At 41.1% G+C, this 67,518-nt stretch overlaps 1 protein-coding gene and 1 long non-coding RNA gene across 2 annotated transcripts; one reads left to right on the top strand and one right to left on the bottom strand.

The window, feature by feature from the left end:
- Positions 1–20,871: 20,871 nt before the first annotated feature.
- Positions 20,872–26,936, bottom strand: dclre1b (DNA cross-link repair 1B). The gene is made up of 4 exons (XM_054798755.1): positions 26,377–26,936; positions 25,561–25,726; positions 25,203–25,385; positions 20,872–23,271 (listed from the first exon to the last, which is right to left on the bottom strand). Exons 1-4 carry the CDS (start codon positions 26,569–26,571, stop codon positions 22,010–22,012), a joined length of 1,806 nt encoding a protein of 601 aa, XP_054654730.1. The 5' UTR covers positions 26,572–26,936; the 3' UTR covers positions 20,872–22,009.
- On the top strand, positions 26,404–38,199 carry LOC129193943 (uncharacterized). Its single transcript, XR_008573656.1, has 3 exons — positions 26,404–26,587; positions 28,255–28,378; positions 37,916–38,199. It is a non-coding gene; the product is annotated as an uncharacterized LOC129193943 (long non-coding RNA).
- Positions 38,200–67,518: the final 29,319 nt, after the last annotated feature.

The raw sequence follows: 67,518 nt of genomic DNA, 5'->3' as shown, positions 1-67,518 counted from the left end.
TACTCCATTGACTTGTTTGATATTCTGCACACAGGTTAGTAGGAACTCAGTAACATGGTTAAGTTACACTTAGTCTATTCTGCATCATAAGACACTCTCCAACACATAAACAACAGGATATGTGTAATTGTTTTTTCATGAGGTTTTAAAACATTTCAAATAATTTGTTAACGTGTAATCCTATGTAAAGAGACTACAAAACATTTATGTTCACTTTCAATGGTGTGATATTGATATACTGGTTAAAAATAGCCCTGTGAGGAATTCATAGTACAGTAATTCATAAAAAGTTTGTATAATTTTTAAAAAATCATGGAGACATTTAGACATTCCATCCAAAACTTTCGTTAGTGCCCTCATTTAAACCATGCATGCTTTTATGACCCTACCTTTGAAAAGAATCGGAATCGAGAATTGTTAGGAATCGGAATCGAAACGAGGAATCAAAACTGGAATCGCTCAGATTCAAACGATGCCCAACCCTAGCGGGGGCCATTTTAGTATTTTTTATTTTGCTTTAAATAAAAAGATGTTCTACTGGTGTGAAGAAGTGTTTGCATGTTTATCACACTCAAATGTTTCAGATCATCACACAAACTGAAATATTAGCCAATGACAACACAACTGAACACTAAATGCAAAAGGGAGAAAACAATCCAAACTTACATGGCCCTGTGTGAAAAAGTGATTTCGTCCCTGTTAACTAACATTAATTGAGATCTATCAGTCTGGAAAAGATAACAAAGCCATTTCTAAAGCTTTGGGACTCCAGCAAACCACAGTGAGAGCCATTATCAACGAATAGCGAAAACATGCAAGAGTGGTGAACCTTCCCAGGAGTGGCCGGCCAACCAAAATTACTCCAAGAGTTCAGCGACGACTCATCCAAGAGGTCACAAAAGACCCCACAAAAACATCAGAAAAACTGCAGGCCTCACTTGCCTCAGTTAAGGTCAGTGTTCATGACTCCACCAAAAGAAAGACACCGGGCAAAATGGCTGAAAGACAAAAACCACTGCTGGACATTAAGGCTCATCTCAAATCTGCCAGAAAACATCTTGATGATCCCAAAGACCTTTGGGAAAATACTCTGTAGTCTGACGAGACACAAGTTGAACTTTTTGGAAGGTTTGTGTCCCATTACATCTGGTGTAAAAGTAACGTCACATTTCAAAGAAAGAACATCACACCAACAGTACCAAAAATTCCTGAAGGACAAAGTCCGACCATCTATTCGTGACCTCAAGCTGAAACCAACTTGGGTTCTGCAGCAGGACAATGATCCAAAACACACCAGCAAGTCCACCTCTGAATGGCTGAAGAAAAACAAAATGAAGACTTTGGAATGGCCTAGTCAAAGTCCTGACCTGAATCCTATTGAGATGCTGTGGCATGACCTTAAAAAGGCAGTTCATGCTGGAAAACCCTCCAATTCTGCAAAGATGAGTGGGCAAAAATTCCTCCACAGCGCTGTAAGAGACTCATTGCAAGTTATCGCAAACACTTGATTGCAGTTGTTGCTGCTAAGGGTATATATACTGTATATACAGTGTATATATATATATTAGGGCTGTCAAATGATTAAAAATTGTAATCAGATTAATCACGATTTCCTTATTTACTAATCATGATTAATCACCATGTCACACTATGTTACCTTATCATATTATCATATTACCTTATCATTTTCCTATGCATTTTACTAGCAAAGAGAACATTTGTAATACAGGAAGTGTACAAATGCATTGGAATTGATGTGAAACGGATGGGTGGTAGGATTGAATAAGCTTTGCTTCTTCCTACTCCTTTTTGGACATGTAGAACAGTAAATTGTACAATGTGATGTATTCCAATGTAGCTTGTATGCATGTTCAAATAAACTAAACTATTATCATTATTATGTCTTAAATATGCCCATTTTTACGGTATTTTACTGAAAGAAAGATAAATGACAGGACAGGATTATATATATTTGGATGTATTAACAGCGCCAAATTAACTTAAAATTTAAATCAAGTTAAGAGATGGCAGACATGTCTGAAAATGTATTTACCTAACTCTGGGTTCTTTAATAGTAGAATATTTGAATCAGACTTTAACTGTGTTATTATGAGCAATGAGGAGTTGCACACCACGTCATTAAAGTTGAATTCACATGTTTTGCAGCTTCAAGTCCAAGTCCATGGTTCCCACCCAGAAAAGGGTGGACTTCCATCTCCGCGTCAGGGACGAGATCCTGCACCAAGTGGAGGAGTTTAAGTACTTCTGGGTCTAGTTCACAAGTGCAGAAAGGATGGAACGTGACATTGACAGGCGGATTTGTTCAGCGTCTGCAGTGATGCGGACTCTGCATTGGTCTGTTGTGGTGAAAAGGGAGCTAAGCGAAAAGGCAAAAGGACAACATTGCCGGTACACGCCGTAATGAGTTTCTTTTGTAGGGTTTGTGGGCTCTCTCTTGGCTCTCTCCTGTCATCCAGGAGAAACTGAACTGCTGCTCCTCCGCATTAAGACAGACTACAGTCGTCCTTCGTTTATAGCAGTTAATTGGTTCCAGACCCGACCGCGTTAAATAAATTTTTGCAATAGAGGATTAAGAAATGGAATATTTCCGTAGTTAGAGCATAAAAAACATGAACATAGACATGAAATAACATTATTCATTATTCATTGTTTACACCATATTGCAACTTTTATGCTGCAGGGACTCTAGACGGCCACTAGCTAGTGAGCTAACAAGCAAGCCTCAAATTCATTTCTTCTAAGCTTAAAAAGTCAAAAACATACCACTTCCACAGGGAACGGGAGGAGAACTTTTTTCACTCTATCATGTCGGACAAGCCATGGCTGACTTTGTGACTTCATGCAGTGTTAAGGTAATATAATGTTAGGTTATGTCTCAATGATTTGTGTCATTACTGCCATCTAGTGACCAGAATGCTACATATCACTTGCATTTCCATATGTTTTGACTAATAATAGACCACACTATGAAACAGCGATCATTTAATAATTCATTTCTGAAAAGAGGCGATATAGTGACGGTGTGCTAATTAAATGGTGATATTGCGAGGGACGACTGTATTCAGTATATCACACTCGGCTTTGTTTTGCTGTGATCAACCAATCAAAGGATGGAAAAATGCTGAAATGACTGTACGCCGCCTAGCTGGCCCTGTGAGGCGAATCCAAAATCCGATTTATCGGTTAAATAAACAGCCCTATTGCTAATAATGATTACATGACATTGGGCCAGCACTCCTACTTCTGAAGGCCCTGGGCAGATTACATTGCAAAACAATGAAATCTGATTAGACAAAAAACATTACAAAATGTAATGAATGAAACACTCTGCCGTTGTGGCAAAAAAAAAAATAACATACTGTCCAGAATGGACTGGTTATTTCAAGTGATGAATATCATGGCAGGAATTTCAAGGTACTTTTCATCTTTAAAAGGAAAGCAATTGGCCACAGTCGGTTAGAAATGTTATTGCTTGGCTGATGTTTTCCAGTCAGTCTGTAAACCCAAAAGACGAGATACGTCTGGAGTGAAACATTCCAATCTTGCAGAAAAAAAGCTTTGAAGACATGCTGTAGTTTGGTTAAGTGCTTGCATAATACTGACAACAGCTGGCTCTTCATGTCATTTACTGCACTCTGAATTACATGTGTAGTGTTGAGTGATAGTGCTCTCCTATCTGGATGAGAAGGAGAAGAGGAGGCTACTAAAAGAGAATACACGGGATGAGATTATGAAGGGAGAAGAATGGCAGAGACTAACGATGGGTGAGTGGAGCGACAAGGACTGCATTGAAAGGGAGGAGAATTTGGCAGGAGCACAGAGGCGAGGGGGATAGTTTTTTTTTTTTTTTAATGCTGAGAAACTGGAATGAGGAATAAAGGAGATTAGAGCGAGAGGAGGGAGAAAAAGCGTGGCAAGGAGGGGAGACAGCAAAAGAGAGCATGAAGAGCACAGTGTAGGAGAGAGGAGGGAAAGCTGGAGACCCCCAAAGGAAAGCACTCTTGTGTGAATCATCTACCAGCTGCTGGAACTGGGCCATGTGAGCCACAAACTATGCGTTGGGACAAGAGGAACAGAGAGAGAATGATAAATGACATCTCATTGGATGCGGAGAAGCTTGACACAAGAAATGACTGTGAGAATGCAAAGAGGGAAACAGGATAGTGCTGCACCAGATAACGCTGTTCCTCTTTGTTTCCTATTTTAATTTATTATGTGTCTTCTAACGTTTACAATGTTGGTTTTGGCTTCATTTTCTTACTGTGCAATTATATGACTTCCTATTTACCGGCCTAGTGGGCGGGGCTGGCGTATGCCATTTTTGTCATTGCCTGATGGGGGCAGTAATGATTGGGCCATATAAACTCTGCCTAGCAACAAGTATGACATGACCAGGAACAAGAATCTGAGCATTTTTGCTGATCTACTTTGTTACTTCATATGGTTATTTCAATTGTAAGCTTTTACAATGAATAGCATGGTTTCATGCGCAAAGCAGCACTGCAGGGTTTGACAGGCGTAGTCACATGATCTCTTGGTTGATCTACACTCAGGTTTCTCAGCCTTGCAGTTGCTTTGTCACATCGCCCCTGTCTTTCAGAACCTCCACTGGCTCCCTATCCCATACCGCATCCAATTCAAAATCCTCTTATTGACTTGCTCCAGCCCTACACGTCTTACTGTACGCTCCACTCCTCAGATAAAAACCTCGTGATCGTCTCTAGAACCAAGCACCTCCCTATGGAACTAACTTCCACCACACATCCGTGACACTGCTGACTTTACCAACTTCAAGACTAGCTTAAAAACACAAACGTATAACCTTTTAAAACTTACATATTTAGTATTACATCACATTACAATCTTTTAATCTTGCACTTTTAAGTGTGCAGGAGTAGGGAGTACATTCGTAATTGTTGGCTTTTACCTTGTCAAGCGTCTTTGAGTCTTTCAAAAGCAGTCTATAAATAAAATGTATTATTTTTATTAGGGGTGTCTTCGAATAGATGACTATTCAATGATTAGATTCTGGGGAGTATGATTTGACTATCAATCTCTCAGTCGAATCGTATTTTAGCGGCATGTGTACAATATCGTGTAGCTCTGAGCTGCTGTTCAGGGTGTGGGCTATATATGTTGTTGTGTTATTCAACCATCATTACAGTATGAAAATGACATGTGATCAAGACTGTACCATTCAGATTACATGGGGGTGCCCATGGCTCCGGCTGAGCATATACAGTATTTTTTCTTTTTACATAGAATGTCCTTGTTTTTGTTATAAATAGCCTATTTTGACACAAAATCAGCCTAATTTGTGTTAATAAATAATTTTAAATGATGTATGTGTTTAACAGAAGACCTATACTGATAATATCACCCACTTCTGTCGCACTATCCAAAGGAGCTGAGGTGAGCGATAGCTTTGACCGCTGAGAAGACTACATACTCCATAAATGTACACTTTTTTTACACAAATTAATTCAATACAAGGCTTATTACTGAGCCAAATGGACATATGAGCACATATAGCATGAGATTATGCACAAAGCAAAAATGCACAGCAGCACAGAGCTAACATTATTAAAGCTCACCTCTGTGCATTTACGCACAGCATTAATATCTGTGAATAAGGACAAGTTGAAAGGAAGAATAGAAAATACACGTCTGTCTGCAGCGTCGGAGAAAGTCAAACACGTAAGTCTCAATATGTCTCACACATGGTGTGTTCAAGGACTGCCGAACAAAGTGACCGCAATGCCCGAAAAAGACGCATTAATCGTGAAAGCATAAATTTACTTACGTGCGCCACATTGGGGGCTTTCTAACATAGTCAGTGCATCCAGTCAGCAAACAAATGACTGAAGGCTCATAAAGTACAGAAAATACACTAATTAGTCACAGCACCACGTAAGAAGACCAGCTCTCATTTAGCACACAATGATCTTGAAAAATCATCAAGATTAAACACTTTCAATGCACGTCATCACCAAACTTACTTAATTGTTCATCTAACACACACTGAACAATGAACATCTTCATGCTGTCACCTTTCCTCTGCACTGTACTACTTACCTGCTGTGGCTGTTCACATGAGGCGCTCGAGCGCATTATGTAAATGTCAGTGTTTGGCGCTAATGTAGTCAAGCCGTTTTTAATTTTTATTCACGTACAGCAATCTGCGTACCCTTAGTCTTTGCAGGAGCTGGTCCATCATCATACATGGCGCACTGGAAACACCATATGGCAGGCGGTGATAAGTATACAGTCCACAATGTGTGCTTAGAGTTCGATATTTTTCAGATTCTTTTTATCTAATTCCACCTGCTAATAGGTATGTGACAAGTTTCATTTGCTGAACAGTTCTCTCTAGTGAGTGTAGCAAACAAATCCTCATTGTTTGGTAGTGGGTAGGTTCCCTCTTCCACACTCTTGAGTAATTGTGACCTTGTTCCTACTGGTTCTCTCTGCTGGTTCTCTGATTGCTTAGGACACTCGTCTAGTCTTCCTACAGATGGGCTGGCTGCTGGGTCTCACTCTAATGGTGGCTTTGAGCTCTTTGATGGTGCTGGGACCTTCCTGAAACACTTCTCTATGTTTCTTTAACGCAGCCTCCAGATCAACATCACTAGCATACTAGTAAGTTGCTAATAATTTCACATGGCATTTCTGCAGGGATAGGAGAGACAAGAACTTTTCATACATCATCTTTGACACAAGTTACCTGAGCGCCTGCGTCGAGCAACATTTCTACTTCTTTGTCCTCTACTTGAACTTAGTTGTGAATGCCACGTTGTTTGCTGGCTGCAGTGTAGACTGTGCACACACCCAGCTCATTAGTGTCATCTTTGTCACATCTTGTCACATTTACAGTTTCCTTGAACTTTCCAGAAAATTCCTGTGCGTTGCGTGAGACGCATTGTTGATGCAGTGATGGTGATGGTTTGAATTATTTTGAACATGCATACATTACAATGGAATACATCACATATTACAGATTATGGTTGTTTTCCCGCCAAGACGTTTCCCCGTCAAGATGATTCCCCGCCACCAGAAATATGGCAAGACGTTTCCCCGTCAGTATCGAGTCGTTTCCCCGTCTGACTGCAAGACACAAATTTATATAAATCGAACAGTATCATCATCATCGATGTGGAGGGCATACGTCAATAAAGCCTACTGCACTAAAAATGTATGTTTCTTAATAATTATTACTTGTAGTTCTAACTAAAATGTGTAACTATAACTTTCACACGAATAAAAAGCATTGTAAATATTTATGTGGGGAAACGACTCAATGTTGACGGGGAAAGGTCTTGATGGGGATTTGACTTCTGGTGGCAGGGAAACGACCATGTAGCCATGTTACAGTTTACACTTCCACATGCCCAAAAAGGAGTAGGAAGAAGCAAAGCTTATTTAATCCTACCCCCTATCCGTTTCACATCAATTGCTAATCCATTTGTTCACTTCCTGTATTCAACATATACAGTACACTTTGCCAACTCTGAATAGCATAAGAGAATGATAAGGCATTATAACGAGGCATTACAATAGGAGTTGAAGTTGTAGATCAATATAAATAAAATATACAAATTATAATATAAAAAATGTGAATGTTAAACACATTATATACATTATATAACTATATAACATCCAAATGGACAAGTTAATACGTGACAGTAACATAGTTGGAGGAATTTTTAACAGAGGTGAAACAATCATCATTTTGATATTACTGTTCAATGTTTTGTGTGTGATGCTCCTGACAAAGCCTTTATGAAATGTATTATTGGGCATGGATCCCTCAATTTGTGTGAGATATGTGAGGTTCAAGGCACAAGAGTCCATAAGAGTGTCATTTTTAACTCGTCAAATCAGGCTGCTTCAAGAACTGATGACAAATTTAAACTGCTTGCCTACCCAACTCACCAAACAAGAGTAGCAGTTAGTTGATGCCAATATATCTTGCATAAAGCAGCTTCCCCTGGAGTATATGCATCTTATTTGTTTAGTTAAGCGTTTTTTGGTGTATCTTAAATGAGGACCCAAGCTTTGTAAGTTTTCTGTTCAGCAAAGGGCTTTGATTTTTGAATCTCTTGAATCCCTTGCCTTGCACAGAGAGTTTGCCTGACAGCCAAGGTCACTTGGTGAAGTGGACAGGTGGAAAGCTACGGAGTTTTGCCAGTTTTCTTTGCACACGGGCCCAGTGGTACTGAAGGATGTGTTGAAAGAAGACTTCTACGTGCATTTCATGTTTGTCCGTTGCTATTCAATTTCGTTGTTAGACGATAGTGTGAAACGTCAGTCCTATTTCTGCCATTCTGCAGATCTAGTGCATACCTTTGTTTCAAAATGCCCTACTTTCCTTGGTGATACATTCACTGTTTCTAATGTACGTTGTCTTGTGCATCTTGCAGAAGATGTCCAACAACAATGTCATTGTTCTCCAAACCGTATATCATCATTTTCATTTGAAAATCATCTCCAAATTATCAAAAAAAAGCATCCGTGGCAGCCCAAGTTGTCAAGCGTCTGTAAGAAAAGGACTGTATAAAGAAGAGAAAAGTGGCAACACACCCATTGATGTATTCCAAAGAAAAAGACCAAACATATTTGCTGGAAAATGGATGCATTGCATTTGTGTAGGAAAAGGTAGATGAAGATAATTATTGTTGTTACAGTGTTCCCTCGCTGAGAAAAGTGTATAAAGTGTATGGTGAGGGGTTTTACAGCCTTAGAACATACTGTATATAATAATTGTAAAAAAAAAAAAAAAAAAGTTGGCTACTTCGCGGATTTCACTTATTGTGGGCTATTTTGGGAGCCTATCCTCCCACAATAAACGAGAGCACACTGCATATTGTTCACCGGCAAAAAAAAGGATATTTTTTCTGTCAGCCATGAGATTCCATGGACCTTCCAAACATATGCATATGTCAGAAAGCTTGACCTCCACAGAGAGAAAGTTATTCACAAGGACCATTTGAGAAATCAGACTGTGTGCCTACACACACTACATAGTGTGCTTTATGTTGCATGAATCAGACATTTAAAACAGGTATGCTACATCCTGCAAGCAACGTTAGTATCCAATTTTCTAGTAGTTCAGTTTGGAAAATAATATTTTTGTCACTTAATTTCAGTATCCACTCATCATGTGGCCCTGTTCTATATGGCAAGATATTATATGGCAAGAGAAAGGCAAGGCTCTTGAGGATGCGGTCAGATCAAATTGAGTGGACAGGAAAATAAAGATCTTATACTGGCCAACTGTGAAAAAGTCCAGCCAAGCCAAATTCATTGTCAAGAGACCAGACCCTGAGTTGAATGGGCTCACTTTTCCCTTGATCAAAGTCAGGAAAATGTCTTGTATGTATGGTTATAAACACTTATTTTCTTACATTTGATTGTTCCTTTGCTGACATAAGAATTATTAATAATTTTATCATATGACTGGCAAGGTTGAATGCCTTGCCACAGTGGGATTCACCACTTGAAGATTTTGAAGAAGGCATCGTAACATTGTTATATCACTCAAGTGACCAACTTCATACACATCAAAATTAGCACAATGTCCAACTTTTTGTTTTTTGTATTCCACAGACTCTCTGAAGATGTCTCTGAAGATGAATGCTCATCAGCGGTATAAATGTATTTTTGGTTTGAAATTACCAATACTACTATGTAAAGGGAAAGTTAAAGTGTCTTGTTCATTGCAGCTTTGAAGCCTTTGCCCAACCCACAAGCGACATCTGGAACGTCACAGCCTTGGAGATCTCCTAGGAAGATCAAGTCCAAGATCAGACAAGACCTGGATTCATCAGTTGAATCTGAAAGTATGTGACCTTGGATACGATTTGTCTTTGCTACTGTAAAACCATTAATTTGTAAATCGCTTTTAATTTGAAAATTAACACGCGCAGATCTTATATTAAAAACCCTGTAAATGTAAATGGCAGCAAAGTTTCCTGTGAAATTTGATAAAATATTTAGGGGTCGGGAAAATAAAAGGAGAATAAAGAAGAAAATAAAACTTTCGAACTTAGTATCCTGACTATGACAAAAGCTGACAGATCTCTAAGGAATTTTTAAAAAGTCAAAACTGGGTGATTTTTAAAAACTTTTAGGTGATTTAAATCAAACCAGCCCACACAGATTCTAGTGATAGCCTCAAATATCAAAGTATATCAATGTAGCCTTTTTACTATTATTGGTTGGGTGATTTTATTGTGATTGAAAATAAAATTTACCAATTTTCGTCAATTGAACATCTGGTAATCGAATAGAATAGAATTAGAATAGAATTGTATAAGATAAATAAAACTGAGAACTTCAAAAAATAAATAAAAGTGTTGACTCTTGGATTTTATACATTTTCAGACAAAACAGCTGCGGCAGCAAGGTGGTTCTATTCCCAAGAAGCACGTGTAAACATACAAGCAAGGTAAGAGAGTTTGTAATGTCTAATTGTTAGTTGTATGTGGCTGTGTAAAATTAACAAAATGTAATTAATAGCGATGAGCCGGATACTCGTTTATCACGAGTGTTAGGGATAATGCATTTTTGCCGAGTACGAGCATGAAACGAGTACATCTTCATCATCATTATCCGTAATCGTGATGAAAGAAAATCCTTGTTATGTATTCACTCTTCACACTCTGCGATTGGCCATTATTTTGGTCTTATTCGATAAAGTCGTCATAAAACAGGTGTGCTACTTACAGTATAAGAATTTTGTTAATTTTCAGTTGGCAGTACACGGACAGTGGAAATAGTAACCTGCATTGACTGGCCACAACATTAGGTACACCTGCACAAAGCTGGAGCAAACATTCTGCCTGTATGGCTATCATACTACATTACATATATACATACTGTAAGTGTGGTCAAATATCACACCCCTCTCAATACGTTACAGTATGCACGTTGCAATCTTAAACTTGTTTCGTAACGTACGCGGTGCATTTCACAAGACAGCTGTATATGGCTTGTGCATCAGTCGCTTTTTTTTTTCGTCTGCTTGCTTATAATAGGGCTGGTGATATAAAGTGAGTTGGAAAATGTTGCCTGTAATACTGAGCGCGGTGCTTTTGAGAAAACTACAGTGAACAAGGCTGACAGATTATTTCCCCTCTTTGCCATCACTGGATGTTTGCATGAATCACCAACTTCACACAGATCATTAAAATATAATTAAATAATAAAGTCTTACAGATCACTTACACACAAAGTACACATATAGCTGAATAATTGTGGGGGAGAGCGGACTGTATGTGTGTTAGGTGGGTGCGCTGGAGCACCTCATCCTCACCAGAACTCTGGTCAGAGAGTGAGTCCGGTCACAGTAACAGAACTGTATGGACTTTATTTATCTACAGTCCAATTTCCATCCAACAGGTTAATCTGTAATGAGTCTGATGTCTCAAGGAGTCTGGAGAGCATGCCTGCGTTAAGCCACAGAAGATGATCTGTTTGAGTTCAGGTATGTCTGCTGAGTTGACAGGTTCTGGAGCTGTTGGCCATTAGTGCTATGGAAGGCGGAGGAAGGTAGGGCCCTCGATCCATCGATTTGGAGTGGCTAGCTCGGATAGGGCTTGGATTGACTCTAGTCCCAACGAAGAGTTTGAACCTGCAGGACTCAGATGTCAACCATTCCAGGACCGTAGTTGAGTCGGTCCAAAGATAAGTTTCTGCGATGTTTACAGTGAGTTCTCGAAGAATGAGGGAGGACAGCTGAGCTCCTGTGAGTGCTGCACACAGCTCTAAGCATGGCATTGACTGCTGGCACTTTGGGGCTACTCTTGACCTGGCCATGACGAATGAGACGTGGACTGCATTACTGACTGTTGTGGTGAGATAGGCGACCGAACCGTACGCTTTTTCTGAAGCGTCACAAAAGATGTGAAGAGTGTACACTGTGGCTTCAGTGGCAGCTTCCAGTGGGGCATATGTTCGAGGAATGGACAGACCAGCTAGGTTGGGAAGTTCTCTCTCCCAGTTTGACCAGGCGTCGATGATCTCTGGAGGAAGGTTAGGATCATCCCAGCTCCTCTCCGTTGCCCACAATCTTTGAATGAGGACTTTAGCTCTTGTAGTGTAGGGGATGATGATCCCAAGAGGGTCATACTGCTGGGCGAGCAGTTTATAGACATGGCGCATGGTGAGTGTTTGTCTCTCTGGAGGCTTAAATAGGCTTAAATAAGCTTGGCTTCTTCCTACTCGTTTTGGACACGTGGAACTGTGAATTGAATTATGTGATGTATTTCATTGTAACTTGCATGCATGTTCAAATAAAATTAAACCATTACTATTACCAAGGCCGGTGAAATTTTTTTGGGCTCTACCACTTTACCTTTTTGTTTTCTTAACCCTCAGGATCTTTTAAGAAGTTTAAAATGACTGTCTTACTGCGTCCAACCTCAGCAGTAAAGGCGCACTGCGAGAGACTTTCCTTATGCAGCTCAACAAAAGCCTGAAAGGGCTCATGACACCATAACATTTTTGAAAAAAACAAAGTTAAAGTACTCACTTAATAAAAGATTATTGTCATACTGCTGTCATCCACTAGTAAACAACTAGAAAAAACAAGTGAAATTAAGTTGTGATTATTAAGTGCCCACCAGCGAGTTTTCTGAACCGCTGCCATCTTGGCTGTGACGTCACGTCCAGGACGCTTTTGGGCAATCAGACTCATCAAAACACAGTCATGACCCACAGCAAAGCAAAGCAAGGCTGTGGAAAAAGCATACCAAACAGTATGAGAGAATATTGTAGTTTTCCTGATAACCTACTTAACTGGTTGGATCCCCACCAATTCTGTTCACATTTTTAAAAATCCACTGTTCCTACCTACTACTTTCTAAAAAATAATTGTCTTATCCATGACTGGCTTCTTGTCATCCTGCCACCTCCAGTTCTTGCACTTGATCCACAGTGTTTACCTTCTCAGAAAACACATTCATGTACATTTCTTAGCCACACAAATACAGTGTCAGCCAAAATGCTCAGCGCTGTGTGCAGAAAGATAACAGCCTGTGCTGCTGTGTGGGTGTGACAAAGCTCAACTTCATCGTTCCAAGTCTCCAAGACATAAAAAGTGCAGAAACTAGTGTCTTTCTTAATGTCAGTGCCAAAATACAAGACCTGTGCTATCAGCTTTTGTGCGCCCTGAGCTGGTGCTTGTCTCCCACACAGCTCTCTGCTATTGAAGAGTCACTATTGTCACATGCTAAATTGGAAATTAGAAAAGTAATATGCTTTCTCTGAAATTTGAGTTCAAAATCAATCTAAATCCGATCTGTTGCTTTTTGCTTTTGCCTATGGAAAAAAACAAAAAAACAAAATAACTCTTACTTTAAGTTGAGTTGTCACTTTAGGCTGGCTCAACACTCCAGTGAAGAAGGTTGAGGAGTCTCCTGCCCAAACATTAATTTAGTCCACAAAGCCCCATAACCAAGCGAGAGAGATGAATCACTTTATCAGTCTAGTATGTATGCAAGTGGGTTGTTAGGATTGGTGGCATGCTACTATGTGCCTTTTGGTCATGTAAAACATTGTTGGATTTGGATGGTTCAATAAACACCATAAATATACCGCCAAGATTGCAAAGCCTGTTATGTTGAATGAAAACAAAAAGGGAAAATAACATATAAAAGAGGGTACATATTGGAATTTGTGGAGCGATCGTTGTTGACACATACGCACTATGACGACTCAAAGGCGGACCATGACAACCCCGGTTCCACTGTACCATGGTTCTCATGAAGTCCAGAGCCATAACTCCAGCAGCCCGGAAATAGTGTGTAAAATCCAGCAAATCCCTAAGTGACCCTATGTAAAACTTACACAGTGTACCTAGCGCCACAGGCGTACACGTCATATCTGCTCACGTATACTATACATCAATAAATACAAATACAGATGCAATAAATCATATAAAACAAAACATAAAATGTTGTGTTGTTCTCTTGGAGATTTATAAAGTATCTATCCATCCAGTGGCGGACTTAGCAATTTTGGGGCCAAAGGCGAACATAGCCATGGGCCCTCGTCATATGTTCTTTTAACACAAAAAAAACAGGAAAGGCAGCATCAAAGCCCCCTATCAATATACAACCTTGCACTAAATGAATACGGTGTGAACAGAATGAGAGAATAACATTTCAGATATAAAATGTATGAAAATGCATGTCAAAATGCCAGATATTTATATATTATATACAGTATATTATATCATTTTGAACAAGCACAGCTCAGACATCATCACAATAGATGCATACATGTCAGAGAAAGAAAATCTTACGTGTTGCTGTAACTTCTCACTGGACTTCACACATACCTGTAGGTGAGGTCTTGGTGTCTGGAACTCTACCTTTGAAATTTCTATACCGCTTCTCCTCCTTAGAGTCGCGGGGGTATGCTGGAGCCTATCTCAGCTGACTTCAGGCGAGAGGCGGGGTAATGTTAATGGGGTTTTTTAAACAAACTCTTCTAGCGCCCTATAAAATCAGTTTTATTTTTTCCCCAAATCCTGTTTTTTCCGTTTTAAATTTTTGAAAATTCAGGTTTTTCCCCCACTTATTTTACAAACATAGGGTGTGTGCTATTTGGGTAATTAAATTTAAAAATCCTTACAACATTGTTGCAATACATCAGTGGCCCATTTTGTCCAGTAATTGAGAAATGGATGTAGCTTGGCTAACTCTTCTAATGGGATGTCAGCCTCAGCACATCCATCCATCCAGTTTCTATCCTAATTAGGGTCGCGGGGATAGGCTGGAGCCTATCCCAGCTGACTTTGGGAGAGAGGCGGGGGTACACCCTGTTCTGGTCGCCAGCCAATCGCAGGGCACATATAGACAAGCAACTATTCACACTCACATTCATACCTATGGACAATTTAGAGTCACCAATTAACCTAACATGCATGTTTTTGGAATGTGGGAGGAAACCTTTAAAATTAACACAATAAATACAAAATCATTTTTGGAGTCTAACAAAATGCACTCACTCTACATTTTTTATAATAAATATATATATATGAATATGAAATTTCCTTAAATGGTTATCAATGACCCTGGTTGTTGGTTGTCCAGCAGGACTTCTCTGGTAGAGGTTCATGATGAACTTCTGTTTGGCAGGACTAACAGCAGGTTATTCAAGCTGTTACAAATGATATAGAAATGATATAGAAATGTACTGTTTACCTAGTCTCACTGTCCCTGTCTTAATGCTGTCCTCCATCCACTCCTCCTGTCTCCCTCTATTTCTGTTTCTCTTCCTCCATGTTATGCCATGTTCGTCGAACATAACATTCCAGGGAGAGAGAGGTGAAAAGGGAGAGAGAGTTCTCCTTTTCTCTTTTGTCCCTGTATTCATCCTGCTCTATTTATCATTGTATATTCGTCTTCTTCTTAATCCCTGTTTTCGCTTTCTCTTGAATGTGTTCTACATTATTTTATTTGATTTGCCTTTGCTTTCTCTTTCCTCCTTTCTTTTGCTTCATATTGTGGCACATTTGAGATCAGTCACACTAAAGTGAAAGCCTGTGAGCTTTGGGCTCAGCAAACTTTGCTATCACTGCCTCCATATCCAGTGTTCTCCTGACCTCATGTTCAATAGTAATGGAAGCAAGGGCAGAAAGCCTGTGCTGGAACATTGCAGATCTCAAATGTTTTCAGCCTCTTCAGTGTCAAGACGTTTCTCTCACCTGAAGCTACGGTCACAGGGAGAGTAAGAAGAAGTCTGAGAGCTATGCTCAAATTGGAATATACAGCATATCCAAGACATTCTCCTGATATACAGTATACGTACTGTATAATCGAGCATCTGAAATGGCGATGAGATGGTGGGGGAATCTACCAGCAGCTATTATTTCCGTCTTCAGGTCCTGTGTATCGACATCCTCCATTGCTTGCTCAAGTTTATGGCAGCATTCATGAAGCTTCCCTTCCTGTTCTGTGCTTCTCATTGAGTCAGTGGAGTATAGAAATCCATACAAGTCAAAGAAGGTCTGCATGTGTGAGAATCTCTCCTTTAATGTGACTTGAGCTGTATCTACCAAGTGGAGGAAAAACTCTTTTTGAAGAGCTCTTCTGGAGTAGACACTGTTTCCTCTCTCCCCTCATAATCAAACTGCCTTTTGGTCCTTCTCCTGCGCACCACAGGCTAGCTCATCTCCACCTCCATCTTTTCTGCTCTCCCTGGCATCTTTTTTTGCAGAGTTAAAACCATGCTCTCTAAACTCAAGATATTCTGACACTACTATGATCTCTCTCCTTACAGTCTCAATTGACTGGGGCTCTGCAAGATTTTACTTTCTATTAATGTGGTTCAACACATTGTACCATACAATGGTACTCACCAAGAAAGGCCATTTAGTCGTCTCTTCAAAGATGCTTTCAGCACTGGAGACACACTCTGGATCCTTCTTCTCCTGGCCATGGTCGTTCAGCGCTACCAATAGATCCACAGTTTCAGGCAGCTGGTAGGCACAGCCTTCACAACATCCACCCGACACTCCCATCTTGTTGTGGACAAGGTCTTGATGGACAAATCTTTGACATGCTTCTCGAGAATTGTCCAGCGGTGAACAGAGCTGCTGAACAAATTATAAAGCCTCTGCAATAACCCAAAGTACAGATAAAACAGAAGACTTGGCAGCATCACTGACGCTTTGTTGTTCAGTTCTAGGACGCTTGCCTGGACTCCTTGCGGTTTCCCTTGCATATTGCTGCCGTTGTCATAGGATTTGCCACGGCAATCACAAAGATCCAAGTTCAGTGTTTCAAGGTGTCCTAAAGAAAGGTTGAGTAGGCCCTTGCCAGTGGTGTCCTCAGCAACAAGAAATCCCAGTGCTAATGAATGGGCACTCCCTTTGTCAGCTCACAGTTAACAACTCTTAAAACGACTAACAGCTGCTCATTATGGCTGACATCAGGAGTGCAGTCCATGACGACTGCATAGTACTTGGCTCTTCTCACTCTTTCTACTATTGCTTTAGTGGTGCACTGTGCAACAAGGCTGATTAATTCATTCTATATGGACTTACTTAGGTATGTCTCAGCCAGCTCTTTCTCTTCAATCCTCCTCAGGTGCTCCACTTGACCCAGGAAATTTCCATTGCTCATTTAATTTTTCTCTGTGGCCTCAAAATGCCATATTACATTCTGCTAGGTAGTTGACAATAGCAAGTAATCTGTGAAGAATTTCCTTCCTTCTATGGATTCCAGCAATAATGAGTCTTACCTGGTCAATCGTTGTGCTAGACTTTAGATGATTGCTCATTGTGTGCCAGCTATCCATGTGTGCGATGTGTTCAGGGGACCTCTCATGTGCCTTGAGGTTAGCCTGGAGATTTTTCCAATGCTTAAAACTGCAGGAACTCAGCTGTGTTGGCCTGCTTCCATCCCCAAAAAAACGGCAACAAAAGTACAAAACACAGTCTTTGGCTTTGTTGTAAACAAGCCAGGACCTGATTATCTTCTCTCCATTCTTCATGAAGATGTAGTAGTTACTACATGTGAACCTCCGACCGGAAGTCTGTTTTGATTTGAACCAGCCCTCTCCTAATTATAGCACATCGCTCGGTATCACTGACATCTTCTGGCAACAGTCCCAGGTCATCATCCAGCTCTAATTCAGTAGGACTGTCAGACTCAGAAGGGGGGCTGTTTGGACTCACCACATCTTGGTTGCCATCATCACCACTTTGCTCCTCCTTCACCACTGGCCTTCCAGCATCAATTTCAGCATCATCCATTTTTCCTACGGGAACTTGTGGTAGTTTGCGCCGTCTTGTTTAATTTTTTTTCTACCGACACCGCAAAAAAAATTGAGACCTTTAGTAATGAGGCAATATTTTTTTTGGCATCCTCTCGCCGTTTCCGCTTTTCTGACCCGCTCTGGTAAATTTGCTTCATTTTCATTGGCTTCACAGTTAGCTTCTCTCAAATTCACGACTTCTTCCTGTTCAATGTTTAATGGCGATTGGCAAACCAACTTAAAGGTGCATTACCGCCACCTACTCGACTTGCCCACATAAATTCCTGGCTGCTCAGTCTTTCGTCATCATGGAACAGTCATTGTAGTGTGGGGGCAGATAATATGAATTTAGATTTCAGATGGCTTTCTTTTTTGTTATGTTATTTGTTTGTTTAGTATGCTAACATACATGAGCATAGTTAAGGTGCTGCTGGATGTGGTGGCCCTGGGCCATGCTGGTTGGGTTATGGGCAGTTGGTTGGGGGCCACCTACTGGGTGTGGGCCTAAGGCAATTGCCTACTTTGCCTTAATGGTAGGTCCACCACTGTATCTATCCATCTAACACTGACTGCCAAAAAATAGGTGACCAGATGTAGACGCGTTCTTCTTCTTTTTTTTTAATGGTGGGTCGCAACCAAACTTTGGTTGTATACTGCCACCTACTGTACCGGAACGTAGACGCGTTGTGCAAATGTGCTCTTCCTCACGGAGTGTGGCGGGATGGAGACGTGTTTTGCACATGTGCCATGACAACCGGGTAGTCACAATCTTCCATCATAGAAAACACACGAAGAAATGGATATGATGGCGCTTTCAAGTTAAAGGTGATCGATTTTGGCTGTCAAGACAAGGAAACATGCCTGCTTCGTGTAAGCTAAGCATTTAATGCATGTATGGTGAAACATTGGAGATGGCAACATGAAAAGCTGATGCAAAGCAAAAAGACAATAAAAGCTTTCAGAGGTAAGAGTAGATGAAGTAGTAGAAAAGTAGATGGCCTGAACTAGAAAACGTGCTTAAAGACTGGGTAACTACACAGAGACCAGACGGCCGCATGAGAAGAGCAAATTTTGCACGAGTCTGTTGGTGGATCCTTACAGCATGAAGCAGTGTAAAAAAAACACTATCATCAACAGGTTTCGAAAGGCTGGACTACTGCCAGATGAAGAAGAGGACAAGGAGAGCGACACCGAAAGAGAGAGAGACCGACGACGTGTGTGACGAAGCAATTATGAAGCTGTTCCAATTCTTTCGTGACTTTCGTGGTTTTAGTTCTCAAGAGGATGTTGATGATAGTGACTTTTCTAGTAGGCTACTTTATTATCTCTGCTACATGTACTATTCGGCACTGTTTAACTAGCCATGTACTGTTCTGCACAATTTAAACCCACATATCTCAGTGGCCGATTTGTAATCCCAGCTCTGTTACCTGCCCCACGCAGAGAAACTCCTGGCAGGAGCTGCTCATCCATTCTTCACAAGAACAAGAGCGCAGGCTGATGGAGACTTCATATGTCAGCATGGTGCCACTGTGTGCAAGTGAGAAATCTACTGGATAACTTTATGCATGTCTTCAGAGGCCACATTAGGATGTCCATCCATGTTTTGGATGAGAGAATAGTTGGAAGCTATGAGATGGATGCCAGCAAAAAAATAAATAAAAACAACTCTACAGAGATACGTATTTTTCATTAATGGGTGGTGGACAAAATTCTCTGTGGTTATTTGTCAGAGAGCATGCAGACCCTTCTGTTTTAAAATGTGGGAATAACTCAATTTAAGTTTCCTGTCATTAGCACTTGACCTTCATTTTAAGATGTCAGTTTCTGTGCGTGTCAAGTGTTGCAATGAAACACTACTGTAACATTTTATGATCATATTTTCTATAGCGCATAGACTGTTCAGGGTCACACAGATTTTACAACCATATTTACTACAATGGGAAAATGTGGACTAGGAGTCAGATTGTTGTCCTGAGGCATTACGGCTCAGCATGCTTAACACATTCATAGAACTTATATTTCTGTATAAAAAAGGAACTTTAAAAGCACAGAGTAATGCAGACAATTCATATTGGATTGGTTGGAATACGTTAGAAAAGGCTGCCACCCTCGGGCTGAATGGCCTCATTGCAATAGGATATTTAAACAGGGAGTACTGTACAATTAAAGCAAATACTTGTACAAACTACAATATTGGTAAATATTTCAATATATTAGTAGAATATATGTTACACGTGGTTTTCCCTTTCTAAAGTAACAACACTACAGTACTTTGATAGCAAATAACAGTTTTTACATGTGTGTTTCAATCGGATTTTGACTCGTGTACAATATTCATGTTTTTCTCTAGAAGATTTCGTAAATCTTTATGAAAAAAAGACTTGTTTTTTTTTAAATTATATTATAATATTTTTTTCTTTATGAAAAAAAAACTTTAAAAAAAATTTCCATAAAGATTTGGAGAATGCTGTGAAACGTGTCTATTAGGCAAATTCAAGATTCAAGATTCAAGAGAGTTTTATTGTCATGTGCATGGTAAAACACAGTTATACTATGCAATGAAAATCTTATTCTGTTCATTCTCCCAAGAAAAGAAAGAAAACACAAGAAAGAATAAAGAACATAAGAAAGATAAACATATATACCAATAAATTAAGCAACAACAACAGAAGAGACATTAATACAAATAAATAGTACAAATAAATAAATAAATAAAAAAAATAAAGTGCTATGAGTGTGTGCGTGTGTTGCGTGCGGCGTGTGTGAGTGCTTCGTTGAGAAGCCTGATGGCCTGTGGGTAAAAGCTGTTTGCCAGCCTTGTGGTCCTGGACTTCAAACTCCTGTAGCGTCTGCCTGACGGTAGGAGTGTGAATGAGTGTTGTGGATGTGTGCTGTCCTTGATGAGGTTGTGTGTTCTGCGTAGGTAAATTTATAAATGTCTTGCAGTGAGGGGAGGGCTGCCCCAACAATGTTCTGTGAGGTCTTGATCACCCGCTGGAGTGCCTTCCTATCACGTGTTGTACAGTTACCGTACCAAACAGTGATGGAGGCGGTAAGGACACTTTCGATAGTGCATCTGTAGAAGCAACTCAGGATTGTGGTGGACATGCCAAATTTCCTCAGTCTTCTCAGGAAGTACAGTCTCCTTTGGGACTTCTTCATAATTTGTTGGGTGTTGTGAGACCAGGTGAGGTCCTCGCTGATGTGTGTGCCAAGGAAGTTGAAGGTTTTCACCCTCTCCACCTCAGTCTCATCAATAAACAGGGGTCTATGCGGCTCCTTTTCCCTTGTTCTTGGGTCGATGATCATCTCTTTAGTCTTATCTGTATTGAGAAGGAGATTGTTATCACGACACCAAGCTATGAGGTCCGCCACCTCTCTTCTGTATGATGTTTCAACACCACCACAAATTCCATATTCATAAATCCAGTGATGTCATATAAATGGATTTTATTCTGAACTTAAAATATATGAGCCTCTGAAGTTGATAATTAAAAACAGAAAGGCAATGAGAAACTTTCATACATTGGAGAACATTATAAAAACACATATGAAAGACAAACTTAAGTGATATCTTTTTTATTTTATTTTCAAGTCTCCCTTGCTCCCTCTGTTCTTGTACACTGTCCCGGTTATCGTACAATACTGTGCATAACAGCCTGTTGTATTACAGTACACCCTTTGGCACGTTAATAGCATTATTTATTCAGCCATCTTTTGATCACACACCCAACACCAAATCAATAGCTTACACAATAATACCGTATCCTGTAAGGATCATTCATTTGGCAAACTCAAATGAGAATGTTAGACAAACTTGCCATTTTGGCCTGCATTGAATCATTCATCAAAACAGCCCACCATAGAGCCAAAGAAAGATGCAAGTGCAGAATACAAGAAAGAAGTCGTAGTAAAACATAAAGGTGTTGTCTGTGTGGCTCTCGCTTCTTCTCCTCCTCCGCTCATCGGTGTCTTTGTCAACAAGAGTTCAATAAATGTTCATTTATCCTATTTTATTGACCGTTTGTATGTATTTCACATTGTTTTCTGTATGTAAAACTATGATTATTCACAAAATGGGTTTTGTGTGTCTGGAACGGGTTGACTGGATTTATATTATTTCTTAATTTATTCATTTTTCATACAATTCCATTTTCCACGGACACTTTGGAACGGATTAATAACAAAAACCGAGGTACCACTGTATGTGGACATCCAGTCATTTTGGCAGAGATGTTGGCACATTTTGCTTGTGTACAGGACAAATAACAAACCTCTGCACAACACTTTTCTTCAGGAGGCAGCAGACCTTCAAGTCCTCTGCTGTGAAGACAAGATCATCCAAAATCTTGTTTTCAAGCTGTTCTGTGTAAGTCTCTTCTAACAAGAAGCTTGACGAAGAGCAGGGATTGTTATCAAGACTTGATTGGAACAAAGATTCACTGTTGTTGTCTTTTGCACCGTGATTAGTGTCTTGCTGCGTGTCGTGATCAAGTTCTTGTCCTTCAGACTCACTTATGCTGTCATCATCTGACAATGGTGTGCTGTCAACAACATGTGGATAACTGCAAGGCGGAGTATGATTCCCATTTGAAGCCGTATCATCGATGGTCTCTTTTGTACTCCAAAGCGGCCTCAAGCAGGCATTCGTGTTCCTCAGGATCTTCACAGGTGCAAAGTTGCTCTGACTGAGTTGACTGAGCGTCATGGACTGTGCCATCAACATTTCCTCTGGGATGGTCTGGACAATATTGATGCTCCACGGGACGACAGGTTCACGTTTGTTTTTATAAGGGGTGAGTTTCTTGCTGGAATCGCCAAGGATAGAATCACAATGTTTTTCAACACACTCTATGTCCATCTCCTCCTCGTCTTCAGAGGAAGACTCTTGATCCAGACGCCCCACCCCCCAGCCCAACTTGGCTAAACTTACAGGAGAGTCAAACACCACTCCTTTAGGGCGAAGTGGTCTGACATGTTGGCGATGAAAATTGGAAGATGCTGATGATTTCACATTGTTTTCAGGCAGCCTCCTCATGTAGTGTCGCACTGACTCAGGCACCAAGATTTCATCATGCCTTTTGCTGGGGAGTAAGGCCGACAGGCTTCCCGGAATGCCGTTTCCTATAATAGGCACAAGAGATGAAGGTTTGAGTCCGGACACAAAGTCCATCAGCTCTTGATGAGAGGAGTGGTCTGAGTAGGGCACCACATGGACTTTGGGGTGAAAGGAGATCAGGGGCCTGCTGGTGGGATAGATGGCTAGCGTGGGGTGTTCATTGTTCCACTGGCACAAGGTAGAAAAGGAAATCTCTCTCTGCTCTACAACTCGGATACGTCCAGCACCCGGGTCGGTGCTGAAAACGTCAGGCAGCTCAAGCACTTTGAGGGTCTCCATCCTGTCGTAGCTCACCTCAATCCAAGTCTGAAATTCCATGGCCAGATCCACCAGGAGGGACTCTTTGCCCAGTGCATAGAGACCTACAGGCAGAAGAAATCATAAAACTATTTTAATTTGACAGTACAGTTGAGGTCAATGCACAGAAAGAACAAAGAGCCACAAAACATGACACAGCTGCAGCTGAATTTTTAAAAGTTTTAATCATTTTCAAATTGTACCTGTAATTGTTACAACAGAATTCAACTAACAGAATTCAACTAACAGGAGTGTAGAGTGCATGTACAGCACTATTTTGAAATAATTTAAACATTGAACTACAGTATGTAGGCTTTTTTGAGTTGCTCCCGTGTGTGTGTAAAATTAAATGAAAAAGTAAACAATTTAAAAAATAAAAAAGCCCAACATAGTTTACATATCTGTACATCAGGGTGTCTGCTCAATATCCTTTACATCACTTGACTCACCGCAGGCAATTCAATATGCTCATCAATTTGCCGACGTTTGTTGTGGTGACGTTTGTTCATTCTATTGGTCCTGTTCTTGACTGTCTTTGCAGGGAGGAGCATTGCTTTCATTTTCTGAATAATTAATAATACATGTTCTTGTTTATTTTATTTTTTTACTTGGAGAATAGATGCTGTAATATTTTTAGGAACGATTCTTTCATTTATTCTCCATCTGTGAATTACGATCTCCAGTGCGGTCACAATACTGCACAGCTGTAGTTGAGCTTGGAGCCTTCATCCACTTCTTCAACGTATGTTTAGTTTGGTCAACCTTCCATAGTAGTTCGGAAATCACTGCCTCACGCCCATTTTCAGTTGGGTACATTTCGGAAACAGCTGAGTGCTTGTTTTGAAAATGTCTATCAATGTTACATTTTCTGTTGTTTGGCAATTTTTCGCCACATATCAAGCACACGGATGGGTAAGCCAGCGTCATTGGCAGTGAAGACAAAGGAATATGTCCATTCAGAATTAAATTCTCTATTTCCCTCTGATATTTTTCTTTTTAGGGATGTATTGATGGTTATGGATAGCTTACCGCGGGGTAGCACACTGTCAAGGCGTCTTTTTCATGTCACACTGACTGAACAAACTGAGCTGGACCACTGGGCTATACGCATAGTTCCTCATAAATCTTAATTGTTCATCTTAACAAGACATTTTGGACAATTGTAATACAATGTGATATTACTGTAGGATTTAATTAGGGCCTTGCAATTTCCATGTTAACAAAATTGAGAATAGAATGTACTGTTAAATGTGGAATCTCTTGAAAATTGACATAATGTGAATGAAATGCCGTGAACATGAGGAGAAAGAAAGTTTGTGTGAGAAAATATTTCCCCAGCGGACCACCCATGAGTGACGGCATTTCCTCACAAACACTAACCTACGTCCTCCTGAACTAAACATGTCAAAGCAGCCACCTGAAACTTTGAAACTCATCTCTTATTTGTCACCGAGCGTTAGTGGAAGCTGGCTGGGTTGGCTTAGTTTGGCAGAGTGACAGCTACCGTGGCTGTGTGTATGCAATTCAGGCTGTATGACTTTGTTTACACTTTGTGTTTTACTGCTTGTTAATAAATCGATTCAAATTACATCAGCAACAACGTCTTCCTTAACCACAAGCTCAGGCATTACGGTTTGTTGAGGATTTTGTAGTGATGTGTAAAATATTGGGCAAAACTATTAAATTATGTTTTTATCCACTCACACAAAAAACATACACCCTATGGTGGTAAAATAAGTGTAAAAGTTATAAAACTAAACTCTAAAAAAATTAAATGATAAAACGGAATTAGGAAAAAAATACAACAGATTTCATGGGGCCTTGTTAATGTATCACTGCATCTCAATTTGTGTGTGAGCCATTAGTTATGCCTGTTGAGAGTTGTGTGCACTAATAATTTTGCTAAAACCTTGGATTGGAGACAGTGACCACATTGAAGGAGCTATATACATTGGAAATAGAAAAAAAGACCAAAAATAATTTGCAAAAAAGTTACCTAAGACAACATTATGGTCGGGGTGGCTGCGGATGATCTCCTTAATTTGCTGAGTGGCTTGCTTTCTAGTGGGGATGATGCGGTTGGGGTCACAGTTGGTGTTGTCCAAGTACAGAACATTGATTGTGGCGCTTGTAGCAAGGCACAGCTCACGCAGCATTGACGGGGAATATCTGAAGTCACCTGGAATTAATCACAATTGCCTTTTATTTTTTTTAAAACACCAAGTCAGTAGAGCACCAACATATTTTTAAACTCATATGACAGCAATTAAAAAGCAAAAGCAGTGCAATATAACCATTGTGCGTGTGTGTGTGTGTGTGTGTGTGTGTGTGTGTGTGTGTGTGTGTGTACTAACCAGTGTACAGTATGGAACCAAAGTAGCCCTCAAAAAGGAACATGACAGCCCCTGGACAGTGGTTGGCATCGATCAACGTGACTGTCATGTTTTCTTTGCCAATGTCATCCAGAGGCAGAAGGTACGAGTCACCAAGTTCCAATGGGTGGATCCACTGCTCTTTCACCTGCACAGAAAAAAGAAAACAGTTAGAAAAAAAACTAAATATTACAGGTTTGGCAGTGTCAAAGTATGATGATTGAGAATTTTCTTTAAATTCCATATTCTTGATATGAGAGTAAAACTCAATCTCTGCCACAGAGAGAAAACAGCCATTGAGTAATTTTCTAACATTGAACCCGTTTAGAAAAGTCTGGTGGAGGCTAGTCCATCTGACTTAGCACTTAACATTTAATGAAGAGTCTTTCAGAAGATTGATGTGTGGCTTTCCCAATTATTTATGAATGCATTTATGTATTTAAAAACAAGTTCTACCTATTAAAACAAAATAACATACATGTAACATGCCCATAAAACGTGGTAGCTATTTTGGGAAGAGATATTCTGTTTCATTGGACAAATCCCAACACATCATATATCACTGAAAAGCCCAGATTGTCCTTGCCACAGCACAACAGAATACAGTATATTATCGCAGAGTTGCAATTGTTGCATTTGTCTGTGAAACGATTGTCCCTTACAAAGGACAAAAATGCATTGTTAAGTTGAAGACGTCGGCTGTTCAACGCTACCATATCATGTATGCTGTGTTTGACTCTATTATAATTATTATTATATATATAACAGTTACTCCATTATAAATAAAGACGCACTCACCCCCAGTTTGACTCTGAGCAGAGAGGCGGTGACAGGTGAACAGTAGATGGGTCGGTCTGCCCAGGTGGACGTGAGACCTACCGTGTGGTCGCTGTGCATATGAGACAGGAAGAAGAGTCGCGTCTCTGGACACTTGCGAACTTTCCAGAAGTCAACAGCCAGCGGAGTGTTTGGAATGACTTTGCCATTAGACATCGCATCAGCCTTCACGGTAAGTTACACAGCCAGCAACGTACAGTATATATAAATACACTAATTGAGTGTTGTTATCTTATGCATCTTATAACGGTAAATTATTATTGAAATAAAGAAAAGGCACTCGGTGGGTGCGTTGGATAGCAATAAACAGAGGAAGTCCACAATCGTGTTGAACACAAAACGTTGCTCGTTTGAGTTTACACTTGCTTGGCTATGGTATTCGTGTAATTATTTTACGGCCCCATCTTTTCGCCTTCGAAAGTGTTCTGCTAATCGATCAAACACCTTTACTTTATCGCAGTGCATCTTTGACGGTTGCTCACGTCCCCCGCCATTTATGTTTTCAACTGCGCCCACACGCGCCCCTCCCACACACATCAGTCTTCCTCGTAACCGTTACTCTGTGGTGTCCTATACTCTCGGCGAAACTCTGCCCCCTGTCGTTAGGAGCCCTAATTGCACACTTATTTTTCCTGACGTGATTGTGAGACCTGGGGCCCGTTGCGCATAAGTAGGATTCAGACATCCAGGATAAATGACTGAGCTGAGCTCAACCAACCTAAAACAAGAGCGTCTAGGCTTAATTGGTTGCACAAAGCACAAGCCAAGATGACTAGACACGGATTAATCAAGCCAGGTATAACCAATCCCGGATCAATGCGCTTACGTGGCTTCCTCAAAGTGCTCATGATACCAAAAAAAGCTACCAAAAAAACAAGAACAAAATGAAAGTACTCACTTAATAAAACATTTTTGTCATACTGCTGCCATGGATAAATAAACAACGATGAAATAGGACTGAAATTAAGTGGTTATTTGGACACGATTTGGATACGCACCCCAGCGAATTCCTGAACCGCCGCCATCTTGGCTATGATGTCAGCCCCAGAGCAGTCAGTTAGGCCATGAGTCAAGCCATGAGCGAGGAAACAAGAACACAGCGAGGAAAGAGACCTACAGTATTTTATATGGTAGTGGTAATGGTTTAATTCATCCTGAGCATGCATACAAGTCACACTGGAGCACATTACTTCGCACAATTCACAATTTTGAATGTCCAAAAAGAAGTATATATGGGATGTGTATTTTATTTATATTCTGTGTAAATTATCTAATAAATGATCTGATGATTGCAACGTCATCTAAAGTAATTTGTCTACAACAATTGAAATGATGACAAATGTTTAAGTAATGACAGTTGGTGTAGTTGAATGTGATAACAATGTTTAGTGGGCAGTGGATTAATTCTTGGTTTCCATTTATGGTGACTGCTGATTGAGATAAGGGATGAGATTTAATAAATATATTCTGGACCTTAGCCTGGTGTGGAGCAGGCTAACTCTACAGAATAAATATCCATGGTAACTTATGTCAGAACATATCCCACTTTCCATAATCCCACATGTTTCCAACCGCAACATGGATAAATTAAGCCAGGATAACCAAGATATCCCATCTTAATCCCTTATCCTAGTTTTGTGCAACGGGCCCCTGAGTAGCAGTCATTTAATGACCGTAATGACAACACACAGTATGTGTGCCTAATAAAGATGCGTGATTTGCAGAGTACTCCTTGCAAAACTGCACAGGTGCTCTTATGGTCAGCTACTGGAACATTTTATCACACAAGCTGAGAAATACACGAGTAACCTTACTTGCTTTTATATTGTTATGTTGTAGAATTAATTGCAAGTACTGGATAAGATTTTGGCATAAAGATCATGCCTTCAGCAATCATCCACCCGGCCCAATTATCCTCAGTTGTGTCTGCTGCTCCTGCTGCTGCTGATGGGTATGGTGAAAGGTAAGGTAATTAATAATATACATACAAATTGCTACATGTGTAAATTCATGACCGGATAATGGTATGTTTAGAAAACAGGTATTTTCCTATAAAACAATATAAACTGCATCATGCTGTCCAGAAGATGGCAGTAAGAGAGAAGGAAAAATATGTAGGCCAGTTGATTTTTTTTTTTTTTCCGGGTCTAACAGAACATGAGAAGCATTAGATATTTTCCTGATATATTCTGGGGTGAATTTGTCCCACCAATTTGCAATTCCATCATAAAATCTCAACAATGAAGTTTAAATGCTCATGCCTCACTAAATCAGATATTTTAAAATATTCCTCTTTGCCCGGCTTTGTAAAATATTTTTTTTTGTTCTTTTGTTCTAAGTGAAAACATAAACGAAAGTATGGTAGCGAGTGTGTTGTTTTCATTGATTGTGTATGCTATGAATTCTTCCATCCATACATCTATTTTCTATGCCGCTTATCCTAATTTGGGTCGCAAGGGTATGCTGCAGCCTATCCCAGCTGACTTCGGGCGAGAGGCGGGGTACACCCTGGACTGATCGCCAGTCAATCGCAGGGCTCTTTGAATTCCTATATTAGCTAAAATATAAAGCATATTTTCTTGTTAATTTATATTAAATACATTATATATTATTATAGTATAATATGTATGAATATATATTTATATGCTAGCCCAAATAACACCTTTCTGTAGCCATTAAACCCAAGTATATATCTTTTTTAGTTGATATCATGTTCAGTCTTGGGTGAGGGAGGGTTTACTACTAAATGGGGGCGTTACTATGGCGACAGTAGCCTACAGTACAGTAGACCCCTCCCCCAAGGGTTATTTCCACACCACTCACTTTTCAGGATTATACCTGCAAATGCCTCCCCTTTCACAGTATGTGTCCTCTGCTCAGCCCCTGAAGCACACAGATCATAGTCTGCTTTACAGTTAATTATCTGACTTCCATCCGCACACATGCACACAAACATGGCATTGATGAACTGGTGATTAACTGAACAGCAGCAAACACAAGTAGAACCAGTGAAACTTAATTGTTACTACTCACATCATATACTTAGTGATAGGTTATATAGCTGGGTGCTCTTAAAGGAAAACTGCACTTTTTTTTGGAATTTTGCCCACCGTTTACAATCCTTTTATGAGACATGAACACACTTGTCTTTATCGTTTCTGTGCGTTCTAAAGATATAAAAACATATAAAAAGAGACAGCTCATTACTGCACATAATGGGATACATCTATGCCGCCTACAAAGGCTGTTATTAAAACACAACAAGGCTTTATGGTCTTACAGTATATACACGCTGTGACCACGTAGTAACAGGTAGATCCATGATAACATGTAATACTTACAATACTGATACTTATTTTGTCGCAGGCGAGTGTGTGGTGAAGCTAGTCGCTAGCCAGCTAGTAGCTAGCCGGTGTGGTGCGGCAAGGTGTCAGTACACCAATAACATAGTTCGATGGGTGTAAAAATGGGAATTTCATCCCTCCTCGGTCTCCTTTTTGGGATTTATTTGGGGAAGGACAAGCTTAGAGCAGCGCTCTCCAGTAGGAGGTGGAGAGGAAGGTGTCCGACGAGGCAGCAGGCACGGAGCCGCCGGAGGGGTGCCCGGAGGGCTACCTATTCGTGCCCACCGAAATGAGGTCCGAGGTACTGCAATGGGGCCACGCCTCCAGAGTAGCCTGTCATCTGGGCGTGCGACGTACACAGTTTTTGGTAACCCAGAGGTTTTGGTGGCCAGCCATGACGTCGGACATCAAGAGATACGTTGCAGCCTGTTCTGTTTGTGCCAGGAGCAAGCCCTCTCACCGCCCACCGTCCAGGCTGCTACAGCCGTTGCCCATCCCGTCCCGCCCGTGGAATCACATCGTGCTGGACTTTATCACTGGACTACCGACCTCTCATGGGAACACTGTCATCTTGAACATTGTGGATAGGTTCTCCAAGATGGCGCACTTTGTTGCCTTTAATAAACTGCCCCCATCGCTAGAGACTGCCCGTTTACTGGTGGGACATGTTTTCCATTTTCATGGCGTCCCGGCCGACATAGTGTCCGACAGAGGACCCCAGTTCATATCGCGGGTGTGGAAGACCTTCAGCAAGGCCTTAGGAACTCCAGTCAGCCTCTCATCAGGATACCACGCGCAGTCGAACGGGCAGACAGAGATCTAATCAGGACTTAGAAGCAGCTCTATGGTGCGTCTGTCATTGGCACCCCTCCTCGCTTCCCAGCTCGGCTACAGGTGTGTCTCCCTTCAAAATTGTGTTCAGTTACCAACCACCACTCTTTCTCTCCCAGGAGACAGAACTAGCAATACCCGCAGTGCACCTTCACCTTTGTCGAGCCTACCGCATTTGGAGAGATACCCGTGCTGCTTTGGCCCGGACCCGCCGACCGCAACCGGCAGCTAGCCGATCAACACCAGATCCCGGCTCCTGCATACCAACCTGGTCAAGAGGTGTGGCGTTCTGCCCGGGATTTGCCACTAGCAGGAACAAGCAGGAAACTAGCTCCTCGTTTCATGGGTCCATACGTCGTCGAGTCTATCATCAGCAACACCTCGGTCAAGCTCAAGCTACCTCCATCACTGAAGGTGCATCTGGTCTTCCACGTCTCCTGCTTGAAACCTGTGGCCACCAGTCCACTGTGCCTCTGCCGCGTGTCATTGATGGTCAGCCAGCCTACACGATGAGAGCTATTTTAGACTCAAGAAGAAGGGGTAGGGGGGTGCAGTATCTGGTCGACTGGGAGGGATATGGACCGGAGGAACGATCCAGGGTCTCTCGCTCCTGTATCCTTGATCCATTCGCTTCACCCCAATAAGCCAGGTATGCCGCCAAGGGGCGCCTTATAAGAGGGGGGATACTGTCATGTTCTGTGTGCCGCTCTGCTGCATACTTTGGCTAACGTAAAAATATAGATGGCCACAAAGAAGGTCGTTGAAAGTGCGAAACATGCTTGCAGACACTGGTAGCACGAGAAGGCAACACATCGAACATAATAGCACATCTACAGTAGTACCGCCCATAGCTGGATGCTGATTTCATGGTAAACTTAATGCTGCCTTGACAACTACACAATACACTTCTGGCCTTTAAAATAAGAGCACTGCGCACCACATCCTGTTCACTTGTGGTAACACAATAAGGATATCATAGAAAATAGCTTACACTTGTTACTGAGGAAGCTATGGCATGCTAAGATGGCTAATACCAGCTAGCTAACATGACACAAAGAAGAGAAGCACAGGTGTAATCTTATGTTTTACATTAACTTTACAATTGCAGTTTAAATTAAGGCAGCAAATTAATTTAATCAAATTCATCAAATACCCAATACAACAACTCCAAAGCACTCTATAAAAGCATGCTATAAAATAATAATGTAACATTACAAGTATTTTTTTGAGTTATTTACATTGTGAGCCACTTAGTGATTGCATTTATATAAATTTCTAAAAGTATTTTAGAGATAGGGGAAAGCAAGGTTAGTTGTCTTTGAGTATTGTATTTGAGTTGAACATTTTGAGAGCCACTCCATTAGACCATCAGTGAGTACTCAACATTGTTTGTATAATAATTTAGAATCCATCCATTTTCTATACCGCTTCTACTCTTTAGGGTCGCGGGGGCATGCTGGAGCCTATCCCAGCTGACTTTTGGCGACAGGCGGGGTACACCCTGGACTGGTCGCCAGCCAGTCGCAGGGCACATATAGACAAACAACCATTCACACTCATTTTTCATATAATCATCCAAATAATTTACTCATTATTGAATTAATCTGTAGTGACAATTAATGTATAGTGGTAACTACAGTATGTAAGAAAACAGCATTGGTGTTGGGGTCAGCCTTGTCTCCTTGGTGGTATTTGTATGCAGAGCACAACAAACCTGCTGTCAGACAACAGCAGTGAAGCCACCAAAGCAGATGGCTGCTTTCACTGGTGTACATCGTTATATCCAGCTATCCTTAACTTTTGAGTTTGACAGTTTGACCTTTGTCAACATTCTTCATTGCTGTCGACGAGATCTTTAAACCAAACAAGCATATACGTAAGACCTCAAAAGTGGCAGCAAAACAGCCTCAGACCATCACACTACCACCACCATATTTTACTGTTAGCATGATGTTCTTTTTCTGAAATGTGGCGTTACTTTCAGTCCGGGTGTAATAGGACACAAACCTTCCAAAAAGTTCAACTTTTGTATTGTCAGACCACGCTGTATTTTCCCAAAGGTCTTGGGGATCATCAAGGTGTTTCCTGGCAAAATTGAGACGAGCCTTAATGTTATTTTTCTTCAGTAGTGGTTTTCGTCTTGGAACTCTGCCCTGCAGGTTGTTTTTGCCCAGTGTCTTTCTTATGGTGGAGTCATGAACACTGACCTTAACTGAAACAAATGAGGCCTGCAGTTCTTTGGTTGTTGTTGTAGGGTCTTTTGTGACCTCTTGGATGAGTCATTGCTGCGCTCTTGGGGTATTTTTGGTTGGCCGGCCACTTCTGGGAAGGTTCACCACTGTTCCATATTGGATTTTTTTTTACCTTAATAATAAAAAGTTTCATTTAAAAACTGCATTTTGTGTTCAGTTGTGTTGTCACTGACTAATATTTACATTTATTTGATGATATGAAACATGCACAAAAAAAAAAAACAGGAAGGGGGCAAACACTTTTTCACACCACTGTAGATCTCAGATGAATGATGAACAGCGTCTATAACCTACATTCATCAGAACCAACAATTTTTTACACTTTGAGGATGTGGCTGTTTTATTTCTTTTGCCCTGCCCCTCAGGGATAATCCAGTGGCGTTGTACACAAAGTCCTACAAAGGTATTTATGGATATGTGTGAGAAGCCAAAGATGTCCCTCGTGGGTTCAGAGCGAGTTGGCAGATAAAATAAGTAGGTGAGAACACATATATTTCATTTTTGGTCACTCCTTGCTGTCATTCATTCTCTACGTCTTGCTCTATGACTCATTTCCAGTAATATAGTGACGAGTCCTCTTTGTAGTTTATCATTTTGACAGTACAGCAGCATTTTGCTGACCAAACTCAAACACGCCACAAAATACAGTGTGTCATTTGACTGTATTGCTTGGATTCAATTAGCTCAGTTCATTAGAACTGAGGAGTGAGCTTAGTGGTGTGGCACGCAGGCAGCCTGCCAGAAGGTCCCCACGCATGTACCAGCGATAGGTACTCTTTTAGGTGGCTACATTATGCATAACAGTGCTCTCTTTGCATGCTGTCACGCCAGCACTAAATACAGAGAGAAGGATGGCTCTAATTGACTTCTTGGAGAGTACCAAGCCATTTTAGATTCACCGTGGGAAGAACAGTCTTGTGGAAAATAATGGAAGAAGGATGACAGATCTAAAAATCTGCACCCAGCTAACAAGCATCATAAAAGACCAATGAAGTTTTGTTAACAACCATTAATTCATCAGAGAAGCTGAGCTTTAGTTGTGTAGATTTGTATACCAACAGCTTACTGATTTCTCCTGTCTAACAATGCATTTCATACTTTCCAATCAGGCTTTAGGAGCCCCCCCCCCTTCCCCACAGCAGTGAGACAGCTCTGGTCAAGGTGACAAATGAAATCTGTCTGAACACAAATGCTGGCAAAGTCTCAGTTTTAGATCTGCTGAACCTGAGCTCTGCTTTTGATACAGTTGACCATGTGATCTTATTACAGAGGTTAGAAAGCTGAGTGGGAATCTCTGGTACTCCTCTATCCGGACTCAAGTCCTATCTCGAGGACAGGAAGTACATTGTTGGAATTGTAAACTGTGTCTCAGACCAAATGGTTATGACCTGTGGGGTTCCCCAGGGGTCAATCCTGGGACCCCCTATTGTTCAATCTGTGCATGCTTCCATTACTGTAGACCAGCTGCAATGTGTCCGAACAAAACTATGCACGTGACACTCAGATCTATGTGTAACTAGGGTTAAAATCCCCAAGCTTAGCTTTGTAGCGTTTTGTCCCTCACTTTCCTTGGCCCTTGAATGCACCATGTCTCATGACATGCGCACCTGATTTCAATTAGCCAATCACAAGTCCCAAGGCACTATATAAGCTGCCCTGACTTAATTCTGGGTGGGAGAGCTGCAAAGGAACCGCAGCTACAGGTAAGTATCGCCAAACATTTGCGCTTTCAAACATTTATGGTTTTTCTTTGGTGACATTTTATGTTTTCTTGTTACCAGACCTTTTTTTCTGGGGACCTGTTTATCTTGTGTACTTTTGGACCTACTGAACTTGTGAGTTTAATGGAATTGTGACAATGCTGATAGCATTGTACTGAATTGAATTCTAATGCTGTTTAGTTATGCTGGCATGCTACCATGCTATTGCTAACGCATGTTTTTAATGGTTTTCAATGTATTTGAAACACATTCAAGTTGCTTTGCTAATGCTAGCTTAGCGTTAGCCTTATAAACTTTATTTTTGATATGAAGTGAATTATTTAGTCAATGCAAGCCAGGTGCCCTGCCTTTGATGGTGAGCTAAGAAGCAAGGCTAGGAGCCTGGACATCCCGTTTCAGTCAACGTTCTTTGCCCATGGTGTGGTAGGAGGCTCTGCAACATGTCCTTCCCTCCCATCCTCTCAAATCGTGTGACAATTTCATTCATCATTCTATTTTGGACACTGCCTCCCAACACAATAACTCTCACACAACTGTGTGACTAATTCACTCGGTCAGATTATCCATCGGGAGATGGAGAACTGGAATGTTTTTGTTCTGTTTTTTTGTGGCAGTTTGCTGGAAATTGAGGGATTGAATTTTTTAATATTGACGTTGAACTGTGCACAGTAGTAAAAAAAAAAAAATGTGGTACCAGTACTTTGAAAAAAAAACTGCAGCATTGTAAATATTTGTTTTGTGCACTTTATTTTCAATATAATTCGCACACAAACTTAATTTTTTGTTTTGTCATTATTTACTGGCCCTGCCCTCAGTAGCCAAACCTACTTACCGTTGTACAGACATTTACATTAACATAATTACATACTGTAATTGCCTGTAGATTTACTTTGTCACTGCATCAAACAGATCAATGTGTGGATGCAAAACAATTTTCTCCAACTAAACTCCAACTCAAACAAAACTAAAATCATTGTCTGTGGCCCACAGAAACAAAGTGTTATTAGTCACCTAGAAACTCTCTCTAAAACCTAATTATCAGGTTAGAAATCTAGGGGTAATAAATGACTCTGACTTGAACAGCCATATTAAATCAATACCATCAGCAACTTTTTACCACCTGAAAAATGTTGCCAAAATCAAGGGAATAGTGTCTAAACCAGATTTAGAGAGACTAATCCATGTCTTTGTCTCCAACAGGCGAGACTACTGTAACATTCTTCTCACCGGGCTGTCTAAACAAGCTGTAAAACAGCTGCAGTACATCCAGAATGCTGCTGCTCGAGTCCTGACTAGATCTAGAAAATATGACCATATTAGTCCAGTAGCCAGATCTCTGCACTGGCTTCCTGTCGCTAAGAGAATAGACTTTAAAACAGCTCTGCTTGTGTTCAAGTCTTTTCATGGTCATGCGCCAAAGTACATTTCTGGCATGTTATAGACATATGAACCATCTCGGGCTTTGGGAACCTCTTGTGGGTGCCCAGATTCACGATCAAATATGGTGAGGGTGCATTCCAGTTTTGTGTTGTTAAAATCTGGAGCAGTCTTCCAGAAGATGTGAGACAGGCCTCAACTTTTATCAATGTCAAATCCAGGCTGAAAACAGTTCTATTTACAGTAGCTGAAAATTGACAACTGAATATTTTATATGCACTCTTTGCTTTTAATTCATTATTACTTGTATCTTTTATGGAATGATCTTATGCAAAGTTTTTAGAATTATTTTAATGATCTTTGCCTTTTCTGTAAATTACACTCAACAAAAATATAAACGCAACACTTTTTGCTCCCATTTTTTATGAGATGAACTCAAAGTTCTAAAACTTTTTCCACATACACCATATCACCATTTCTCTCAAATAAGATGCTGATTAGACACCATGATTTGTGCACAGGTGTGCCTTAGACTGCCCACAATAAAAGGCCACTCTGAAATGTGCTGTTTTATCACACAGCACAATGCTACAGATGTCGCAAGATTTGAGGGAGCGTGCAATTGGCATGCTGACAACAGGAATGTCAACCAGAGCTGTTGCTCGTGTATTGAATGTTCATTTCTCTACCATAAGCCGTCTCCAAATTACATCTAACCAGCCTCACAACCGCAGACCACGTGTAACCACATCAGCCCAGAACCTCCACATCCAGCATATTCACCTCCAAGATCGTCTGAGACCAGCCACTCAGACAGCTGCTGAAACAATCGGTTTGCATAACCAAAGAATTTCTACACAATCTGTCAGAAACCGTCTCAGGGAAGCTCATCTGCATGCTTGTCGTCCTCATTGGGGTCTCGACCTGACTCCAGTTCGTCCTCTTAACCAACTTGAGTGGGCAAATGCTCACATTCGAAGGCGTCCTGCACGTTGGAGAGGTGTTCTCTCCACGGATGAATCCTGTTTTACACTGTTCAGAGCAGATAGCAGACAGCGTGTGGTGTCGTGTGGGTGAGCAGTTTTCTGATGTCAATGTTGTGGATCGAGTGGCCCATGGTGGCGGTGGGGTTATGGTATGGCAGGCATCTGTTATGGACGAAAAACACAGGTGCATTTTATTGATGGCATTTTGAATGCACAGAGATACCGTGACGGGACCTGAGGCCCATTGTTGTGCCATACATCCAAGAATATTACCTCATGTTGCAGCAGGATAATGCACGGCCTCATGTTGCAAGATCTGTACACAATTCTTGGAAGCTGAAAATGTCCCAGTTTTTGCATTGCCAGCATACTCACCGGACATGTCACCCATTGAGCATGTTTGGAATGCTCTGGATCGGCGTATACGACAGCATGTACCAATTTCCGCCAATATCCAGCAACTTCGCAGAGCCAAGAAGAGGAGTGGACCAACATTCCACAGGCCACAATTGACAACCTGATCAACTCTATGCAAAGGAGATGTGTTGCACTGCATGAGGCAAATGGTGGTCACACCAGATACTGACTGGTTTTGAGTCCCACCCCCCCATAAAACAAAACTGCACATTTCTAAGTGGCCTTTTATTGTGGGCAGTCTAAGGCACACCTGTGCACTAATCATGGTGACTAATCAGCATCTTGATATGACACACCTGTGAGGTGGGATGGATTATCTCAGCAAAGGAGAACTGCTCACTATCACAGATTTAGACAGACTTGTGAACAATATTTGAGAGAAATGGTGATATTGTTTACGTGGAAAAAGTTTTAGATCTTTGAGTTAATCTCATAAAAAATGGGAGCAAAAACAAAAGTGTTGCGTTTATATTTTTGTTGAATGTAGTTTGAATTAACGTGTGTGTGAATTGTGCTTAATAAATAAACTTGCCTTGCCTAGATCCCATCCTGACCTATGTTTCTCTTTACAGGGTGGAGGGAGGGTTCACTGCTGGGCCTCAGCCGTCAAGGTAATTACAAGGTAAAAAGTAAATTACAAAAATAAAACATTTCATTCTTATTATATTGCAAATCAAGAGTCTCAAACTACAAAAATGTGAAATAAAAAGGAGGGAATTGTGAGTCATGAGTCGGTTTAGCCTTGACTGCTAGTTGAGTGATGGTGGGATATGATGATTAAGTGTTAATTTTTGTCAACAAAACATGGAAAAGAGAAAGTCAAAGCCATCAGGTGCACAAATTTTACTTTTTTACTCCTGTGTTTTTGACAAATGGATGCCACTGCATGTTTATCTGTTGTGTAATATCGACTTTGTGCAGTTTTGCGTGAAATAGTTTCTTTCAGGCACAGCTCATATTAATGCCCTGACAACATTCTAACATTAGCTACATCATTGCTTTGCTGAAATAGACTTGTTTGTGTCATCGCCTACACACAGCTCTCCCTGTCCTCGCGCTCTCATTACTAATGAGGACGACTTTGATCAAATTTGCATACTCTGCCTCTGTGTATGTAACTTGTTCACATTACCGATTTGCTGCTGTGGCTGATTTGCAATTTACTATTATCGCTATTACTACTATTCTCATTTAGATCAGAACATGTTTGGATATAACCAGCAATTTTAAGTTTTGTATAAAGAAACAATTGCATGCAGAAGCATCACTTTAAACCAAATAAGAGAGGACCTGAAATCGGCCAGAAATATTTTGTTAATATGTTATATATGTAATATATAATATGTTATATGATTTTGGTTTATCTTGAGCATTCACTATAAAGCTGCATTTATATTTTACTCGTGCCACAGATAGAAGTGTGTGTTCGTGTCAGTGGTGCACCATACACTTAACTGTGATAAAACACATTATGCATAATTGATCATAAAGGACCAAAAGAACATGCTCCACAGGGCCATAATATATTTCAGTGTTTCCATGTGCATGACAAAATTATGTGCATTATGCATGCATGGAGCAGGAGAGAAAAAAGATGCATTTAGTGCAGAGGAGCTGCAAAGGTCCCCATGATGCACCCTTGAGGCTGCTCAAAGCAACACTGGCCACCCTTTTGTTTCACACATTTCCTGAGATATTGGCAGTTGGGATCGTTCTGGGTTCATGTTATGCCGTGCGGGTAGGTGGATTCATTTGCTGTAAGTAAACTCCAGTTGTAGAAAAAAATTGACGATCCCAGTTTACGGCTGCTAATGAGGCACCCGGACACACATGTACTCACACTCTGCAGCCCACTCAATGGTCAATTAATTTAATGGAGGCATCCCCTGAGCTCAGTACGCAGTTTAACAACAAAGTATGTCAAATTCATCTAATAGTCGTCAGCATGTACAAGTATTCTGGTAACAAGTCTCATTAGATGACTCATTAAAACCAATGTATGTGGTAATGCACTCATTTTATTCCACACAAGTGTATCTAACCATCGATTTGGCATATATGTAATAATGGGTGCATCCCTAATGCTGCCCTACAAGACAATCAATACGCTCTCTGTGGTATTAATATATACTACATGAATGTTGCACTAAAACAAGACTACTTTATCTCATTGTATCATCAGGGCATATCACTGCCACGGACAGCTTTGATAGTGCAGTAGTTAACATCCCTTTTAGGCTGTGAGATTTTATTCCCCATCTCTGATTTAGTTTGACCTTTTGACTTGCAAGCGTTTACACCTTTAAAAGCAAACTAAGAACAGAAAATATGGAGTGTGAGGGGTGTGCCACTTAATCAGATAGCAGATGAAATGAGGTAGTGCTCATCTGAGGCAACCTCAGAGGCGGACTTACCATTAAGCAAACACAGGCAATTGCCTAGGGCCCCGCAATTTCCAGCAAAGCAACACCCTTACTTACGGTTGGGCATCGTTTGAATTTGAGCGATTTCAGTTCCGATTCCTCATTTCGATTCCGGTTCCTAACGATTCTCAATTCCGATTCTTTTCAGAGGTAGGGTCATAAAGGTTTGAAGTTTGCATGGTTTAAATGAGGGTGCCAACCAAAGTCCTTGGATGAAATGTCTGAATGTCTAACTTTTAAAAATTATATGAACTGTTTATGAATTACTTTACTATGAATTTCTCACAGGGCTATTTTCAACCAGTATACTGTATAAATCTCAAACCAATCAACTTGAACATAAATGTTTTGACGTCTCTTTACATAGGAGTACATGTTCACAAATGATTTTTATTTTTGAAAATCTCATGAAAAAACAATTAAACATATCCTGTTTATGTGTTGGAGAGTGTCTTATGATCCAGAATAGACAAAGTGTAACTTAACCATGTTACTGAGTTCCTACTAACCTGCGTGCAGAATATCAAACAAGTACGGTGAATGGAGTAACACTTAACATGGGGTCTGGTCAATTTCCTTGCTGAAGCTAGTGTTAGATGTCAGGTCATTTGATTATGAAAAAATACACAGCCTTACGTTAGCTGGATGTTTGAGTTGGCCACGATATTCACAGTATAAATTATTGTTTATTTGCTGATTCAATGTTGGCATAAGATCGACGTAATTTATTTTCAGTCCGGCATAGCACGTCAAGAACAAGGCACTCTGTACACCGTGAATGCGGAGGTGTTTAATCATGTTAGTGCACTCGCCTTTGCATGATATGATGGCTTTGTAAATGTTGCACTGCGCAGACCAACAGAATTTCAGCCAAAGTTCGAGTGCCGTCGCACTCCGTCCATGGTTGAAATAGATGAACACAAACGCTTCCTGCCTCTTCTTTTTCTTTGGTGTTCGCTGACTTCTTTTTCGTTGGTGTTATGCGGCCATTTTTTCAGGTTGGCGGGCTGGTCGATCATCGAACGTAGGAATCTAAATTTTACAAAATGAACGTTCCGGGAGAATCGGAATGTTAGTCCCGGTTCCCATTGATGCTCGATGCCCAACCCTACCCTTATTTTCCCGTTGTTTCCACAGAAGTATATGTCAGCCGACGATGCAGCAATTTTAGAAATGAAGCTGAGATTGACGCATTTCATCACAAAGATGTGAGCATGTTGAGACTTTATCTCGCTTTGGGGGAAGTATATAAACATGGCTATACTACTATCAACATAAGCTAACAGATACCTGGAACAGATTTCAATAGTAGACTAAATACATACTCACATTTAGTAAAATTTAAATTAAAAAAAAGAATGTGGAGGGTCCCAAGGCAAACATAGTCATTGGGGCCCTCCACATGATGCCCCTGGGCAGCCTATACAGTATATTTGAAAATAAAGGGATAAGAGGAGGCGGCGGGGTTGAGTGTTATTTACTGGATAATAAATTGAGTGTTGACTGTTGCTACAGTTCTGTCAGCTCTTAGCTCACGTGTTGGCTGTTTGGTTTGGGATAGCTATTAGCAGTTTTAAATGGCCCAAATAAAACAAGCAAAATCCTCTCCTATTGGGCTTTTCCACTAACTGACATTTTTGCTTGTATGTCACTAACACAAATGTGGATTGCCACCTTGCAACTGAAAGCAACAATACTCAAAGTAGTTTTCAAGCAACTCCAATTGGGCTGACATAAAAGACACTTCTGTTTTTTTTTTTTTTTTAATCAAGGCGGATGCTTTTTTTTTTTTTTTACCCAGACTTCCTTCTGCTGTCATTTCAAACCTTCTTTGTGAGGGTTTTTTGCATGTAAAAACCAGGATGTACTGAAGTTAGCAAGGTTTCGTTAGATGAAAAAGAAAGGAAGTTATTACGTATATTATTGTGTGAAGTTTAGACGATTATTGCCTTGTGTGTTTCGAATATGCATTAACATAACACATATTTGCATAATATTTTTAGCGTATCTGTAGTTTTATTTTGTTCAAAGCACCCCATTGTCACTAAAGTGGGGGGTTCTGTTGGCTCACTTTAATGCGTCAGGAGTGTGTTCTTAGCCACATCCATATGAAAAGTGCCTACACTTTTGTTTTGTACGGGTGCTGTATAAATGATAGCAATTACATTTCCTTTGCAAGAATTTACATTATGCACTGTTGGATCTTAAGGAGGTTCTAAGCCTCAAAATCTCATATTAAATACTGTATATACAATATAAGGTGGTGAGAAATACCTCAGTATTGAACAAAACAAAATTTGTCCTTGATCAAAAACCAATCCATACTTTTTACTGTTCTCTGGTATTACCATATTTAACTTATTGTGTGGAGATATGGGGTAATAACTATAAAAGTATTCTTAATTTGCTAAATGTACTGCAAAAAAGATCAGTTAGGATAATCCATAACACCGCATATAGAGAACATACAAATCCTGTGTTTGTAAAATCACAAATATTAAAATGAGCTGATCTAGTAAAGTTTCAAACAGCAAAAATGATGCATAAAGCAAACAATAACCTGCTACCCAAAAATGTCATACAATAGTTTTTAATAAGAGAGGAGAAATATGATCGCAGGGGAAAACTAAATTTAAAACACTTACAGTATATGCGAGAACAATGCTAAACACCCACAGCATTTCAGTATGTGGAATCAAATTATGGAACGGATTGAGTAAGGAACTTAAACAAAGCACCAAGTCAAGCCTTTTCAAGAAACAATACAAAGGGGTTGATGTTTGCAAAATACAAGGAATAAGAGTTTTGAACCACTGTGTACAAAATGCTATGTCTAATCACTACAATACTCATTGTTGTGAGTTCATTGTCAGTACTCGCCTATTATTACAACTAAGTTCAGTTATGTCTATTTAAACTGATTATTTATTTACTATCATACTAATTATGTGATTTATTATTTATTATGATTGAAGAAAAACCTTGACAATTTTACATTGCTGCAATACCTTATTTTCCATTGTATCATTTTTCCATGTATCAACTGGTAAAGGCTATATCGGAATACAGGAAGTGAATGAATGTTTTGTAATTGATGTAAAATGGACGAGGGGTCGGATTAAATAAGCTTTGCTTCTTCCTAACCCTTTTGGAGATGTGGAACTGCAAATTGAACTATGTGATGTATTCCATTGCAACTTGTATTCATGTTCAAATAAAATTAAACCATTACCATTACCATAAGTAGAGCTTCAAAATGCAAAAAGAAATGGGAGTGAGACAAAACATTTTAAGAGTAAGCAAACAACTATTAAACTGAAATAGGCTGTTCACCAGCAGATCAAAAGTCAAATCAAAAGGACTCGGTATTGACTAGCTGCGTCACCACCTCAAAACTAGGTTTGGGCATGCTTGATGCCAATGTTTCCAGGAGGCCAGTGGGGATGTTACTCCAGGTGGTGAAGATGTCTTCGCGGAGGGCATCTACTATCTGGAAGTGATGTCCATTTTTGTAAATTTACCTTGCCATCCATCTCAAAATGTTCTCAATTAAATTTCGATCAGTGGAACACGCAGGGTGGTTTGGACATTGTTCCTCTAAGTCCTTTGTCAGGCGGGCATTGTGAACTGCAGCGTTGTCCTATTAAAAAGCCGTTATTAAAACGTTATTACCACACACAGATGAGTGTAAGGCCAAACGTTAAAAAAAAACTGTAATCCCCCTAAAACAGAAATAAAATGTTCAAAAAAGGGCTCAGAAATGAGTAGTTGCGCCATTATTGCTAATCAACTCAAAAATTGTTTTGGACATGCTTGATGCCAGTATTTCCGGGAGGCTAGTGAGAATGTTGCTCCAGGTGGTGAAGATTGCTTCATGGAGGGCACCCAGTACCTGGAACTGATGTCCATTTTTGTAAACGTCACTTGCCATCCATCCCCATTTTTTTCTTGCTTAATAATAAAAAGTTTCATTTAAAAACTACTTTTGTGATCAGCTGTGTTGTCATTGATTCATATTTAAATTTGGTTGACGATCTGAAACATTTAAGTATGACAAAGATGCAAAAAAAATAAATCAGGAAGGGCGAAAACACTTCTTCACACTACTCTATGTAAAACGATAAAACGCTGGTGTTTTTTTAGAGGGCTTTATAGTCGGTATAGGTGTGTCCCATGATGTGCATTGTTATCTCCCTCATGCTAACTGTTTTTCTCTCTTTAGAACGCACAGAAAAGGGATAGACATGTGTGCTCATGTTTCACATAAGGATTGTGGATGATGGGCAAAAAAAAGTGGAGTTTTCCTTTTAAAATGACTGCCTGCATGGCTTACTGCATCCAACCTTAGCAGCTATGGTGCGCTGCACGAGCCCATGCAGCTCAACAATCTGACCACGTTCAAAGAAAATGCTTTTTTTGCATTTGCTATCAAGAAATCCTGATGTTGTGAATACCTGACAGGAAATGACATTCAACACACATTTGAATACACAGTTTTTGGCTTTTAAAGTGCTGTGGTCTTAAACTTTTGATCAGCTGATAAACAGCCTATTTCCCTTTAATGCTTGTTTGCAAAATATTACTTACTCACATTTTTTTTGTGTCACTCCCGTATGTTCTTTTTGCACTTTTGAAGCTCTATTTATAACCTCCTGAAGATCCAACAGTGCAAAATGTAAATTCTTGCAATTTTTTTTTTTTCTCACAACTTAATAGTGACTGACTCTGACCAGTATCAGCGGTATGCAAACTAAATGGATGGATGCTGAGTTCTCCATGAACTGTTCCTTTGTTAAGCCTAATTCACCCCTGTTTATTTCCATCACTGGGATTGACATGAATGAAAAATGCTCTTTTATCTCATCTCTTGGCTACTTCCTGTTCCACAGCCACATGTGAGTATTTGATACTAATGGATAGCCTGCTGAAGATCAATTACTGTCTGTACTGTACAAAGCGGAAACTGCTGCATATGTCGAGTCTCCACCAAGGAGCGACTGAGGCAGCTGATCCAACACTTTTAAAGGTCATATGCAACCATCTATTTGCAGACAAGGGACAGAGAGAGGGAATGGAAATGAGTGTTAAAGCATAATGTACATTACTGTAGGGCCCTGACTTACAGCATGTGATTAAACTGCTTGATTAGGTAAGGGCGTTTTAATTTTTTTCTAAAAGGAGTGGGATACAATAACACTTTGTGTAATGCTCATAAATGTCACTGGAGTGTTTCTACTACTTAACATTAATTTTTGTAGGCCACATATAGCCATGATTAGTTTATATTTATTATTTTTTATTATTATTAGTTTATGTTATATTATACAGTATATATTATGGATGTCGGATTTTTTTTCTCAAGCCAATACAGATAACTTCCTGCTTCTCAAGACCAATACCGATAACAACAACTCTGTATATCTATTAATTTGCAAATTTTGTTTTAGCTGTAGTTTGTGTACACCGGAAGGTAAGAACGAATCAAACAAAAGTTGGATTTGGCAAACTGTACCTGTAGGTTTGTCCTAACCAAATATCATGACATCACTACTATTAAGAAAACATAAAAAAATAGCATCCACTCAGAAGTACAAACCATGGCTTCGAGTGGTTTGCTGACCGATGGGGGCCGGTGTCTTCGGCCTGAGTGATTTGAGCGAGTCTCGGGCCTTTTGCTATGTTCAAGCACGTACGAACGACTGTGTGCTCAATAGAGCTGTCTTTGACTAAGGACTTTCAAAGCCGAATCTGATTCGTTAGATTTTGTTCAGTCGACTAATAGTCAAATATATCGAGAGAGATATTTAAAGAGCCCCGCTAATGGCGATCCCTACAAATAAACACATCTCATTTGCAACAAAAAAGGCTTAGGTAAACAAATTAATGGTAGGTGTGCAACAACAGTACCTTTATTTCTTTTGTGACACAAAGCAGTTCATGTAGATGCACAGTCCTCTACCTCTCATCTTGCCTGTTGTGTGGCAGTCTGCTAGCTCAATAGCATTGGCCAGTACTCCGCTGTTTAGTCACGTATCAGTAAAAATTATGACATTGCAGTCGAAAAGTGTCTTACTGTGGGTGATGTGGAATCGTAACTTCCATCCATACATTTTCTATGCCGCTTCTCCTCAGTAGGGTCGTGGGGGTATGCTGGAGCCCATCCCAGCTGACTTCGGGCGAGAGGCGGGGTACACCCTGGACTGGTCGCCAGCCAATCGCAGGGCACATATAGACAACCAACCATTCACTCTCACATTCCTATGGACAATTTAGAGTCGCCAATTAACCTAACGTTCATGTTTTTGGAGGAAACGGGAGTACCGGGAGAAAACCCACCCACGCACGGGGAGAACATGCAAACTCCACAAAGAAATGCCCAACGGAGATTCGAACCCAGGTCTTCCCGATCTCCTGACTGACTGTGTGGCCAACATGCTAACCACTAGACCACCTTGCAGCCTGGAATCGTAACTTGTCCATTTTATTCACTAAAGATTGTACATTAGCAAGAAAAATGCTCGGTATAGAGACTGTGTAGCGTGCTAGCTTGGTATTAGCTCGTATTCCTATGCACCTTCCTCGCAGTCCGGGCTGCAGAGAGTTATCCTGCACATCTGGTGCAGGTGGATCAAGTGGCTGCACATCAGGGCACTCCTAGTCGCCATCTGTGTTGCATGGATCTACTGCAGCAGCCTGGTCTGAAGCAGACGGTGGTGGCACTTGTTTAAGGTGGCTGGCATGCCAGCATAAACCATTGGTTAGGCGGAACGTGGCTCATACCCAGCTGCACAGTTATCTGATGTGGTGTGTAATGGTGTGTACCAGAATGAGAGCAGCTTGTGGGACGGGTTGGGATGGCGGTCCAGTCTGATACGGCGAGTGCAGAGTGTCTTGCACAATGCTTCCGGTCAAATTCGTTGTTGCTGGGTCACTCTGTCACCAGTGGTCTCTCCTTTTGGTGGGTGCAGACGGTCCAGGGGAAGCTGCAACTCACATCCGAAAATCAGGAGGGCCGGAGAACTGCCTGTTGTGGCATGCGTTGTTACCCTGTGGTACAGGAGGGTGCTCTGAAGCGCTGATGCAAACAGGAAGGCCCTGAGGCCATTTTTTAGGGTTTGGTTGAACCTCTCCACATGACTGTTGGCCTGATGGTGGTATAGGGTGGTCCTAATATATTTGATGCCCATCTCCTCTAAGAAGATGGTAAAGTCGGCCGATATTAACTGAGGCCCATTGTCTGTCCTGATGTCAGGCACACCCCAGGGGACAAACATGGAAGAGAGGAAGTCTGTGATCATGTTGGTGGTGACAATCCCTGCGGGCAGCAACCCAGGAGGAGTGGAGGTCATAGGCCACCAGGAGGAAGCATTGAGGGATGCTGTGCCACACAGACACCATTCCAGCATGAGGGGTTGCTCTGGATGCGATGAAAGGGTGCTAGATTTTTCGGGACTCTGGTGGGCCAGCCCTCCTGGAAGAATGGCCGTAGCTGGGTGAACACGTGGTCCTGCCTGAGAACTCAGGCTCTGAGGGGTCATGGGTGGTGTGTGGCATGGATCTGGGTGTAGCTCTGGAAAGCAATTCCGCCATGACATTATCCCTGCTAGGCGTAAATTTTGGAGTGAAGTTATACACCTGTAGCCACTCAGTAAAGTAAGGTTGTGATGGGCGAGCACTTGTAGCACCCTGTCGTCATGCAGGGCAGGTGACGCACTGAGCACCCCAATGTCATCCAGTTACACCACCACAACCGGGATGCTGGCAAAGGTGGTAGACATAATTTTCTGGAAGCAGCTAGGGGCGGATGTGAGGCCAAAGGGCATGCAAGTATATTGAAAGACCCCCATGTGGGTCACAAAGGCAATGAGTTTGCGGCTGTTGGGTGCAGGGGAACCTGCATGTAGGCTTGGTGAAGACAGTAGAGCCCGTGGAACTTAGCAGACAGCTCTTCTGTGGTGGGCAGAGGGTACTTGGCTGGGATTACCTCTCTGTTTACCTGCAGAAGGTCGACACAGGGGCCACCACCAGGTTGGAAATATAATGGGGAAGCCCAGAGTGCACAACAGATCAAAACCCAGCAGATTAGCACCGTGGTGAGACACTTGAAAGGTGAACGTTGGGAGGGCTCTGGAGCCATAGTGCACAGAGAGGGTAGCGGTGCACATTATTACAATTTTGTGTGTCCGTAGCCATACAACTCCTCAGCGTCCACTTTGATGGACTGTTGAGGAAAGAGCTGCCTGACCGTGGACTCATTCAGCAGGGACCTGGAGGCAGCAGTGTCCAACAGCAGCGGCGAGCACACACCATCCAGCTCCACAGTACACCACTTGAACTGCTTGATGCAGGAGGCCACTGAGTGGATGGTGGTTGGACCTGGCAGGTGGGACGAGCGGGCCCGGGAATCAGCAGGGGTGGGGGCAGAGCAACACACTTTAGAAAAGTGATTCAATTTACCACAGCGTTGGCATCTTTGTCCTGTGGCTGGGAATGTTGGTGCATGAATCAGGTGGGATGAAGAGCCACAATTCCCACAGGGCCGGCATGCTGTAGCACCCTGTCACCCCGTGACATTCACCTCAAGGTTCGCATGGTGACAGAAGTGGGGTAATATCATGAATTTCTGTGTACCAGCGAAGCTACGCACAGAATACTCTCTGCGGACTGAAATCTGAGTAAAAGTACAGCTCTCAAGTTGAACAGACATGCCCCGACATACTGTATATGGTTAAAGTCTTGCACATGTATGTTTACCCATACCACAAATAGCGGCTGTTCAAGGAAAGTATATAAGTGCTGTTTGCAAGTCAGAATCTTTATCATGCATTGCTTGTCCACTATGTCTGTAGCAATGTTATGATCCGAGCGCCATATAAAGTTATCTGGTACAGTTCTTCTCCAAGTAGTCTGTCCATTCATTGTGTCCTGTGGCCATTGCCATACTATCATGGGGTTAGCGAGCTGAGCAGCCGGGGCCACTGTTGGTGCCAGCAAGTGTGAGAAGGAGGAGTCAAGGTCGGTTAGCCACGATGCTAACTGAGTAGCAGACTCCAGTTGAAAGGCCATTTCCACCTCTCTTGACAATGGCAGGTCGTCTGACAACATAAACAGTTTCTTCCGCAGATGTTGTGTGCCCTGCCAGCTGATCATTTCCTTCTCCAATATTAGAGACTCTCCAGGCAGCGTAGATCAGTAACCTGGTGGTGGACCAACTCACCGGCGTGCTGCTGGCGCTGGTGGAAGATGAAGCTCTGTTGAGCAACGAAATGTCCAGCCAGCAAGGCAACACACTCCGCATATGTCAGTGCGGGTCCGAGGGTATAAAAGATGTCCTGAGCTGCCTGGGCTGTGAACAAGCATGGCATGCAACCTAGCATCGCTAGAGTCAGCCCGATAGCCGTGATAAAAGTCTCAAACGATGCATGCCAGCTGGACCAGGGGATCGGCGGCCAACCAGGCAGAGCAGGAATGACGACAAAGGTGAGAAAGGAAGCTCAAGCACACACGAACAACTGTGTGTTCACACGACTTTTGGCTCAAATTTACTGTGTTCAAAACAAAACAACACTTTATGACATCACACGTCACACTGTTGTGACTCCAAAGCCCTTTAGCATATGGCCATGTGCTACACCTTTCTTTGCGGCTAGCTATAGGGCAGCTTCTTTGGCGGCGCAGCTGTCTTAATGGGTTTTCGGAGCACCGTTGTGGCAATGCTGGCGTTTCGGGTGGCTAGTGGGGTTTGGTGTGTTGACAGTTTAATGTGTTTTTTCTCTCGTTGCGAAATGTTTAGCAGGCAAGGTATCTGAGGCAGTGGGAATGTCCCACGGATCCACCCGATGTGCATTTACAACACGTGTTTACAACAGGTCACACGTAGAAGGAAAAGGAGCGCTTGATTTGCTCACCCTCACACCCCACAGCACAGTACGGGTGAGCTCGCCTCATTGGAGCATTTTTTTTAAATTAGTGATCGGAGCTATTTTTAATGTTAATGGATGTATCTGTATGATGTCATAATTCCTGATGTTGTCCCGATAATTATCGGCCGGCCCGATATTTTGGCTCACATTTACTCTGTTCAAAACAAAGCAACACTTTACACTGTTATATCTGGCTATTTATGCAAAATTACTCTTGCCCTTACAACAACTAAAAAGGCTTTTTGAGATGAATAAACTCTTTGGGCAGTTCACAGCAGATCACATTTATTTTATTTTGTTTATAAAACTATTTCATACATTAACTGAACGCCTGTGTGATTCAGTTTAGGCTCATATATGAAACAAACTGAGGCTCCCTAGCTTAATAATGCAACTGCTGATGCTTTCTCTAAGCAATAAAGGCACAGAACAACACATTTATCCTATGGAGTGATTTTCAGTAATGTGGCTAAGCGGCAAACTTCCATTTGTCTTCACTGTTTGCATCAGCAGACCTCTGATAATTAGGACATACTCACATTAGGCCATTCATACCGTGCTGGACTTGGGCGTGATTCCCCCTACCTCTCCTGGCCCCTGCTGGCCACTCACACAGATCATACGAGCCACAGCCTGTTTGCTTAATCACTTCTATTCTATTCTATCACACTGCATCACTTCTATTCTTATGAGCCACCTTCTGTTCTATTGAGACAGACTATCATTCAGATTTGCTTCATTGATACATATGAGAACAAGATTTTGTTGCATTGGCTCAGATAGGGCAGTGAAACCAAAAAGACAAAAAACAGCAGCTGAGTAGGCACAGTATAACAGTGAATAGCCTTACACACACATACACGCGCACGCGCACACACACACACACACACACACACACACACACACACACACACGTATATACAGTATAGTATATAATGTATGTGTGTGTATATGTATGTATTTGTACTTGTATATACACTCCTAGTCAAAATTTTAAGACTAGTTGAAAAATTGCTAGAATTTGCATTTTGCACATTTGGATCTTAATGAGGTTTTAAGTAGAGCTACAATATGCAAACGCAAGAAGGGCGAGTGAGACAAAAAACATTTTTGAAAAAGTAAGTTATTGAAAACCACAATTAAACTGAAATAGGTTGTTTATCAGCTGGTCAAAAGTTTAAGACCACAGGCTATAAAAGCCAAAATCTGCTCAAAATTGTCATTTTCTGTCAGCCATTCACACTGTCATGCCCTCCTGGTGGCTAAAGCTAAGAAGCTTTCTCTTTTTGAATGTGGTCAGATTGTCGAGCTGCATAAGCAAGGCCTCTCCCCAGATCAATTTTGATCAGGAGTGTATATACATATATACACAGCATATGTATATGTACATACTGTATGTATGTGTTTCTTATGTGTGCGGGTCTTCTACAAAGGCTGTGGAACCTCTTTCCAGATGAAAGTGGCGAAAACAGCCCTTGGTGAGGATGTGAGGGGTCTCTACTAGCCCTGGTCAAGCATAATCTTTTGTAATTTCCTGGATGGGAGTAAGTGAAATCCTGATTTTCTCATCTGTTTTCACCACTCGCTGTAGGTATTTTCAGGCAGAGACATTGCAGGCTCCTGACCACAAGGAGATGCAGCTTATTAGGATACTCACTGTGGTGAGAATTGGAGGGGGGAGATGTGCTCTCATCTGGCGCAGAAATTGAATGTGCTGCTGAGCTTTCTTTACAACATCTCTGATGTGACGGTGATGGTGTTTTCTTCTTTTATTAAAAAATATTATTAGCATTTTTTTCCTGGTGTACTCCTTGCAGTAAATCAGATGTTGTGCAGGTGTGTAACCCCAGCAATCAAGTTAACCTAGACACTGTGTACAGTAGAAATCTGACAGCACATATGACATGAGATAAGTATATGGAAACCATAAAAAACACACATAACACCTGTAGTGTGTTCATCATCAAAAACAGCAGGGTCTTTGGTTGAGTTTACACAGGTGGCACTTAATTCCTTCCACATCCCTCCACTGAGAATGAAATTATTTCTGTTTACACCCATAAATCCTCCATCTGTTCCTTCTGTTGACTAGTTTGACTTGACTTGGTACTTATGTGCATCTCACACAAGACAGAACAATACACAGTATGTTGCAACATAGGTTGAGTTCCTGTGTGTGTTAGTCATCAGTATGCACAGAGAGAGAATATGAAACAATACTACATCAGAACTCAGAATGGCATAGGGGAAATGTGTTATGGACTGATAAAACAAAAGTTTGGATTTCTTAGCCACAAGGTGTAAAAACAACACTGCACCTTGCCACTAAGAGTGAAGCATGGTGGTGGCAGAATCATGCTTTGGGGCTGTTTTTCAGCTGCAGTTGAGAGGTCACTCAAAGTGGAGGTTGCTTAAAAACAGTTCTTAATAGCAGTCAATTTTGTCTGCTAGAAAGCTTTCGCCTTTCAGCATGACAATGACCCGAAGCAGAGATCCTGATCAACAAAAGAATAGCTTCAACATCCGTAACAGGTACTCATCTAAAACAAGTATCTGGCTCATCCCTAATATTTAATGTGGTTGAAGTGAAATTGTACCTAATTCAATGAATCATTGTTATTTTGTGATTAAACCAAAAGTATTTCATCATCATTCATTTTTGTATTATCAGTGGAATAAAAACCAGGTAGTGCAAGCTTGACACCCTTGTACTGTTGTATGTATTCTATTGTAACTTGCATGTATGTTGAAATAAAATTAAACCATGACCATAGATTGACATCTTAGACTTGCCTGTGCTGTAGCCTTTAATATCCTCCTTATTTTGGTGTGTCTGATTCCTGGACTAAAGGATGTTGGATGTCAGGTATTGATTTGAGACATGTGAGATGCAATCCAATACCCGATATCAAGGCTGCCATGTCGACCACAGACTATTTTGAGAGCAGCATGACTGAGTGTGTGTTAATTATTCATGTGATCAAGTTAATTTGTCATAATAATTTCTACTGTGTTGCGTGTGCTGGATTATTTGGTTCCAAATAAAATACTTATTGTGCCATTAAAAATAGAACAGTATGGTGATTCATCATATTGTGCTGTTGTATACACACATCTCATTGGCCACAGGCTGCTAGATAAGCCAAAAGGGGAAAAGAGGTGGTAATGGCATGCCATTATTCCTGGCATACATAAGGGTCCTCCAGGCCAGTCAGCTATGGAGAGAAATTTGTGTCTTTTTATCCAATTGAACAAAAAAGGATTGCAAGCAAAAAAAGGATTTTTAGAACAGAATTAAAAGTGTGTCCGCCTGCCACTCTGCTGTCTTGTTTCGGAACACATTCATAGCAACACACACAGGCACAAGTCTTATTTATAACTTAATTGTCTTATTTTCTGTTATCATGTCCACTATATTGGGTAATACAAGTGTAAAGTTGACTACAGGTGTGTTAGTTCATGTCTAGAAAGCTCTAATAATGTAAAAAAAAAAATCCACAAAACACAACTGCATGCTCAAACACAAAAAGTCGTAAACAGGTTTTCTATGCTCTATAAAAATATTTCATTTATAAGTAAGGAATTCTACTTTGCACAAATTCACTTATCACGGTTAACCGTGATAAATGAGGGATTATTGTATACTTAGTTGTATCAATGTGTGTGTGTGTGTATGTTTACTTTTTTGTCTGCATTGGACATTTCAACCCTCCAGTCTCAAGGTCAAATCCTTACAGAGTAAGCTACTATCATCATATCTTACATTTGCACTTCCATTTATTTATAAGCATATATATTCAAACACATACAGAGCATTTTAAGAGCGACTAATTTCATGTACAAATGATATGAGGAGTGAAATCCAATATGATCATTAAATTGCCATTTGGATGATGGCATATACTGGAGATCAACTGTCCAATTCATAGCTTAGCTAAGTGTCTTGTGTTATTGTGTTCTGATTGAAATGGCTGAATGAAATGCTATTGAGAACACCCTTCTCTGAGTTTGACATTACTGTACTGCTCTAGTTGACAACGCCATCATGTCACGGTGAGCGCCATGCCTGTGCAGAGTGACAACAGCTGATTGAATCTATAGCACAAGTTTACAGGGATACACAAATCAGTTCATGCAAAACATAATTTAACTGCATGAGAGAAGTTGGCAGTTGAAAGTCACTTTTGAAAATAGGAAATGGCCGTTAATCCAATAATCCATCCCTACTGTGGGAGGATGGCAAGATAAATCTTTCTCACATAAGTTTGTGGCTGGACCACGCTCTAAGCGCATGAAGGGCTGCGTGCTGGAAGGCAGGCCCAGACCACAGAAAACTTTAGCACAAAAACAGGCAATGTTTTAGATCACATCTGGCCCTGCCAGGAACAGAAAGGGATATGAACAGCAGCTCAGTGGGGAGAGAGGGATGAAATATTCATTCTAAACCAGCTCCTCTCCACAGAGATTCATTCAGTTTTTATTTTCTTAGTCTCTCTCTCTCTCTCTCTCTCTCCCCCTGCCATCCAGCACTGGTTCTTAAAAAGTTTTCCATTAAGAGATGCCAGTGCAGGCCATCTATTATTTAGTAGATTTGTACCGTGGAGGTGCTTACTTAGCTTACTTCTGTGCTACAACAAGGAATAAGTCTATCAAGTGCTGTTGATTTGATTTTAGCTCGTTTGTTAACCTCGAGTCCTCTGCGGTAATCTAATTAACTCAACATGACCTTTAGACAGAGCTTAATCTTCTTCCTCTTCAAGAATATACAAGTATAAAGCTATCAAGTGGAGCCTAAACAATTACTACTGATTGAACAAAATCTGCACCACTGCACTTAATTATAGATTAAAATCTCTGAACGTTAGCGCAGAATAAATGACACACGCCCACTGTTTAAACACAGCTTGGCTCGGGCACGGAAGAGTGAACATTGCTCTTTTCTTTCTTTTTTTTTTTTTTTACCCAGAATGCTAAATCAGGGGGCAGTTTGACTCAGTTGTTAGGGTACTCGCCTCTGAATGGGAAGGTTGCAGATTTGATCTTCCCCTGAAGTCATTATAAGAGATTGTTGACCAAGATACCCAACCCCAAGTTGCTCCTCGTTAACATTCCCTCCACTGCACCAAATGTCATCGTCATCAATAAATAGGCAAAATGAGGTGATATTAGTAAAGCATAAGCACATTGAAGGGAGAAAAGAACAGTTTAAATGAAGCCTCTAATGATTTATCGGTTGTTTAGGCCTTTAATTATACTAAGGTGGTTGTCAATGTGTTTGAACGCATATTGTTTAGTGAAGGCAAACTCTTTACTTAAGTGGCCTCACCAACTAACCGGAACTACATTCCTCATCACCGAAATCCGACCAGAACTCGGCTCACGGGGTGAAGTGGGATGTAAGTCACTGTTGATGCACTACACTGCTGATGTGGTGTCATACAACTTCATCTCAAAAAGTCAGCGTTATCCCTTTAAGAAACTGAGGAGGAACCTAATAACTCTATTAATTAAACAAGCATACAAACCATAACTATCTGTGCGCCTTGCAGCACAGGTTCTTTGATGATTTAAGTGCATGTTGTCCTGATGTATGCCTCCCAGATTTCTTGCACTTACAAGTGCTGGGTGGTAATATTTTATAACTCTTCGGGAGTTTAGAGCTTAAAATGAGAGCTTAAATGGATAATGCAAATGAAGAGCAGCTGCGGCACGTCCCGCAGCTCCGCCCAAGACAGAAGTGGCCAGGGTCTAAGTGAAGGACAAAGAAGAATAGGTAAAAAGGCACAACAAAATGAGCAAAGGTAAGAAAATAGCAAAACTATACAACCCGTGTCACAGCAGGGCATGACAGTATCCCCCCCTCCGTCAATGGACATCCCCTGGCAGACGACCAGGCTTGTTGGAGGAACCTGTGGTAAAAGGCAGATATGAGAGTTTTGTCAGTAATGAGGGACCAGGAAATCCAAGAATGATCCTCGGGACCGTAACCCTCCCAGTTGATCAGAAACTGCACACCCCTGCCCCGTCTTCTGACATCCAGGATGGTCCTCAACGAAAAAGCAGGGTGGCCCTCTACCTGCCGTGCAAGGGGGGGAGGCATGGGTGGAGGATTCAGGACAGAGGAAGCCACAGGCTTGAGCCGGGATACATGGAACACAGGATGGCACTTAAGAGAAGCTGGAAGTTTAAGACGTGCCGTCACCAAGTTAATCATACGTTCCACTTCGTAGGGTCCAGTGAATCTAGGTGCCAGTTTCTTAGATTCTCCCCCCAGGTACACATCCTAGGCTGACAACCATACCTTTTGACCGGGCTTGTAGTCCGGGGAAGGTTTGCGATGGGGGTTGGCTAGTCTTTGGTTGCGCCTAGCGTTACGTAATAGTGCAGCCCTGGTGTTGCGCCAAACGCGTTGAGCCCAGCGGAGGAATGCGGCCAAAGAGGGAACTGTACAGCCAGCCTCCTGGGATGGAAAAATGGGCGGGGGGTTGGAAGCCGTGTACTACATGGAAAGGGGAGAGACCTGTTGAGGAGCAGACGAGAGTGTTGTGATCCTGGTTGGCTTGTTCCGACTGTCCATTGGACTGGGGATGGTAGCCAGACGACAAACTGGTCGTGGCGTCCAGGGACTTACAGAAGGCCTTTCACGTGACTCAAGAGAATTGCGGGCCTCTATCGGACACCACGTCCTGGGCAATCCCGTGAAGGCGGACCACATGCTGCATCAATAGCTTATCAGTCTCCAATGAGTAGGGGAGTTTACGGAGGTGGATAATGTGAGTAAATTTGGAAAACCTGTCCACAATCGTCAGAATGACAGTAAAGCCTCTAGAAGAAGGTAATCCAGTGACAAAGTCTACAGCGATATGAGTCCAAGGTCGAGAAGGGATGGGGAGGGGCCGGAGCAATCCCGCTGGGCCAGAAGGAAGGCAGTCTGCCTAGCCCCGGGTGACAGGTGATCTTAGAGGCGTGAGCCCACCTGAGAACACGCAAAAGTCAAATCTGGTTAGAAAGAGCGCGCACCGTGCCTGCCCAGGGTTCAAGCGGTTGGCGGCACGCACAGGTTCTGGTGCTCTGTGTAGATGGTAAAAGGGTGCAAGGCGCCCTCTATCTGGTGATAATCTGGTGATAATCCACAACTGGAAGAGGGAGGGAGAAGAGGCGAACGGAGGCCACCTGGAGGTGGAAGAGGGAGCTGACGTGTTGGTAGGTCGGTAGGTCCGCCCTCCGCTGTGCACTGCGCTCCCGCAGCCGGTTGTTGAGTCGGATGGGCAGCGATATGAGCTCCTCCAGTGTCTGGGTCTCGTCCCGGAGACCCACTCATCCTGTAGGCGCGGGCTGAGGCTTGCCCGGTACGGGCTTCGTAGCGCTTTGTCGTTCCAGCCGCTCTCTGCCGCTGGAAGTGAAGGACAAAGAAGAATAGGTAAAAAGGCACAACAAAATGAAAAGGTAAGAAAATAACAAAACCATAAAACCGTGTCACAGCGGGGCATGGCAGTTGTGCCACCAAACTTGCCTCACACATTAATAGCATCTTACTGGTTATACTACAGCACTTAGTTTGGGAAACATTGCTTTTACATAGTTATGGGGAATTTTATTGGGAATATCATTCAATAATTTACCTTCTGTGAAGTGTAGTGCACCTCACACATCAGGGACCTCCTCTTAGTTATACTACAACACTTAGTTTTGGTAAAAAGGCTTTTACATGATTCTGGGGAATTTTTATTTATATACCAGACGGCTATGTGGCAGCAAGATTCACATTGGCACCGCCTTTGTGTTTTGCTATTTATTATTTCCTGAATTCAGTGGGCACTTGCAACTTTATTTGGCTCCATTGTGGGTCATTTTGTAGCAAACTAAATGACAGACTTGTGGCCCAACTGTGTTAATTAGCATAAAACTACAGTCAACCACTGATGACGTTATAGACAGGTGATGGAGCTGGGGGACGATGAAATGTTCTGGGTTCCATGCTAACACGCTGCTAACAGGTATGTTTTGTGCTAAAATTATGTTTTGAACACTGTTGGACTCACACGGTGTATTGATACCATGACAAGATGCATTTTGTACGCTAACTGGGATGTGTACGCAAACCATGGCAAAATTTGTGCATTTACGTATTACGTTTTACGTGCAACACAATTTAGCTGTTACACAATCGCAAATAAATCTGTACAGTACTATTAACCTGGGATTTACCCAACATAAACATTATGCATGGCAACACACATGAAGTTGAAACCTGTACCTCCTCCTTCCTGCCTCAGTATGCATAGAAGAAGCAAGATCATGACGTCCTACCCTTGATTAAGAGCCAGGACAGTCCCATAGCTCCTTTGAAGAAAATTGATAGAGGACCTTGACCTTGGCTTGCATTATTCATGACTATTTACATCAAGGTGCAATTGTGGCTTAAGAGAGAACAATTATTGCAATAAGGGGAGTTATTTGATTGTGTTTTAATGTATTTAAAAACATGCAAGCCAATAACTATGATGTATGATCTTTTTTTTTTTTTTTTGCCCTGTCCAGCCATTACGGCAAATAGTATTATTGATCTAAATGCCCTTACATGCTAAACAGATCTTCTTTGCCAGAGAAAAGTGTATATAGATTTTACTTTACTTTATTTGATGTTTTGTTGTCATGCAAATTGGGAGTGGCTGGACCGGAGCAGGAGGGGATAGAAAAGAAGAGAAAAGAGAACAGAAGGGGTCGGGGGGGTACAAGAAGGGGACAATACAGACAGAGACAACAACAACAGTAACAACAACAATTGCAAGGACCATAACAAAACAACAGAAACAAACAGGATTACATCAACAAATATCTATGATGACCATAAAGACCATAATGAAGAGGACAAAATGATACTGTATCAACAGCCACAGTGATAATACTAAATTGAAACACTAATACTTATTGTTGGTAATGATAGCAATGACCTGTTGGAGGAAATGTTAATACTCAGATACTTTGTTCCCTGAACATAGTGGTATAGAGGGGGTTCTCTGGAAAACAAAATTGATGGGCAATACCGTGGATTGAGTTGAAATTCTCCACAACCTACTAAAGGTCAAAGGACCACTTTGGAAAATTAATTAAGCCAATTTCACTTCCCCCTTACGTGTTCATTAATCTCCAGTTATGAGAAGGAAAGCAGACTCACACACCAAATTAGATTTACAAAATGTATTGAAGAATAAGTCAGACAGAATAATTGAAAAATAAGTCAGACAGAATAGCTTAACAGTCTTACAGAGCCCTGGACCCCGTCTCATGCACTTGTTCCTTGATCCACCGGCTGTATGAGAGAGTCCCGATCGATTGTCCCATCTGTTGTTTTGTACTTGTTTTGCTCAGACCATTTGCGCCAGTCTCTCCAAAGATAACTTTCTCCTGGATTCCTTGACAAAACTTTTGACACCAACAGATCATAGCCGGCTCCTTCGCTGACCCCATAACACTTGTCGACATAAACAAAACATTCTTTTCCTCAGCCTATCTCAAGGCTCAGGTCAGTATCTGTCTGTTTTGACTACTTTCTGGACCATATTTGACTGCTGACCCTGGCTGGCGCAAGCTGTAAGCACCACACTATTTCTGTTTAACATTTGACACACTTAAACAGATGTTCATCTACTCAGCTAAATATTTAATAAAGCATTATTATTCTGTAAACTACTTGTAATCATTCACTAAGTTATTAGATTAATTGATTAAACAGTTGTATCTATACTGTACTTATTTTAAGGCACTCAACCATAATTCAATCAATGAACATCAATGCAACCAGTTATTCTAAAATCTACTTGTAATATTTATTCACCCACTCAGTAAATTCATTTTTGCCTACAACTCCCCACATATTCTTTGTGGCCCACATTTTAAGCCACACAAAGATACAAAGAGACATCTTAAAACACAGATGTTATTGTCCTCCGAAATGTTTGGTGCCACCGCACATTGTCCAACGTGTATTTGTGGATGGGAGTATGTGCGTGAATGATCACCGACCAGAGGATTATTGTGCCTCTGTAAGAACGGTGTTGGCCATCTTCAGTCCCTTCCCTCTTCCCTTCGAGTAGCACGATGTCACGATGTCTGGAGGGACTCTTTTTTTTTTTTTTTTTTTTTTTGATGAGGGGCGGAGATGAGGTGCTTTTCCCATTAGAGATGAACTGGTGACTTGTCACAGTTGGTGACTTGGCATGTCACATGCAGGAAGTAGATGGTCCCCCAATCTCTTCCCCACCTGCGGTCACCTGGATACACTGGAACTGGTTCCTTCCTTGAATGCAGCCCCAGCACTGGCATCACCTCAGCTGGACTGGTCCCCTCCCATAGCTAATAATATGGCTGATGCTAAACTGATTTCTGTTTAACCTTTGACACACTTAAACAGATGTTCATCTACTCAGCTAATTATTTAATCAAACATTATTTCTATGAACTACCTATAATCATTCACTAAGTTATTAGATTAATTGATTAAACAGTTCTATCTATACTGTACTTATTTTAAGGCACTCAACAATAATTCAATCAATAAACATCAACGCAACCAGTTATTTTACAATCTACTTGGAATAATTATTTACCCATTCAGTAAATTCATTTTTGCCTACAGGATTTAGACCAGATAATGGAGTAGTCTGGGAAGGTGTTCAAATTGTTGATGAGTGAGATAGATTCGTGAAGTGAGGAATGTGAATTTTCACGAACAGTAACACATCATCAGCATAAAGGCTTATCTTATGATGAACATTTGATGTGTGGATCCCTTTATTATGTACATGTTGTCGAATTGCGGCTGCAAGAGGTTCAACGAAGATAGCAAACAGTGAGGGAGAGAGTGAACACCCTTGCCTAGTACCTCTTTTCAAAGTAAATTCTGGAGAGATGTGATTACTGGATATGATATGATGTGTGATCTGAATAGCTCAAAAAGGTAAAGCTTTATCCAGGTCTTAAATTTCTTGCAGCTCTAAGGACACCAACTGCATATTCATATATCAAATAACAGACACAAAATAGCCAATCGTTGGGCACATATAGACAAATAACCATTCACGCTCACATTTATTCCTACCTCGAATTAACCTAACATGTATGTTTTTGGAATGTGGGAGGAAACTTCTTTATTTTTCTCTGTTGGGCAGAGATGTGGCTTTAAAATGCCAATGAAAATCCTTACAAGATGACTATTTTTCTAACTTGAGGCTGAAAATAGGGCAATGGCAAAGTTGGTCATAGTTCATGGATATCGGATTGTAAGTTGAAGGAAGCGCAAAGAAAACAATGTTGTATTTTTTGGAGACTTTTTCTGACCTCAGGCTGAAGTTTCATGAAATGTAAATTCCCTGAATCTAATTCCTTATGGCATCATGCCAATCAAACTGAACCACTGAATGTGCATAAACAATAAAGCTAACAGTGTCATGATTTTGTACACATTAAGATCATAATAGTTCATATTTTTGCATTCAGTGCTCAAAACAAGCAAACATTAATGTAAATGTATTCATTAAATAATCATTTTATAAGTCATTGTATGGGGAAATTCTCACTTCCTGTCGTGCAATATGCACTGAATCACACACTTCTCCACTGCATTTAACAGCACCTACTTCAAAAGCCCCCTTAGGATTTAGGAAGACACAGAAAAGTGTCAAAATGTTTTGCAAGGGATGACTAGGCAACCTAGGATGTCTTGCCTGACCTAGGAGGTATGGTTACTTACTTTTTTCAAGTAAATGCCTCCCCAGGGACAAATATTCATGCTTTAAATTCCCCTCTGGCTCATTTCACGGACTACTGTTCTGGGTGCACGCAGTCAGTGAGGGTGGAGGGCATTGTTATGACCCAGGGGAACGTAACATATTTAATGATGACACAGGAGGCGGGAAAATCAAGTCACCAAAGTTTATTGAAAAATAAACTTAAAAAAAAAAAAAGAAAAACCCCTCCTGTGCCCAAAGAAAAAGACCTGAAGCACAAACAAACAAAAGGATGGAGAAGTGAACAGGCCAACTCTATACAGAGCCGTCGTCCTGTTGAGTCACTGCTACCCCTAAACAAGAAAAAAGACACAACTAAAACCCTAAACAAAGCCAAAACTGAAAACAAGACAGCCACTCACACCAGGACAAACAAGAACTAAAAACTAATGGAAGGAAAACACAGACTGCTGCTCAGTGGCATGCCAGCAAGAAGCAGCTGAGTGGTCCTGGAGCATGACAGGAGTGAACGAGCCTGCTGCGGAAGAAGGCAGCACACTGCAGAGCAGGGAGCAGCGAGCAGAGAGCGAGCAAAGCACACCTGCCTCCATTTATATACTCCAGAAAGGGCGGGGCCAATCAGCTGTTTCCTGCAAAAAATACAAAAAAACAGATCAAACAAAAACAGTGCTCATACCTCACAGGCATTTTCTCAGACCTGTTACCGCTTTTCAAAGGTGTCCCGCAGGGTTCTATACTTGGTTTAACATTCTTCAACAATATAACTTGTGTTATTGGCATCTCCCTTAGCCGTCCGTATGCCAATTACACAATTATTTATACATCTAGCTCCTCCTCCACCCTGCTCTGCACTTCACACGAGTTTTATAAATATTCAAAATGCTCTTTGCAGTTTACAGTGTCACAGAACATAAGCAAAACTAAATGTATGAGCTTCAACCGAAACCTCCCACAACACCCCTGCAATATTGTGTCTCTTAATGGTTCTGCTGTCCAACTTGTCACATGCTACAAATACCCGGGTTTGACAATCCACTTACAATTGAAACACACATCAACGCTCTTCTCCAGATTAGGCTCTCTATACCGTAATAAATCCTCATTAACACATTCAGCTAAACTGCTTCTTGTTAAAATGACTGTCCTCACAATCCTAGATTTGGAGATGCTCTATATAGAGCAGGTTCAAAAATTCTCCAATACAGGTACATACCACAGAGCCATCCACTTTGTCACGGGAGCTCCTTTCAACACCCACCACTGTGAACTGTACTCCCTGGTGAATTGGCCCCCTCTTCACCCATACAGATAAATTCACTGGCTTCTGCTTATGTATAAAACACTCATTGGTAAAACTCCACCCTACCATCACTCGCTGCTTACCATTCATACCAACACCCGCACTCTCCGCTCCAGCAGTTTCATAAACCTCTTCATTCCCAAAGTCCGCACTTCTTTTTCTTTTCAATCTTCTGTCCCAAACAATTGGCCCTCCCTACAACAAACAACAAAGCTCACCTCATTAATCCCAATTTTACAAAGTTAGTGATGGAAACTGTGCATGGCCGCTGTTGTTTTTAGCTTGTTTTTATTTTTTTTATTCATCATGCGCTATGAGGTAACTAATTCACACTGTACAGTTTGTCTCTGTACTTATATTTACTTCTGTTTTGCTTTGTTTTACTGTTGTATGCAGCCTCTTGGCCAGGTCCGCAGTGCAAACAAGAATTGGTTCTCAGTTGCCCTACCTGGATGAATAAAGGTTAAAGAAATAAAGTTTGTCACGTTCTGGTTTGAGCTGTCGAAAGCTTGACCCCCAGTGTGCAGAGACAAGGCGATGGAGTGCAAAAAGAAATGTTCTTTAATAGTGTAAAACAGGAGCAAACAAAAGGCGACAGAGAAAAGGCTCTGTGACTAAGAATGCAGGTAGTCCAGGTAAGTGGATAGTTCAAGTTACAGCACTAATAAGGAGACGAGGTGCATAGGAAGCGCACAATAACCACAGTAACGACAAAATCAATAATGAACCAGCGCCGCACATTAGACCACGCTGGCCTTTTATCCGCCACAAATGTTAATTGGCCGCAGGTGCGGCCACCAGGCGAGAAGCGGCTGCCTCTTCCTCCCCCGAGAAGGCACAGCCCGCCAAAATAAGAGCTCAGGACAGGGGACGCTCGCTCCTGTCCTGCAGAACGTCACAAAAGTTAACTCTTTACATTTCTGATTATAACTGAAGAATCTCTTCAGTTTGTCAACTTTTATATCGGATCTCTCGGATCTCCAAGTTTACCTAATGAGAGTGCTTTCAATGCAGTTGAACGTGACAGAAACCACTGTTACACTAAGAACGGCACCTTTTCTTTCCCGGATACAAATTGTGTAATTATTACACTTGTAGACCAGGCTAATCATTTAATTTGATTCAGTAGTTTATTTAAAACTCTGATTTACAATATGAAATCTGATCTTGAGTCAACTACACCACAGGTTATGGTAATGTCTTAATAAATGAAGATTTGAAATAATATGAAAAAAGAACCTCCCCCAGACCATTCTGAGAGAATTCAAATGAGCCCTAAATTGTACAAATGCTAATAGAGGAAAACACATTGTAATGTTCAAGCAATCAACGACTAAAGTTTGAATAAACTGAATGGGAGCAGACTATTGTTCAAACTGTGCAATGAAAAAATCTTTTTACCCATTCACCAGCAGGTGGTGCTTGCTTGTTGATGTGTTCCTTAATGGCAGGGGTCATTGCCACAATGTTTCTCAGCAGCCACCGTGAGGGCCAGATTAATATTCTATCCAAAGTATTATATTATTATTTTTATATTAATATTGTTTTTGATATTAATTTCAAAGGAAATGCCATTCTTTCCAATGCAAGGAGCACATGGAAGAGGCAAGCGCAGCATTACGTCACAGAGTAGTCAACAAAAGCTACCACTCCAGGGGAACTAATTCACTGGCTAGGTTTGGATCAGGCTGAAGATGTAAAAAACATTTTCACCCATTCACCAGCAAGGTATGCTTGCATGTTGGTGTGTTACTTTATGGGTACTGAAAAGGTCTCTCTTCTCCACCCCTCCTTATGGTGGTTGAAGCAAATGAGTAAAGATGTCCAAGAAATCAACTGAACAGCTACATCTCAGTTCAAACATTGCTCCCTCACTTTGTCACTGTTTTTAAAAAATGAATGAATTAATAAATGATCGCTGTTTTGTGGTTGACTATGACCCATTATTAGTCAAAAAATTATTGAAAGACAAGTCATATGTAGTATTCTGGCCGCTAGGTGTCAGTGATGGCACAAAACATTGATGAAACTGATGAGATTACCTTCACACTGCATGGAGTCACTTAAAACAAGTTAGCCTCCGATTCCGCGAGGAAATTGTAGTTTTTGGCTTCTTACTCTGTCCTTCTTCCCCACTCTGTTTGAAACCCTTTCTTAAGCTTACAATAAATAAAATGGAGGCTAACCGTTAGCTCGATCACATGCTATGCCTTCAAAGCATTCACTTATCGCGGTCAGGTCTGGAATCAATTAATCGTGATAAACAAGGAACGACTGTAAAGTTTTGGTTTTACACTATTCCATTATGTGCAAGACGAGATCATATGTTTAAAGCAAGCCACATCTACTGTGTGCATAAAAGCCTATTTTTATTATGCCATGAATTTAACACCTGGGCTTGTCTATTAGTTAGTTACTTTTTAAAATCCAGAATCCAAGAAACAATCGCATCTGATCATTCTATTTCCAGCAATCACCAAGAAACTCAAGTAGATATTCTCTAACACTCATATTCCAATTGCCAGCAACGAACTTTCCTTCCAGTTTGAGTATTTCATCATAGCACATTAGGTAGCACACAGCCTCAGGTTGTGACTGCAGCGTGTGAGCGCTCCGTTGTGTCCGACAGAATCAATTCTAGCACATGAATATGGTAATAGAGGAGGACGATGCCACTGGCTGTTTTACAGTCTTGTAAGACCTCAGCTTTCAGAACACTGAGCCTGTCAGCAGTTTGTCCGCTCGCAGTGTTGACACTGATTGGTGTTGAGTCCAAAAGTGTCTCGGCTGCATTGCAGCGAATCTTTTTTGGAGGGGAGAAAGATTAGGTCCCTGTGCAATGAGGCATGAGCACACAAACAGCCACAGGAGAAGTGAAAAAATGCAAATATTTCACGCTTCTTGGCTTAATCAGATTAAGTTACCGTTATCATTGCCCCATACTGGAATTGTGTCACCTGTTCTGTGTATCTTCACTGTATCATTATTCATTTCAGAAAGCCTTATTAACAATCTAATTAAGTTGTTGACATGCATTTTTAAAAGCTGATTTCAGCCAAATTCATTTGTTTTGTTTTGTTAGTGCATGTAAACGTATAAAATGTTCTTTTCAAAAGGCATTTTTAAGCTAAGCGTGAGTAGACTTGGATAGCCTGTGTGTAAAATATTTTAAGTTGTTTGCAGCCACGGTCCAGATGCCTGGGTTGTTAAAAGGATTAGGTGCAAATGAGGGGAAGTGCTCAGTTGGTGTGTGTGCGTGTGCCTCATGTGTTTGTCTGTCCTTTCCTGTCCACTGACCAACAGAAGCATTCAGCATGAATTCACCACAGCTGATAAAAAGTGTTTATGTGCATTTGAGCCCGAATGAGTGCTTACATCACCGAAGATCTCTCACCACCGAAAGTTTTATAGTGCATTAGTTTCCACATTGATGTCTGTAACTATAGAAACATAGATTTCCATATGGAGTGCAGTGGATGAAGAAACATGGACATCAGTGCAAAAGGAATACATTTGCTCCATAGCAAAACATTTAATCAAGAGGCTTATATTTTTTCCCTGGCTGGTACTGTGTACTGTGCAGGACTCTGGGTCAAGAACTAATCTCAGTAGATTTCTCATAAACATGTAAAGCCATGAGGCAATCTGCATAATATAAATGTGCCCAGTAAATATTCAATAGGGAGTTAGCAGGGAACTAATGTCATTGTAAGTAATATCATAAGTGAGCCATTGTTTAATTTGTTTGGAATATGAGGAATTAGAGCTGCAACTATCAATCCATCCATTTTCTATGTTGCTTATCCTCACTAGGGTCGCGGGGGTATGCTGGAGCCTATCTCAGCTGACTTTGGGCCCTGGACTGGTCGCCAGCCAATCACAGCTGCACATATAGACAAACAACCATTCACACTCACATTCATACCTATGGACAATTTAGAGTCGCCAATTAACCTAACATGCATGTTTTTGGAATGTGGGAGGAAACCGGAGAAAGCCCATGCACGCATGGGAAGAACATGCAAACTCCTCACAGAGATGCCCAAATGGCGATTCGATTCGCAGCAACTAACCGGACCTTACGTTTGTTATCACGGAAATCCAACCAGAACTGGGCTCACGGGACCAAGTGCGGGGTAAGTCACTGTTGATGCACTACACTGCTAATGGGGATGTCATACGACTTTGTCAAAAAACTATGTGAAACTATCCCTTTAACTGAGACAAGTGAGGCCTGCAGTTCTTTGGATGTTGTTGTGGGGTCTTTTGTGACCTCTTGGATTAGTCACCGTCTGCGTCTTGGGCTAATTTTGTTGTTGGCCGGCCACTCCTGGGAAGGTTCACAACTTTTCCATGTTTTCGCCATTTGTGGATAATGGCTCTCATTGTGGTTTGCTGCAGTCAGAAATGGCTTTATAACCTTTTCCACGCTGATAGATCTCAATTAATCTCAGTTATGTTTTAACAGTGGGGAAATCACTTTTTTACACAGGGCCATGTAGGTTTGGATTTTTTTTCTTCCTTAATAATAAAAAGTTTCATTTAAAAACCGCATTTTGTGTTCATTTGTGTTGACATTGACTAATATTTACATTTGTTTGGTGATCTAAAACATTTAAGTGTGACAACATGCAAAAGAATAACAAATCAGGAAGGGGCAACACTTTTTCACACCTCTGTAGTAGAGAACAAAAAGCAATAACAAAAAACAGCAACAACATCAACATGGCCTACTAGTGCTTAATTAATAGCAGGATGTAATCCTCAAAACACAAACAT

The sequence above is a fragment of the Dunckerocampus dactyliophorus genome, chromosome 1 (assembly GCF_027744805.1).
Source record: "Dunckerocampus dactyliophorus isolate RoL2022-P2 chromosome 1, RoL_Ddac_1.1, whole genome shotgun sequence".
NCBI lineage: Eukaryota > Metazoa > Chordata > Actinopteri > Syngnathiformes > Syngnathidae > Dunckerocampus > Dunckerocampus dactyliophorus.
The sequence above is the reverse complement of the archived record's forward strand: the minus strand, read 5'-3'. Positions and strand labels throughout refer to the sequence as shown.

What these genes read in the sequence shown, in the direction of transcription:
- dclre1b (XM_054798755.1), bottom strand. Translation starts at nt 26,571, where the DNA reads ATGTCTAATGGCAAAGTCATTCCAAACACTCCGCTGGCTGTTGACTTC. An exon ending in TGGTTCCATACTGTACACTG is followed by an intron (nt 25,386 to 25,560) that starts GTTAGTACACAC and finishes GATTAATTCCAG; the next exon opens with GTGACTTCAGATATTCCCCG. An exon ending in CGACCATAATGTTGTCTTAG is followed by an intron (nt 23,272 to 25,202) that starts GTAACTTTTTTG and finishes TTCTGCCTGTAG; the next exon opens with GTCTCTATGCACTGGGCAAA.